Genomic DNA, 72,089 nt, shown 5'->3' with positions numbered 1-72,089 from the left:
TGTTCGTCCAGAGTGTTCTTTCTTGTGCGGGTTCATCTTGAGAAGATCATCAATGTTGATTGACCTGTGAGTGCCATCACAGGTGTCACATATGCCAGTTATTTCCTTGATCCCCGAACTTATCAATTAAGCAATCTATTTTTCCAAATTGATGGAAAACTGGGATAGTAACCTCAGTCTTCAAAGCAGGTGATCCACTAAACGTAGCAAATTATAGGCCAATCTCAATTTTGTCAGCTGTATCTAAGATAACAGAAAAAGTAGTAACTGAGGAAATTGTAAATATTTAAGACACACAAAATAATTTATTGTGCCCTATGCAATTTGGGTTTTGTAAACATCACTCTACGGAAACTTCTGTATGTTATTTAACTGAGCAAATAAAAAAATAAAAAAATAACTTTTCTGTGCAAACACTGTAATGAATTTCTTATCTTACAAGGATAAGGAAACAATGGAACCGGATTAAAGCACGTATATCTTCAACAAGACACTGTTCAACAGGGGTACCTCAGGGGTCTATGCTAGGACCACTACTTTTTAGTGTGTACTTGAATGATCTTCCAGATGTTTGTCCTGATGCATTCATTCAAATGTACGCAGACGATACTATGATTTATGTACATGCTAAAACAAATGAACAGGTATCACAAAAATCTGCTGTCATGACCAAAATCTCAGACTGGTTTAATCAGTGTTGTTTATCGTTAATCGTCCAGAAAACTGCTTGTATGTATTTTAAGATTAGAAAGATTTAAGATTAGACATTTCACAACTGTAGTTTAATGTAAAAAATTGTGAATGATCTTGCACCAAAGATATTTGTTTCATTGCGCAATGACAGCGTAAGACAGACAAGAGCCCTGTTAAGAAGTGACTGTGAAGCACATTTTAGAAAAACAGATTTTGGACGATCAGCTTTTTCTGTAAAAGCTATTAATAATTGGAATAGTTTACCAACTGATATTAGACAGTGTACTACCTCTATGCAGTTTAAATTATATTTGAAAAGATTTTTAAAGGCAAGTCAGTTTTGTTGATCATTGATTATACAAGGTAATGATTTTTGAATATGTTTTTATACTTCTTGTATTCTGTTGTATTTCATTTGTATGGAATTTTCATTGATAACTTGGTGTACTCCTGTCCTGGGACAGCAAATGAAATTTAGCTCTGTAGCTAATTCTGGGGTAATACTTTATTGTCCATCATCCATGTCAAATAAAGAATAAATAAATAAGTTCACAAGTGCAACCAAGTTCATTTATAAACCCACATTTATATACATAGGAAGACTTGTTTGCACGTGGTGACAAAATATAGACTGAGTCATGCTAAGACTGGATATGCCTGCATGCTGGTTAATTGTTAATGTGTTAGAGGTCAAACCCAGCTCCAAAAAACAACTCGTAAAAGAACACTCTGTAGATATGATCTTAAGTGTGCTATCAGAAACATTGTTAATACAAAGAGCAATAATGAGAAAAATAACAATATTTTATTATTTATGAATTATTGTATATGTAAAAGCTGATGAATAAAAAGCCATTCCTGCATATTAAAAGCTTGGGTTTGTTTTAAAATCATGGGATAAAATGTAAAGCAGAAAAGAAAGAGTCCTTTAACCATTCTGACTTGGTGTGTGATACATATTTTCTATTTTTTGAGTATAACATATGATCAAACCCATAAAATCACCCTATGTTTAAAATTAAAGGGGGGGGGGGGGGTGAAATGCTATTTCATGCATACTGAGTTTTTTACACTGTTAAAGAGTTGGATTCCCATGCTAAACATGGACACAGTTTCAAAAATTAAGTTGTACGTTTGAAGGAGTATTTCTGTTCCAAAAATACCGGTTTGTCACAAGTTTCAAAAAGTTTTTTTCGAGTATGGCTCTGTGTGACGTTAGATGGAGCGGAATTTCCTTATATGGGTCCTAAGGGCACTTCTGCCGGAAGAGCGCGCGCTCCCGTATAGCAGAGCACTGAGAGCACAACAGACATTCACTGATCAGAGCGAGAGCGTCGCGAAATGTCACAAAAGGAGTGTGTTTTTGGTTGCCAGGGCAAGACAACCCTGCACAGATTACCAAAAGAGAAACAGCATTAAGGGACCAGTGGATGGAGTTTATTTTTACAGAGCATCAACGGAGTTGTGCAAGTGTTTGTGTTTGTTCCCCTGCATTTCGAAGATGCTTGTTTTACAAACAAGGCCCAGTTTGACGCCGGATTTGCACATCGTTTATTTCTTAAGGATAATGCAGTCCCAATGAAAAAGGGTCACGATCGTGTGTTGGAACCGCAGGTGGTGAGTAAAACTGAGTAAAATATCTCTTTGTTGTTAACTTAGCTATCGGTGCGTAAGCACATCAAGTAAAAAACATGCGATGTTGTCATCAAACTGCACTTTCCACATGTACAGCTTAAAAAAAAATTTAAAAAAAAGACGGCAAAGTGGAACTTAGTCATTTTCCAAAACCGCTAAGCAAATATATACAGTTTCAGTACATACCACATAGAGACGTCGTTGCTGCTGCTGCTTTCGTTCAGTTTCAGCCTCGGGATCTGATTCTGGATCATAAATAAATGGCTGAATCTGACTGTTAGCCATGGTTTGTTTTGGATGATGGGTTTTCCCTCACGGTAATGTCACAGCTTCCACATGCTCTCAACGCAAAAGCCTACTGGCGCTCGTGATTCTTTAGCTCCGCCCACACGTCACGCCTCCAGCCGGTCGTGTTTTCCCGGGAAAAATCGGTACAGACTATCTTTCTCTTATGAATATAATAAAACTAAAGACTTTTTGGAGTTATGAAGGATGCAGTACTACTCTATAGGTACTCAAGATTAACAGGATATTGAGTGAAAACGAGCATGTCACCCCCCCCCCTCCTTTAATTAATAAATACAAATATTACCTTGGTTGTAAATACTCTGTGCTATAAATCAATTGATTATTGATGATGATTATTACTTAAGTAAAAGTTTAAAAGTTTTGTGATATTTATTGTACGTATGAAAAGTATGTATATAAATATATATATATATATATATATATATATATATATATATACATTTTATACACAGTTTGATCAGCAAAATAACTTTTTATATCTTTGGGTTAGCATAAGAGTCACTTCATCTGGTAGAAAGACTCTTTCATTCCAACATAAGAAACAGTTTTGGCAAATATGGAATCTGCATCTGAAGAGCCAATTAAGTTAATTTACACAATATTTTTTTATTATTTGTGTCCTGTCTTGTTACTGTCATTCTGTGTCACTAAAACATTCTTAAGTGTAAACATACCTGGCAATAAAGCTCATTCTGATTCTGACTGCTTACTGCAGCTCAGAGGGGACATGAATGCATTTAACTTGCAGTTACAAATGCACTGTTTTGTATTAAACTTAAAACAAAAATAGGGAAACTACTGGGAAACCAATTCACCTGTTAGAAAAATAAATAAATAATTATTAATCTGTGGCGACAGTTTTGCAACTTGTCCCCTCAGTTTATAAACTACTCCCTCTGTTTAATAAATCGTTCCCACTGATTAATAAACCATGAATTTAGAATCCTTGCGCTCAGATTTTGTTAACCTTATACCCTTTTTTTTTTTCAATTCGTACCCACAAATTTATAATCTGTGCACACGCTTTTTCACTCCATTTCCAACAGGTTTGTAAACTGTACTCATTAATTTTAGAAGAATGATTGTGTATTATTACATTGGATACATCAATCTGTCTTAACTGCATGCTTACAGTGATTCTCCGTAGGCTGTACAATGTGGAACACAATGATTTAATGAATGATGTGCCTCAAAAATCTTGTGTTTATTTGTGATAATTATTATTGTCTAATTAACCTGGCATTGTGTATTACGACAGATTTTTACTGCTTTGTTCCTTTTTTAAAAAATGTTTTGATTAAAAACTTTTTCTAAATGCACATGTAAATGCAATAATAACAATGGTAGCATAATAATAATAATAATAATAATAATAATAATAATAATAATAATAATAGAAGTAGTAGTAGCAACAACAACAACAACAACAACAACAATAATAATAATAATAATAATAATAATTATTATTATTATTATTATTATTATTATTGTTATTATTATTATTATTATTAATTTATAACTATAAACGAGGGGTGTATGGGTTTGTTCCCCCTCGGGAAGGCGATGTACAGTAGCAAAAATGTCACTTTTTTTATATATTTATATATATATATATATATATCATGATTTTATCACAATTCTTTGTCATTTAGATTTTTCTATTTCGCAAGCTGTTTGAGCATTACAACCAAACTAATGTCCCTATTATAGGTAACACAATATGAAAAAGTATGACGGATATTTAGGCCAAAGTGGATGAAGATAAAAATCTTTGTCATTATTTTATTTTTGTTATTAAAAAATACAAATACATATACAAATAAAATGATCAGTTTATTATTTTCAGGTACAAAGGAGCATTCAAAAAATGTAATGAACAAATATAAAAAATAAAACACTACACATTGATTCCTATTAAAGCATCTGCTGTTTTATTAACATTAAAGGAATATTTCACCCAAAAATTTGAATAAAATTTATTTATTTATATATTTTTTACCTTCATGTACTCACTCAAAAGTAGTTTTAAACTTAAATGAGTTTCGTTTTTCTGCTGAACATAAACACTATTTTGAAGAAGATGAAAAACCAAATTTTGCCAAGTCCGATGTGTTCCTAGGTCAACATATTTTGTTGACCCTGGAACAACATTTTACTCCAAAAATATATTCTTAACCATATCCCTACACCTAAACCTAACCTTAACCATGAGTAATCCCTAAAATCAGAGGAAATGATAGATGAATGACACTGATGTACAAGCACCAAACACTGATTTTAAGCATAAACTTCACAAAATCTATAAACTGGTTCTTCAAATCTGATTGGTTAATCACAATGTTGTTCCAGGGTCAACAACGATGTTGTCCCAGGAACATGTCTCACTTGGTAAAATCAGGTTAGGCCAGGTTTGGGACAACATGTGAGTGTATAAACAATGACAAATACAATTTTAGGGTGATTATCCCTTTAATTACAGTCGGCAGCATGTAGCCTACTGTCCCTTTAAGACCTGCACTCATCTAATATACAGACATGCATCAGTTTCTTTCAGTTGTTTACTTTCATTTTAGACGTAACCAACTAAGTCTATAAATAAACACTGTGTGTTTTGACAGTATTACTGTATCACTCTCTCTCTCTCTCTTTCTCCTACAGCCATGTGCCGCAACTGATGGAAAAGGGAGTCTTTTTGGTGCACAAATTATATATATATATAAAAGTGTATATTTGTATATATATAACTGCGGTCCTGAAACTGCAACCGTTGCTATATCATCCAGTTCGGTAGGTTGCGCTATCACAAAAAACTAGGGTCCTATAACCGGGGTCCTATAGCCGGGGTCCTAAAACTGCAGCGCTGTTTCATCATACCAGTCTATTAAAACGCACAACATATTAAAGCAGCTTTGGTATTGAAGTTGTGTGACCTCATTGACAGGCGACCCAGTGACACTATGGACATGGTCTGTTTCACTAGTTAAAATTGCTTATTTCTTTGGATTTAAACATTCTTTAAAACATTTGGTATAATGTAAGTACACAAGTCAGCAAAATATATAACACTTTTCTAGTGTTTTTTTTTTTTTTTTTGGATATAATTTATTTATTATTATTATTTTTACAAATTGTGCCTTTATGGCTTAGAAATAACTGTGAAGAAAAAAAAAATCTATTTCCACAGACTCAACTATATAATGTGTATTTTTCTAGTGTTATATAATGATTGTATAACATAATATAACACAACTGTTTAATAAACAAATTGGCTTGAGATGAATGGGGCTATCAAATGTGTGTAAATCAATTCTATGCTCATAATGGCAAAGGTGCAATATTATTTGCCTAAAACTGGAAAGTGGATGGGTTTAACAGGGAGGACTGTGAATTTACAAGTTTCGAACCGTTTCCTGAACCAGTCAGGCCAAACAAGGCTTCGGACGTCATCAATTACGTCATTGCTGTAAAGCGCTTCAAGCCTCGACACGCGCTTCATTGAAACCTGATGGGATTTCTCGACACACACTCTGAAGCCTAGGCACAGAACGTAACATCACTACTAATCAAACATTCCATGCTAATGATGGAGACAACGTGTTCTCGTAGTCAGTGAACACGGTGTAATGTACTTGAGCGAAATACAAATAAAACATTTCTGTGAGAAATGTGACAAAACCAGTCTATCAGTTACAAAAGTGAGGTCTAAAAGTTGATCAAATGGATTTCATCCACTTTCAATGCACAACAAATGCAGATGGCATCCCGAAGAGCTAATAAGTTCAAATGTGTACATAAAATCGATTGTAACAAAATCAAAAAATTGAAAGAGTGTTCTGCAATGCTTTTAATGTTTATCAGAAAATACAGAGACTCTGATGGTGAATCGGCAGCTCTGTGTCCTGTGTTTTACTAACAATTGACACCTATCCTCATCAGGTGGTGAGGGCTCTACATTTTGGAGGCACCACTGCGATGAAATGCAGTGAAGGTCGGCATCCACAGATGATGGTCTACCTCCAGTGATATTCATCTTAACTTGTGGCTCACGGGAACAGCAAAATGGGAACATTCAGAATTCACATTGAGTCTGGAGGAAAAGCACGCGCTATCTGAGGCCATGTCCACACATACACAAGTATTTTTAAAAATTGAGTTTCTCCCTGGTAGGAGTTTTCAAAAATGTTCGGTTTCAGTGACCTGGTGCTCTGTTTAGATGTGGACAAAAAGCCAAACCATGGAGAAAATTCATTCATGTGGACAGGACCTGAGGTTGATCGTTGATAACTGAAGCATTGTCATCTTTCAGATCAGCTAAAACTGCTCTTCTATATTACAATGCACACACCCAAAGCCCAAGTGAACCATGACTTAAAGAAGACTTAAAACTGGAAGTGATAGGAGCATTGTATTCATTGTCAAGAGAAACTCTTGTGAAACTGTGTGACTTTTTGGATATTGAAAAGAGCGAACATGTCATCAACAAAAGTCGCTCATTTGTTATTTCTGCTCTGGTGAGACATCTTGAGAGGGAGGGGTTAAAAGAACTGGAAGATGAGGGCCTGTCAGAACTTATGTGTGTAAGAGATAAAACTTGTGTTTTTCAGCAGGGTAGTGAACATAGCAGACAGCACAGGTGGTCCAGCAGGGACTGTAGACTCAATAGTACAGGCCACAGAACAGGAAAAGCTTCAAAAAGAAAATTTACATGGTGCAATTAGCCTTGCCTTAAACAAAAACTGAATATTGTTATAAGCACACAACAGTGTTAGTTCCACACCCCACACAAACACATAGATAGGTGAACCTGGGAAAAAGGATAAACTCACCTTCTTAAGTCTAGCTCACTAAATTGAACATGGACTAAGCAGAGGTTTTTCTGAACTTGAGATTGTTGATGCCGTAATAGGAGCAATTGCATCAGGCATGCAGCTTTGTAGTTACTTGGAGGGAAAACAAACCTTAGCCTACCAACATTAATATGGATACCCCAAGCTCATTTTCAAGAAAGAGGGGCATCTGAGCTGTATAAACGAATTACTTCAGAGGTACAAAGCAGCAAGGAGACCCCACAAAGCTTTCTTGTTCGATGTCTATATTTAAGACAAAATAATTTGTTTGCATATCAGGAAGCTGTATCCAGCTTGAAGTATGACCCAAAGTTAGTCCAGAGTATGTTCTTCACACTGTCCTGACAGGTCTGCAGAACGATTAGCATCAGAGGTGACCTGCGACCCTATTTGGCATAAGCTGATATGAGTGATGAACTTCCTCTTTGATCAAGCCAATCAGGCATGTGCCCATGAAACCTAACGACAAAACAAAAAGAAACTTGTTCAGCCATGTACACTTAAAGAGTACACAGTTCTAAGTGCACACTGTTCGATTACACTGCTATCGAGAAAAAAGGGAAACCACCATGTCAGAAAAGTTTTGGAAGGGCTGAATTAGACATTCTAACTCAACTGAGAGAAATGCGCTCAGACATGGTCCTGTTGAAAGAACTCGGTACAGAAATTTCTCAAATTTGAGAGTCAGTAAAACAGCCTCAGGTCATTCCTACTCTGTGTCCTCCTCTAGTAATAGATGTCACTAATGTGTCTTCACCACAGGTTCAGTATCCACATCCAGGTTACTGGCAGCCATATGACCAGCGGAGAGTGACAGTTCAGCGACCACAGTGGTTCCCAGTGCAACGTTATCAGCTTCTTCCAAGGTGAGTAAGGAAATGCTTTGGATGTAAACAAAGTGGATCAGATGTCTACTGTACTCACTGCTACAAGTGCGGTGGAAGTGACCATTTCTCAGCTGAATGTCAAGCATGGATGCCTATGACTCATCGGGAAGACCTTTTAAATGAGGCTGGGTCGTGACCGTGGAACAGGCAGTGACTGGTGCTGAAGAAGAGTCCCCTTGAAGCTGTACATATTGTGGCACTATTGATTCTGACCTAACGCTGAGAAACTGTGCAAATTGTAAGCAGACATTATACTGCTCAAAAGCATCTCAAGCAGATCACTGGGAAGATCATGGGAAACAGTGCAGACTGTACTCAAAAATAAATGTGAATCCCGACTTGGCTACAACATCACGGAGGTCTTGCAAACCCTCTTGTGCTACACTTGTTGGAAAACAGTGCCTTGTGCGATGCTACCTTTAAGGTTTGCTTGTAGAAGCATTATGGGACACAGACTCTCAAGTGTGTATTGTTAGTGAGATGTGGAAGCACATGAGCACTTGCCGAATGTACAATTGAGAAATGTTTCATTAGCAATCAACGCACCCGAAGAACTCGGCCTTGTAATTGCAAATATCAGGATATATCATTCATTGGATGGAAGTCATTTTTGGATTGATGCCTGATTAAAGATAGAATATGGAGCTCATCAAGCCTGTGTTAGTGATGAGAGGCAGACATTGTAAATGTATCATCCCATCATTGTAGACATGTATCATCCCATCATCGGGTACAAAGTGATTGAGTAGGTAGTCAACGGTAACGGATTAACACAGCTGCACAGCAGTGAGATGTTGGTGACAGCCATCCCCCAAATTGGAAGAAAATAAGTTAAGAGAATTCATTGAAAGAGTCCAGGAAGAAATGCATGTGATTCATCCTCAAGAACCACAAAGGAAAGAGTTTATCTGCCTAAACACAACTCTGTTCAAGTTGAATGTAGAGTACAGACATCGACACCAAAGGAAGAAAGGGTGCTACTCCATGAGTCTGATGTTTATCCTACTTGACCTGCGGGATTGGAGTTCTGTGAAACCCTTACAACAGACGTAACCACATGTCATTGTCACTGATCAAAACCCTGCCAACCATGGCACAATGTTGAATGGCATGACAGTTTTTGGTAAAGTTCAATTACCTGGAATCCTGATTCAACATGTCACCCACCATTAGGCTTAAGCATTCTCAGTAAGACGATAAGACAAATTGTACAGCAGATGTTGAGAAAGGAAGCAGCTTTTTCTCAAGATCTGATGACGACATTGGCTGTATAGAAGGATGGCAGTTGACCATCTCTCTGAAAGACACTTACCCCGTCACCCGTACTAATCAGTCAGTACCTCACCCCCGGTACAAAGAGATGAAAAATTACCCACACAATCTCATTGCCCAGGAATTGGTTCAGAAGTCAAACTCACAGTATTCCTGATCTGTAGTTTGTGGCAGATGGTAGTTTATGGTTGTGTATCGACTATCACAAATCGAATCAGAAGATAAATTCTGACTGAAAGCCCATTCCACGTGTTCAAGAAATCATGGACAGTCTTGGAGGAAACACCTGATTTTCATTACTTGACCAAGGGAAAGCATATCACCAGGGTTTCATGGCCAAAGAGAGTAGACCCATGACAGCCTTCATGTTGCCATGGGGGCTCTATGAGTGGATCCGTATCCCTTTTGGTCTAATGAATGCTTCTGCAGCTTTCCAACGCTGCATAGAAGAGTGCTTGGAAGATCTCAGAGACAACTGCTGTGTCCCCTACATTGACGAAACACAAGTATTCAGTAAATCCTTGGAAGAACATGTCAATGATGTGCGAAAGGTCCTAAAGCATTTGAGGCGATATGGAATTAAACTAGCAAAGTGAGGTGTTAAAACAGAAAGTACGTTACTTGGGAAGGATTGTGTCCATGGATGACAGTAAAATGGATCATGCAGACATGGCAGCCATAAGAGCCCTGAAAGAGAAAAAAACCAGCACTGAGGGACAGTGGGAATTGTACTTGGCCTGTTAAGTTATTATAGGCAGTATATCCAAGACTTCTCCAAAATTGCTGGGCCTCTCTATGACTTGCTGAAAGGAAGAAACTTTAAGTTATTGCATATGGATCAATAACAACTGACAGCTGATGAAAAAAAAAAAAATAAATAAATTGGAGTTTCTAGCTTTGAAGTGGTCAGTCACAGAGAAGTTTCATGATTACTTGTATTACGCACCCACCTGCACCGTGTATAGTGACAATAATCCGCTAACCTACAGTATGTACTGAGCAGTGCCAAACTCAACGTGACAGGGTCCAGATGGTTTGCAAGACCTCATGGAATTCTACTTTACAATTAAATACCACCCTGGAAAAGACAACATTGATATGGACAGTGCATTGAAATTATGATTTCCCAAAAGTATTCATCATGACCAGGGAGCCAAAAATCAGTTGCTTTATCAGTTAAAGAAGAATTATGGAATTGCAGGATTTTGAACAACACCATTTCACCCACAAGGAAATGGGCAGGTGGAACATTTCAATTGGATGTTGCTCCAGAATATAAAGACCTTGACAGAAACACAGAAGTCCAACTGGAAGGAATTGTTTAACAAACTTACCTCACCCTACACCAGTACACATCTTGAGGTAACTGTATTTTCACCATTCTATCTTTTGTTTGGGCGTACGCCAAGACTACCGGAAGCTTTGCTTTTTGGTTTGACACCAGAGGGAGGGGCTGATGACCACAAGGAATATGTAAAGAGATGGAGTCAAGTAATGTGGGAACCATATGAGATTGCCAAAGAAAACATAAAAAATGTGGCAGTGAGAAACAAAAGGAACTATGAAGGAAAAGTAAGGAGCCCAGTGTTGCACCCAGGAGATCATGTTCTGGTTAGATACCTCACAACTAGAGGAGTCACAGGGAAGCTGTGGGATCATTGGGAGGATGCGATACACACTGTTGTTTGCCAAGTGGGAGAAGCAGGCCCTGTCTATGAATTGAAACCGGAATGAGGAAAAGGAAGATCAAAGGTTCTACACTGGAACCTCTTGTTACCATGCGATTACCTTCCACTGGAATTGGAACTCCAACCACAGCCAAGAACAAATATGGGGACCCACCTCTTCGCTTTACTGAAAGCTGCCGGGATTTCTAGACACATGCTCCGAAGCCTAGGCACAGAATGTAACATCACTAATAATCACACATTCCATGCTAATGATGGAGACAACATGTTCTTGTAGTCAAATGTGACAAAACCGGTCTGAAAAAGTTGATTAAATTGGTTTTATATACTTTCCTGTAAAAAAAAAAAAGTGTATATATATATATATATATATATATATATATATATATATATATATATATATATATATATATATATATATAATATTTTTTTTATTATATATTAATAACTTGTGTACTGTGTACAAAATGTGTACATCAAATCGATTGTAACAGTATATTAAGTCATGTTCACATTATGTGTGTATATAAAATATATATAAGATGAATATTGTTCTTACTGTTATGAGTTCTCTGAAATCTTAAAGAAACACTGAAAATATATTAAATGGGTAAAAATGGTGTATTAAGTGTTAGAATACCTGTACACATAGGTAGTAATATGTAGTGCTATTTCATTCACTTAAACTTCGGAGGAAGTGATTACTTTAATACAGATGATGCCAATGTATTTCTCTATGAGTCCACTATGTTGGCAATAATAATGTTTGACGGAAAGGGTTGCCAGGTTTTACACATCAAAACCCACTCAATTGATACTTAAAAAACTAGCCCAAAATAACTGCGTTTCGATTGGGTCCCCAGGTAAAAATTGGTTCCGTGGTCTAAAATACATGTTATTGGGGTCACTTCAACCCATGGACATGAAAAACAGTGATAAAGAAGCTAAATTCTATAGGAAAACTGTGGACTTGGCAACACTGTGATGGACAGTAATGTCTACAATGGACATGAGCACTGTCACGGCGCAACTACAACCTAATTTGGCACGGTCTCCCTGCTGCATTAATAGGAAGGCTTTCCTCTGTGTATACATATCCTTACAAGTTAAAATGTAGATGTATTATTTGTGCCCCCTTCAAAAATTGCTCTTGAGAAATTTTCTCTTTATTGTCTATTGTCCCCCTCAACTGTTAGATTACATTTACACTCCTGCCTGTCCAGTTCATATGTTTGATAGAACATTGTACAGGAAAGTACCATGTACATTGCCTGTTAAAAATGGATTTCATGTAGGTGCAATGCTCTCATGTCACTCATGTTTCAGCTATGTTAACTTGAAAAAATAATAATAATAATTTGATAAAGTGTTGCAGTGCTTTTAATGTTTATCAGAAAATAAAGTTACTCTGATGGTGAAGCAACAGCTCCGTGTCCTGTATTTTATTAACAATTCACATCTCCCCTCATCAGGTGGTGAGGGTGCTACAATTCCATCCAATACTCAATACACTCTTAAAAAAAAGTTCTTAAATGGTTCTTTGGCAGGGTGTATGGTTCCATGAAGAATCTTTATCCAAAGAAATCTTTCCATTTCAAGAAAAGTTCTTTATAGCACAGAAAGTTTCTTTATAACACAGAGTCTGCTGTCTGTCAGGGTTTGGCAAGGGAGGAACTCAAGCGCAGACAGGAATCACAACACTACCGGGTTTATTCCAGACAAAAACGAGAAAAAAAAACCCACAAGGGGGAAAAAACAACAACTAGGGCTGAGACTAAATAACTTAACAGGACTAGGTTGACACGATAAACAAAGACTCTTAACACAAGAACACTAACTCTACAGATAAACAATCACAAGCTAGACAACGTATCTTCAATGGGTAACAATATAATATTCTAACATATAGAAACACAATGAACCGCACAAGACAGAGCACACTAGGGGATATAAATAAGAAGACTAATCAAGACACAACAGGTGGCACATGTAAGGCAATCACGACAAAACTAGGATAACAAGGGGGGCGGGGCAAGGGAACGAGACAACACAAGCACATGGCCCAAAGAAAAGGCCATGAGCTTGTACACAAAACACGGGTCTGTCATGATCCTGCTTCAAGACTAGGGAAAAATCAAGGACACGAGGGCAGAATCATGACAGAACCCCTCCCTTAAGGAGCGTCTTCCAGGAGTCTTAGGAGGACGAGACGAAGGCTGACGACGAGGGATCCGGGCAGGTCTGGGTGGTGTAGGGTGGAGAGTGGTTTCTGGACAACATCTATTGGACACTTGACAACATCCACTGGACAACATCTACTGGACACTAGACAACATCTACTGGACACCGGACAACATCTACTGGACACCGGACAACATCTGTGGAGACAGAAACTGTCTCTGGAACCGCGCTAACTGCGGCTGGCTCGGGATCTCTAGGTTCAGGGTCTGGGGACAAGACAGGACTGGCAGGGACTTCAAGGATCTGAACAAGGCGTGACAAATAATCAGACAGAGTCCTGGCAGCAATAACAACAGGCATCTCCATACGAGCCGAGACAGACTGCAACACCGCTTCTGCAGCAGAGTCGGCCGTGGCTCTCTCCTCAGCACTCACGCCTGCCGATTTAGACACAGTTCTCTCAGTACAGGACGAGGATGGTACAGGATCAACGTTCACTGCTGCTGGCTCGGGGACAGGATCAACGTTCACTGCTGCTGGCTCGGGGACGCCGGCGCTCACTGCTGCTGGCTCGGGGACACCAGCGCTCACTGCTGCTGCGGGTTGGAGGGGCATCGCGGACTCAGGAGGAGACAGAGACGAAGAACCCCTCTTCCTCCTCTTTCTCCTCGTTCACGGTGCAGTGGCCACAGCTGGGTCTGTGACTGGTTGGGGAAGTTCAGCCTCAAGCAGGGTTGACTCCGTCGCTGAGGATTTCGAGGCATATTCCCATGAAAACCGTCTCCCTCGCTTCATGCTAGGTGTGGGAAGTGCCTCAGGATTCGGGGAGGGGCTTGCCTGATCCCCCAGTGTTGCAACGGCCAGGACACAACCCTCTGGGATCACTGGCAGCTGGGCAGACGGTGGGGACCTCAAGGGGGAAACCTGCGGCTCTCCCTGGGAGATACTCTCCCATAGCCGGGCATAGTTCCGAAGGACCCACTCACCCTCGGTTCCAAAACTTCCAAATTCCTTTGATTTGCTTTGATTTTGTTCCTATTCTTACTGCTGGTCAGCTTAAAAGTACATTTCCATTATCTTTATTTGTAATTTTACATCATTATACATGTGCCAAACCTATGAAAAATAAGAAACTAATGGAAGGTTTTTTTTTTTTTTTTTTTTTTTTACAGATACCCACCCTCAACCATTCATCAAAAGCACTGTGGAAGTGGGAATTCTCTGAACCACTAGTGGCAGTTTACACGGGCAGAAAAAGGGCATACTAGTGCATGATGGGGGTACTGACATTAACCTGCTTTATTCACCGTATTTGTCACAGCCACACCTTCTACACTCCCGGAATCGGACACTTACGCCACACCCACTCGTCCCCAATCACCCGAATTCTGAACTCCTGTGCATCATCACCAGAACCACATATAAAGCCATCAGTCACCATCACTCATCGTCTGGTCTTGCACCGATCTCCTCACTTGCCTGAACGCCATTATTAAACCTACCTGAACTCTTGAACCCTCTTCATCCTCGTCAGTCTTCCTGTCCCCATCGTCTTCATCTGAGCACCATCTGGATCACCGTTCACCATAAGGGAAGTTGTGTTGTCACCGTTCTATCCACGTGTCAAGATTCACCTGTGTCTGAAACCTCTGATTCACATTAAACTACCTTGTCACTGAATCCTCTGTGTCCTCGTCTGTGTCTGACAGTATTACACATTTTTGTCCTTTTTTAATTTCAAGTACTGGTGGTTTTGATTTTGTCTGGATAGCATGCTGTCCTAACACTAACCAGTTAGAGTTCAGGTACCAGCCAAAATGCTGCCATAACCAAACAGAAAAAGAGAAATATATAAAGTCAGGATATCATCAAGTACTCAGACTTGACAGCGATGATTGATCATGAAATTAATGATTGCAGTGACTTTAATTATTAATAACTGCTGTCAAGTCTGAGTACTCTGCCATGTCAGTAGTTGTTAATCCGACATACTATTGATTGCATCATGACTACATCCAACTATCTATCCTTTTTTAGAAAATTCAAGAAATTCTCCATTTTTAAAAATTAAGTTTAAACACAATGCAATGCATTCTGCACCTAAACAGGAGGCCTGGTTGAATCTGCCAGCACAGACTGGGGGCGGAGCCACAAATCCGTGAGTACAGTTTGCAAACCCGTGGGAACAGATTGCGAAAGCATGTGCAAAGATTATGAATTTGTGGGTACAGATTTAAAAACCAAAGGTACGGTTTACAAAAGTGCACAGACTGGAAATTTATGGGAAAGGTGTATTAATCAGTGGGCACAACATTTTTTTAATCAAGGGGACAGTTTAAGAATTCGTAAATATGTTTTTTAAACTGAGGGGACAAATTGAAAAATCGTGGCCATGGCTTGTTATTTTTTTTTTTTATTTTTTTTTTTTTTCCTGCAGGTGATTTCCCGGGCTCTATAGGACACACCAGTGTGTCCGTTAAGCAGAGCAAAATGGGAATTTCGGATCATTTTACTGACTTTTTACTCAGCAAATGAAGGATTCCTTTTTCAAGTCATTTTGATCATTTCGTTAATTTCATCAGAATATAATCTAAATGTTACATGTTAATTTCCAGATTTCAATATATGCAAACATTGATCACATTTAAAATAAGTAAAAACTATAATGCAACCAAGACCAAATTAGAAACAAAAATTAGTAATTAATTACTCAGCAGTCTGTTAGTTCACCTCACTTCCCTTTGGGTCTTTGAGTCGTTCATTGTTTTGTCGCATCACATCCTCATAGGTTAACTTAAAGCAATGCAGTGTACAGGAAACATTAGTTCACTTCCTGAGTCTTCAGGTTCTAGTTATTCGTTCTTTTGTCACGTGACAGCAGCAGTGTATACAGAAATTAATAATTCCCAACCTTCCTTTTTCAATAGGCTATTACATTTGTTATGATGCTAATATCTGGAGAAAAAATGGAACTCTTAGTGTGTTATATATTAACTATTAAATTATATAAATCTAAAATACATACAGAGGCATTTTTCCTATTATCTTTTAATTGCACAGTGTATGTGCACTCCCTGGGTGTGTTTGTGTGATAAACTCTATAATGTCAGATCCAACATCATTAAAACAACACTTACAATATTAGTGCAGACGATATACAGTATATCACATGCACACCCCAGCCTTGACTTGAGTGGAAAATGAAATCAACCACATTGATTTTCTTAGGAAGCTTTCCTGCAGTTTGTTCTTCCAATTTCATTTTGTAATAGCCTAAGATAGGAAGTATTTGTACATTGAAAAAAACTTTAATCAGTGTATGAAGATTGATGACGGTACACTATAACAGCTTTGATAGTAGCACTTGATCACCCTATAAAATCAAATGCACCTCTATTGAACTCTTAAAAGGAACAAAGATTGTATTGTTAATCTTTCATTTTTCGTATATCTTCATTTAACTTTTTTTTTTCTATAAGGCAAAAGTCACAGTTTTTTTTCTCCTTTCCACGCCTACACGTTTTTTTTTTTCATTTTTTGTTGTTGTTAGTTTTTTTTTATGTGGACTCAGGAGGAGGTGTGTCCAGGTATCACAGTGTGCTATAAAACAATGTAACAGAAGGAGAGTCCCAGCCTGCTGTATCTACATATTGTCTGTCCGATTTGAGCTTTTGTGATCACCACATGGGGTAAGCAAGACAAATGTGCACATTAAATGCATTTTGTTTTTGCGTACTGCATCCTTTAGTGTGTACTTTTTGGTAAATATTAAAAACAATATGATATAAAATATATTTTCTAAATAGAAATGTGAATATGGATGGCAATTAGAGTTTTTAAATTAAAATGAAGTTTTTTATATTAAAATTATTTTATTATGCGTTACAGATCATATTATATTTCACGTGTAGACTGTAAAAAATGATTGTGATTTTAACACTAAAATACTGTATACATGCTACAGTGAAAACCTGTTAACTGGTTAACAGTAAGTTTCCATATGGTGAATAAATGTAATTACATTTAATGTAATTTTACAGTAAAATACTGCTATAAATACTATTTTTGGAAGTGAAAAAAGAAATGGCCATTGTGTAATTTACAATTAAGAACTGCAAAATGACACCAGCAGAGTTTTTTGTTTGTTTGTTGAAATAACTTTTCTTCTTAGTTTTTTTTTTCTTATCAGTTTTGTAATTTTTTTACTTTTAATGTTTATTCTTACATCTAATGTTGTTAAATGAATGTTTACTGCATTATTTCAGTACCATGTGTGTCACCATAATGGAGTTTAGTGTTTGTGTGAATGACACTGTGAGCACCTTCTCTATTTCCCTCCTCAGCTCATTGAAAAGCTGTTTGTGATGAGCTTTGGTTCATCAAGTGACTTTCTCGTCACCACCAGTTTTGGTGGTAATCTAGTGCATTACAACGTTTGAAAACAAATATTACAACTTCAATATGTTAGTTTACTAACATTATTTCAGTTAATGAAATACAATATTCTATTGTGAATTTAAGTCTGTAAAACCTAAAACGTTACTAGCATTTTTTTAATTGATTTTTTATGGTGAAGTTCTGGCAACCACAGCGGCCAGTTATTACCATAAATGTCACAGATTTTCTTTTTTTACAGTCTAGGCTAATGGACTTACGTTTGTTGTAACTGGTTAGGTAAAATTCATGCAGGTTGGATGAATGAAATTAAAGTCAGAGATAAGCTCATGTAACAATAACTAACATGCTAAATAATGACAGAGAAAGCTTATAGGCTACATCAAACATCTCTTTATGAGTATTTAAATCGCCCTTATTTATAAGAAAATATAAATTGAGTAATATTTTTTCCTCTTATAAATCTGTTAATGCAGAAATAACTTCTTTTATTTCCGTTTCCTCTGAGCATTTAAATAAATAATTTATTTGAAGATATAATTTACTTTTATATAATTAATAAGAAAAAATAAATCGACATCTTAATAGTACATAAATAGCAAGAGAGAGATATACAGTGGGGATCGAAAGTTTGGGCACCCCTTGCAGAATCTGTGAAAATATGAGTAATTTGAAGAATCTGCAGGACCTTAAAGATTTTTCTGTAGAACGCTGTTCAGTTTAACTGTTCAGAACAAACAAGGGACTCATGCACAACCATCACAAAACAGAAAGACAGTCGAGGATCATCAGGTAACAGAACACAGTACTAAGAACCAATGGTTCCCAAACTTTTGAGTGGGGTTATTTTAATAATTTCAGCATTTATTTTGTCTTGTGGACTAAATGTTAATATCTTTTATGTACAATATCTTACTCAGGACAGTACTAAATAAAATATAACATGCATTTAGTATGATCTCTCTTATTTTCACAGAACCTGCAAAGGGTGCCCAAACTTTCGATCCCCACTGTATCTTCATTGGTAGACCCTTATTTTCACATAGTGCTATTTATTTAATATGAAACTTTAATTAACATATTTTTTCCCCATGACTTGTTGGACAATTTCAAGACAAACTTTTGCTGTCATTCATTCAAAACTGATGAACATTATACAATTTTAAGCAGAGTGATATTTGTATCTGTATTTGTATTTCTTTTTTCTTTTTTCTTTTTTTTTTAGATATTCTGAGCTAAAATCAAATCTATGGTTCTTTTGTGCATCACACCATAGGACATTACTTCACACCTTAGAACATTGTGTCACACTAAAGGACAGAAATGGTAGTTATTAAATTAAATCTATTTAATTTTGAACATGTCAAAGGAGAAAGAAAGTTTAATTTTGATACAAACATTATCAAAATTTATTTTAAACAAAACAAAACATAACATTCATCAACAAAATCCAGTTTCTTAGTTAATCAGTATGTTACTAAAACTTTTTTATCCCCTTGCTTCATGTGTGGCAGACCTAAATATGAGTGATATTCAAACTATATCCATTAAGATGTGAATGGATCTTTTTTAATTGTATTTACTTTCTGTAGTGTTCTCTTCCGATCTCCTCCTTTGTGTGGATGACTGCTAATTTTCTGTCTATATTTCCGTGTCATCTCTCTTCCACTAATTTCTCTCCCTCAATTCTTTATTTCTCAAAAACATAGTATCACATTTTATACTTATTTTCACGACACTTTATAACAGTACAATTTGTATGTAAAAACATCTGAAAATAGTTTAATTAATGTAATTACTGCATTTAATAACACTGAAAATGATTAAAAAAAGAAAAAAATGAGTTAAATAATTCTTTTTAAAGAGACCTTGTCTGGTGGTTTGACATCTTTGTCCTGTGATGTGACAGTACAGTCATCACACTGGAGGACATTTTCTACCACACCAAATGACGTTTAAGTCTTTATCTGTAAATTAATGGCATTTCTATTCTGAGCTAACAAGTCATTAGCGGTTTGCAAAACACATCTGCATCATGTTCCATGATTATGTAGTTTAAAGGGTTAGTTCACCCAATAACCAAAATTATGTCATTAATAACTCACCCTCTTGTCGTTCCAAACCCGTAAGACCTCCGTTCATCTTCGGAACACAGTTTAAGATATTTTAGATTTAGTCCGAGACCTCTGAGTCAATCTTTTGTTCGTTATCTGGCTCGGCTCGTTGTTCATCTTCAGTTCTCTCTTTACAGCAGTTCAGTCAGTGTACTGTTTGAGTACATGAATTACTCCGGGATATTGGTTTGTTTGAACTCAGAAGGAGTGTCAGCTATGTTAAAAAAGTTAACAGCTTAAGTCATTTGTGGATCAATGCTTATTACAGTCGTGAACCGTTTAAAACGATTCAGTTCGATTTAGTGAACTGGTTCAGAAAAATCCGTTTACATCTAATGTTTACATCGCGAACCGGATATCATTGAACTGCAGTGTTTTGAACTCTCTCACAACAGACCCGGAAGAGAAGACAATGCTAAATAAAGTCATACTTTTTGCTATTTATGGACCAAAATGTATTTCCGATGCTTCAAAATATTGTAACTGACCCTCTGATGTCACATGGTCTATTTTGATGATGTTTTAATAACCTTGTGTGTGTGTTCACTGCTGTTTGTGTGCACTTTGGATGGGTTAAATGCAGAGCACTAATTCTGAGTATGGGTCACCATACTTGGCTGAATGTCACTTATCTATCTATCTTAAAGGAATTAAAAGGATACAACACGTATTGGTTGTAATTGTAAACTTTATTTGTTTCAAATTTGTACCACATTCTGAACCAGCATTGCTTTCAGCAACTGTTTTCTTTATCTAGCAACACAAACACTGTGCTATCACAATGAAAGAAGAGCTGAGCGTTCAGTCGACAGACCCTCCACCTTACTTGCAAGGTGTGTACTGTATATGCATTTACATTTTACATTTACATTCTTTCATTTTTTCCCCACAAAGTGAGTTACAAGTGAGAACCCTTACCTGAACCAGCAATATTCATAGTACACAATTGCAAATCTAAGATATAAACTAGGGTTATTATAGATGTATCAGAAGTAATTTTATTAAACAACAGTATTAATATATATATATATATATATATATATATATATATATATATATATATATATATATATATATATATATATATATATATATATATATATATATAATATGCATTTTGCATATATAATATGCAAAATGTTTAGAGTAATTTATTCATATTTGGCAGACACCTTAGACTTACACCACCTGTTCCTCAAGTAAACATGAACACCTTTTGTGCAGAGGTGATCCCAGAGGGCTTCGTCAATCTAGCCTACACCCAGGATGAGAAACCTCAGGAAGACAAACCAGAGGAGCCACCAATGGAGTCCTCTGAGAAAGCAGAGGGCAATGGGTAAACATGACCAAGCAGTTTTGGATGTATCTGATTTGTATTTGATTGTTTTAGTTGTCTTATCATTTGTAAGTAGATTCACTGATAAAATAAATAAATGTTTCTATAAACCAGAGTCAGAAATTAACAAGGGAAAATTTTCTCTAGATATTTAATGTTCATCAATACACCTCTAATGTTTTGACTGATAATCTAATACAGGGGTTTTAAACCCGGGACCCCCAGGGGTCTGCAAGGGACTGTTGCAGTCGATGTACAGACTATTTTGCATTAAAATCTTATTATATAATAAATAATACAATTTTATTATTAAATAAAATAATATTTGCTATTTTTTAATTTTTTAATTAAATTAAATAAAAATAAGAATACTTGTTATTCTGTAACAAACACACACATATACATATACATATTCTTATTTCTGTTTACCATTGTCTCCAGTTTTCTATAACGTTTATATTATTCTGTTCTAATTTTACTTTGGATTTAGACAACATTGTGAATTTATCAATTATTAATGCAGTTTCAGTATTTGACATAAACGGATAACTTGATTTATATGGCCCTTACAGTAATATGTCATCATTAAGGCATATATATATATATATATATATATATATATATATATATATATATATATATATATATATATATATATATATATATATGTTATTTTAAAGATTTAAAACATCGTCCCTTAATTATAAACAAACAAACCAATGAACAAATAAATTATATATATATATATATATATATATATATATATATATATATATATATATATATATATATATATATATATATATATATATATAATTTAAAATATATATATATATATATAATTTAAAATATATGTTATTTTAAAGATTTAAAACATTGTCCCTTAATTATAAACAAACAAACCAATGAACAAATAAATTAATCTGAAACTTTAAATTGACTTTTCCTTGTTAAAATAGCAAAAAGGAAATAAAGTCAAAAAAGAAGAAAGAGCCGATGAGAACAGTTGGATTTTTTCAGCTGGTAAGTGTGCATCTCTTCTACATCACATAATTCATTTGTGCTTTAATAAGCAGTGATATAACATGCAGTGATGAGCCCGGAGGACAGCAGTCATGTGTTTGACTCACATGTTTGTTGCAGTTTCGATATGCCACCTGTCTGGAGGTGCTGCTTATGCTGATCGGCCTGCTCTGTGCAGCTGCTCACGGCGTTGCGATGCCCCTCATGGTCGTTGTATTCGGACAAATGACTGACGGCTTTGTGTTGAGCGGGCAGAAAGGAAATCTGACAGGTATATTTAATAGTACAATGAAGAAACATACATGTAAACACGTCTAAGCATGCGTGAATTCAAATGGTTGACATATTAGTCCTATGCTAAATATATCTCTTTTAAAGTCTCTCAATAGAGTGGACTGATTTGAGTTGCTAATGCAAACTTAACCCTTGGTGTTACAGCTCAGCAATCATTTCATAAATATTTACTTTAATGTGGTGGTCTGGTAGCCTACTACAGGTTTCAGGAATATTTTGATCCCAAATGTTTGCAGGCAACTTCACTAGAAACTTCACCTTCATCAACTCTTCTTCAGCGTGTTTGGCTGGTTCTCCTGAAATAGGCATTGAAGAGAAAATGACAAAGTGAGGAGCTGCCTGTTCAGTTCTCCCAGTCAAGTTTTTCGACTACCTATGATTGATTCCATTCTTTGTTGAACCTTTACATCATTTGCTGGTTTATTCACACAGTCATGCTTATTACTTCGCCGCAATCGGGGCTGCAGTCCTGATCCTGGGAACATTCCAGGTAATGCTTTTCCTGCTTACTGCTGTGAAGCAAACAAAGAGGATTCGGGAGAAGTACTTTCATGCCATCCTCCACCAGCAGATGTCATGGTTTGACACGAATCAGATCGGCGAGCTTAACATAAGACTTACAAAGTAAGTGAAGTGCAACCAGGATCCAGACTCTTGTTTCTGTCACCTGATCAGTTATTTGGTTACATCTCAGGTATTAAGATACACTTAATATTTATGGATCTCACTTCTTTCCCCCAATGCAGTGATATAAACACGATCAACGATGGCCTTGGGGACAAAATCTGTGTGTTTGTCCAGTACTTCTGCACATTTATTGCTGGTTTAATCATTGGTTTTATCTACGGCTGGAAGCTGACGCTGGTCATTCTAGCTGTCAGTCCCCTGCTGGCAGGAACAGCAGCGGTTTGGTCTAAAGTATGTATGATGTTAAATTGACTTAATTTTTTTTTTTTTTTTTTTTTTTTTTTTACATTTTTAATAAAAAATACAATCTCTCTCTCTTTATATATATATATATATATATATATATATATATATATATATATATATATATATATATATATATATATATATATTACATTTTAGTTTATTACATTTCTTGGTAGCACTTTATTTTACAGTCCTGTTCCTCATGTACATACTAGGTACTTATTATAGTAATTACAATAACTATGTAATAACTAAATACTAACCCTACCCCTAAACCTAACCCTACCCCATGTAGTTACCTTGTCTTACCAGAACTTTCTTAGATAAATACACTGTAAGTACACTATAAGCACATGTTAGTACACGTACTGTAAAGTAAAGTGCAACCAATGTTTTTGTATATATCTTACCTTTTTGTCACCTACAGATTCTTGCCACCCTTACCAGTAAGGAGCTTACAGCATATGCTAAAGCAGGAGCAGTAGCTGAAGAGATTCTGGTTGCTATCAGGACAGTTGTGGCATTTAACGGACAGAAGAAAGCAGTGGAAAAGTGAGCACATTCTGTACCTTTCACTCATCACCATAAGTTCATAACCAATTTGGCACTTACACAGGGGAGATAAGATTGGGCCCTCTTTTAAATCTCAAGAATGTGACCAAGCTGTTCTGAGTATGTACATAATACAAGATGAACGGTTTTCTGTTACAAACTATTTGATGTTTTCTAGGTATGAGAAAAACTTGGTAGAAGCAAGGAACTTTGGGATAAAAAAAGCCATTACTACTAATGTGTCCATGGGGTTGACACAGTTCATTATATTTGGCACTTATGCACTGGCATTCTGGTATGGGACAAAACTCTCTGTGGATGAGCCAGAGAATTACTCAATTGGAAGGGTCATCATTGTGAGTTTATTAAACTTTTTAAAGACTTTATCAGTTTCTGAATAAAGTCACAGCAGGAGATGTTTCTTAACCTCTATCTTTGTTACTTTTGACCCCTAGGTTTTCTTCTCTGTGCTTATTGGCACATTCTCTTTGGGTCAGGGAGCACCAAACCTGGAGAGCATTGCTACAGCCAGGGGTGCTGCCTATGATGTCTACAGAACAATTGACATGGTAAAACCTTTCAGACTTTAGAAATAGGTTCATTTTTTACTATATTTATACCTGTATTGTTATTCTGGATTACTTATTTATGTTCCTTTTACCTGCAGCCTCGTCCCATTGACAGCAGCTCAAAGGAAGGTCACAAACCAGACCATGTCAAAGGAGATATTGAATTCAAGAACATCCACTTCAGCTATCCCTCCAGAAAAGATGTGAAGGTAGAGTTGCATATTTTTAAAAATGATTATTAGTTAATAACATATATTTTGATGATTATTTATTTTTTTAATAAAAAATATATTGTGTTAATAAATTATTGCTTTTAAAAATTAACTTTGAGTGAGCATTAGATGGGGGCAAAAGTCATTTTAAATGTAAAATGAAGGAAAAAAGCAGGCACAGAAAGATTCAGTATTGCGTATATACTGTATATAAAGTAAATTTGGCTTAAAACCAATATGGTACTGATATATTATGAATCTGTAGAAATGGTATGTAATGATACAAACTTCATAATCATCCAGAAGAAGGAGGCGGGAACCGGCGGACAATCCAATAACATTTTAATAATTCAAAATAAACACAAAACAGCGCACCAGCCCCTCACGGACGACTGGTGCGCATAAATAAAAACCAAAACATAAAATAATGGCCCAGGCCTGGTCCTCTCTCGTCCTTCACTATCGTCGCTCCAGTTTTATATCCTGCCATCTCCTCTGTGGGACTCAAGACCGGTGGTGGGGCGCAGGTGTCGCGGATTTCCCAATCACTCTACAGGCCTCGCTCGTTCCCACATCTCTCGGCCCCACCCCACTCGTCACATACCCCCATCACCCCTCGCAGGCCGGGGGGTACTCCCGAGACTGCGCTCTACCCCCCCCCCCCTCCCTCCGGGGGGGACCGCTCACGGGGCCCTGCGGGAACCTGGGGGTAGGACAGACGAGGCGAGAGAAGAGGAGATGGAAGGAGGAGCGATAGAGACGAGAGAAAAAAAAAAATCCGGTTCCCAGACGCACTGCTGCTCGGCCTTCCACCAGCTGGGTGATCTCCTCCGCGGTGCCTGGCGGTGGCACTGGACGGCCCTCGGCGGACGGCACGACACTCCTCCGCCGCCCAGGGACGGCGACTGCTCCTCCGGTTTTGGGCATTTGGCAGGAGTCCCCTGTTCCCTGCTCCTCCCCGTTCCGGCGGATGGCAGCAGCCTCCGGCCCCCTGGCAAACGGCACCGACTCCTCCGCTCCCTCACGGACGGCAGCCGCCCCTCCATATCGTGGGCAGCCGGCAGCGAGCTCGCCCATCCCCAGCAACTCGCTCCAGTCCATCGCCTCGAGTGTCCATGGCGGCACACTCCTCGTCAGCTCGAGGGAACCGCGGATTCACCACAACATAAAATAATGGCCCAGGCCTGGTCCTCTCTCGTCCTTCATTATCGTCGCTCCAGTTTTATATCCTTCCATCTCCTCTGTGGGACTCAAGACCGGCAGTGGGGCGCAGGTGTCGCGGATTTCCCACTCTACCGGCCTCGCTCGTTCCCACATTTCTCGCCCCGCCCCACTCGTCACATGGTATTATACTGAGGACTGATTCAGTGTGTCCCATTACAGATTCTACAGGGAATGAATCTGAAAGTCCCTCATGGAAAGACCATTGCATTGGTTGGAGCCAGTGGCTGTGGGAAAAGCACAACAATTCAGCTTCTGCAGCGCTTTTATGACCCTGATTCAGGAGAGGTAACACTGATGTCCTCAAACAATCTGCTAATGAGCAGATTTTACTGCTTACCTCTCAGTAAAAGTTGCATTCCTTCAATTCTTTGTGTCACACAAAATGTGTTCTTGTCCATTTCAATGGAATGCGTACATTTGCAGGTGACTCTGGATGGCCATGATATCCGCTCTCTGAATGTGCGCTGGCTGAGGGAGAACATGAGTATTGTGAGTCAGGAGCCTGTTCTTTTTGGAACCACCATCGCTGAGAATATACGCTATGGCCGTGAAGACGCCACTGATGAGGACATTGAACGAGCCATTAAAGAGGCCAATGCCTATGATTTCATTTCCAAACTACCAGATGTGAGTACTGTACTTTTTTATTAAAGGATTTGACTCAGTTCAGCCCCTAAACATTTAAGGCAAAGAGAAGTTCATCTTTGTATTTAATTTAGACAAAGTAGACTTTTAATATCTGCCCTTTATCAGTTATCGGCCATAAAAAAATAAAATAAAAAAAATTCTTATTGATATAGGCCATAATTTTAATAACTTAGAAATATTTAGATATTTGCATTTTGAGCAGATCTTATGTATGTGAGCTGCACTTAAGTGAAAAAAAAAAATAATATTGATAAAATTAATGCAGTTTTTTTGTACAAGAAAACACTATTTCAATTTTTTTCATACTGTTTGTTTGTAATTTTTTTTTTACATTTACTAGGGAAAGGAGATTATTTTGTTAATGTTTTATTTCAGTGTAGTTGTGTAAAGTCTGAAACTGAGTTAAATGTTTAAATATATATGTATATATCTGAGACAGAAGCTGAATACCATGGCTGGAGAGAGAGGGGCTCAGCTGAGCGGAGGCCAGAAACAGAGGATCGCTATTGCTCGAGCTCTTGTCAAAAACCCCAAAATCCTCCTGCTAGATGAAGCCACATCTGCCCTGGACACACAGAGCGAGTCCATTGTTCAGGCAGCTTTAGATAAGGTGATGCGAAATAATTCTCCCTGTGACATAAAAGGCATTTCCATGAGTACTGGAATAGACAGGTTATAGTTATACATGTCATTTATAGATATACATGTCATTTATTACGTTCTTTTTTGTGTGCTAACAAAGTGTTAACCAACAAAAGAAAAACTGCAGTAAACAAGTGATGAATGATTGTTTGTTGTCTTTTAGGCCAGAGCAGGACGTACAACCATTGTGATTGCACACCGCCTATCAACTATTCGTTCAGCAGATATAATTGCTGGTTTCAGTGAAGGCAAAGTGGTGGAACTGGGAACTCACAGAGAACTCATGGCCAAGAAAGGCGTGTATTATTCTCTCATAATGCAACAGGTACATGTTTGTCTCTACCTATATCCTTTAGGAAGGGGTTTCTCACAAGAAGACCACCATATTTGGAGTTATTTGGCATAATGTTTTTATATTTATTTATTTATTTATTAAACATGATTTTATTAATTTACATTAACAGATGTCCAGGAGACTAAATGATGATCTTGATGCCAATGAATATGATATTCTGGATGCTTCTGAGGGAGAAACTGGTGAGGAATCTTTTGAAACAGAGACACCTGAGGAAGGAATGGAAATGCGAATGGAGAGTGGAACCCTTAGACGAAGTTTAAGATGTGGCAGTGTGAGACGTTCCTCCAGAAATAAGTCCTCCTCAGAGAAGAAGAGCAAGAAATCTAAAAAAGACAAAAAGGTGTGTGCAGTCCACTGCTTTCATGCTATGGAGTGAATCACACTGGTGATTCATAAATGGAGAAATTGGTTCATGTTTATTAATTAAATTACTAATTGATCTTTTAGGAAAAAGAGAACGTTTCGGAAATACCTTTCACTAAAATTCTGGCTCTGAACAAGCCAGAATGGCCTTACCTGATGGTGGGCACGCTGGCCAGTCTTGTGGGTGGAGCTGTTTTTCCCTGTGTGGCCATTCTGTTTGCCAAAATCGTTGGTGTGAGTGTCCTTTGTCTTTGTTCACACACCTCTGAACAAAAATCTTTATTGTGTGGATAATTTTCTTCCCTATTACAGTTTCAAAATAATTCATAAAAAAGTGGATTCGATATTATACTAGCTCCATAAGCATATAGCATTTACAAAGATTACCAGAATGTTGAGTTCAATAGAATCTCTTCTGTTTCTAGGTATTTGCAGAAGTCGATCCTGAAGTAAAGCGACAGAAGACCATGATGTTCTCGCTTTTCTTTCTACTAACTGGAGCAGTGGCTTTTGTAACCTGTTTCTTCAAGGTGAGACTTTGTTTCTTTATTAGTAGTGTTTCCCTTCAGGAACTGGAGTTGCGTCAAATGTTATGGAAATGCCTTTAGCGTGGCCATGCTCTGAATCATGTGTGTAATCAGACTAATGAATGGGCAACACATCACAGGCGGGTGACGTTGAGACAAGGAAGCTATAAAAGCATGTGCGGTGGAACCAGCCTTATGTGTGTGTTAGTTGCTATTAATTGTGAGTCTTATTTAGTGTTGTTTGTCCACTTATAAGTTCCAGTATGTCAAAGCTTCAGCAAAAAAGAAGTATTTGGCCGAGAGCAGGCAGCGTTAATGGGATGTGTTGCTCCCTGCCCGCGCTATATTTCGGGTGTGGACAAACACAGTTTTTGTGTTGTCTGCTTGGGAGCGAAGCATACAGAGTCAGCTCTCAAGGCAGGCGGAGTGGTGGCTGCTCCTGTTGGCTTCACATATGGATCCAGTGGAGAGAATGGAGAAGGGTGAATGCCTGTTTTCCTCCTCATCCACCAGATCCAGCACCTGCTCTCTGTTTCTCGCTGCCTCTTTGGGGTTCGTCACTTCAGAGCACCGACCTAGCTGCTTGAAAGACTGATTCCCTTAGTAGACTATTTGGCAGCGTGGAAACTACTGCCAAATGTATCTCGGTGGGTCCTGCACACTTTAGAGAGAGACTACAGAATCAGTTCAACGGGGAGATTCCCATTCTGCTTGGCCCAAAGCAGGCTCTGGTAATGGATCAAAAAGTAAACACTTTCTTGAGGAAGGAGGCCATTGAGCTGATCCCTTCTCTCGATGGGGAGTCTGGGTTCATTGTTCCAAGGAAGCATGAAGGTTTGCGCTGCGTCAGGTACTATGGCCTAGATATTCTCTCGCACTAGTTGTGCACTTCCACACTAGGCAGGGATTAGGAAGTCTGTCAGTTTGGGCACACTTGTTCACAAAAGTGTTTCAATGCAGCTCGAGTTCCTGAAGGGGAACGTCTTCAGGTTCCACATGTTACCATGGTTCCCTGAAGGAATGAGATGCAGTGTCTCAGTACCATACTTCGAGCATCCCTGTGAGCACATTCAGGCCCCCTCTCACTACAGAGAGTTTCTGAGGCATCTGCTTGCCAGAGCTCAGCTAAGACAGTCTGTGAGTTCAGGATAGTGTGGGGTGTAAAGGCCTCCTCTCGCTTTAGAGAGTCATTATGCTGAGACCTCCACTCCTAGAGCTGAGCCCATCTCCATTCTTCCCCATCACAGGAAGGTTCCCATTTGGGGGCAAAAAGCCTACCAATATAAGGTTCTTCTCTTTGGCCTTGCACTCTCACCCCACACTTTCACAAAGTGTGTGGATGCTGCTCTGGTTCCTCTGTGACTCCAGGAGATTTACATACCCTGCCCGATGATTGGTTGATATTAACTCATATTAACTCTCAGATGGCGGTTCAGCATCAAGATGTCATTATCAGTCACATGAAAATGGGGTTAAGACTTAATGCCAAGAAAAGTGTGCTTTCTCCAGTACAGAGAACCACTGTACATCTGTGTCCTGCTTGGATCAAGTCGATTCTCACCACAGTCGCGAGAGTGAGAGAAGGTTGGTCTCTCACTGTCAAGCAATTTCAGAAACTGCTGGGTCTGATGGCAGCTGCATCTAATGTGAAACATTTTGGCCTGCTGTACATGAGACCCCTACAGTGGTGGCTCCAGACCAAAGAACTTGGCATGCTCATCCTTGGTGCCTTAGACACATGGAAGAAACCTTGGTTTTTGTCTAAGGGCCTGGTGCTGGGAGCTCGTTGATGCCATGTAATGCTAGCAACTGACGTGTCCCTCACTGGTTGGGGCGTGTTCATGAGTGGCCACCTGGCCCACGGTCTGTGGAGTGGTCGCCATCTCACATGGCACATCAACTGCCTAAAGATGCTGGCCATGTATATAGCATTGAAACACTTCCTCCCAGACCCAAGAGATCATCATGTGTTGGTGCCCCCTGGCAACACAGAGGTGGTCTCTTATTTCAACCATCAGGGAGGTCTCCGTTTGCACCCCCTTTACAGGTTGGTGCACCAGATCTTTGTGTGGCCCCAGGGAAAACACATTTCACTGAGAGCAATTTTCAATCCCTGGGCATCTCAATATGGGAACAGACATCCTGTCGAGGCAATGGCTGAGGCAAGGGGAATGGAGACTTCACCCTGAGGTGGTAAAGCAGATATGGAGATGGTTTTTTAGACTCAGGTGGACCTGTTTGCACCTCGAGATACATTGCATTGTCCCCTCTGGTTCTTTCTGGTATAGGTGTGGCAAAAGCTTAGTCTGTATGCCTTTCCCCCGATCATTCTGCTCCTGGGTGTTCTGGAGAGAGTGCGCCGTGCCGGGGTCCATCTGCTACTACTGGCCCCATTCTGGCCAGGCCAAGTATGGTTTCTCGGACCTCAATGGGAGTTTCTCATCAGGAAGGATCTCCTCTCACAGATGGAGTGTACAATCTTAAACTCCCACCTGGAGCTGTGGAAGCTGTGGGTGTGGTCTTTGAGAGGGCACAACTCATAGCTTCCGGTCTCTCAACCGAGGTTGTTGAGACCATCCTCCAATCCAGAACTCCCTCCACGAAGAAACTGTACACCTCAAAGTTTAAGCTTTTTATTTCTTGGTGCGGAAACTGCTAGCTCGACCCAGTTGACTGCCCATTTGTTACAGTGCTGGAGGAGTTCCTGCACAGCTGAATTTTCAGCAGTCTTTAGAATCAAATGTTTCTTCAAATATCTGTATGTTGATTAAATATTTTTATTGTCAGTCCTGAAAACAGTTGTTCTGCTTAATATATTTCTAGAATAAATTTTGTATGTACATTTCACATCTGGTGCTCTGTCATGTAGGGCTTCATGTTTGGCAAATCTGGTGAGCTTCTAACCATGAGGTTGAGAAGTCAGGCTTTCAACACCATGATAAGACAGGTACGGCACATTCCTACATATCTCGGTCCATTACTATATGCAATTGAAATCTAATCTGTCACAAACAGATAACTATTGAAATGTTTGCTTCATCCTCAAGCCTGTTTCCCTTAACAGGAGATTGCATGGTTTGATGACAACGACAATGCAGTGGGAGTCCTGACCACTAAATTAGCCACAGATGCGTCTCTGGTTAAAGGGGTGAGTGGAACACAGTGATTTGCCATCAGAACCAGTAATTAAGCTTTCACTGTGGTGTCATCCTGTGTTATTTTACTATGGGTCATTACATCCATCTCTTTTTTTAATCTGTTATAGGCCTGGCTGAATTTATTTTTCAGTCATTTTTATGTGAGAGCATTTCCATATGACTACAGATTTCAGTATTAATAGTGCAACTTTATTTGAAATATACAACGGTTAAAAAGTTTGGTTCTGTAATATTGTTTGAAGAAGTCTCTTATGCTAATCAAGGCTGCTAATAATAATAATAATAATAATAAGTCCAATTTAGAATAAATATATTCTCTTTGGGTATATTTTAAAATGTAACGAGGAAACTGACTTTTCAGCAGCCATTACTCCAGTCTTCAGTGTCACATGATCCTTCAGAAATATGCTGATTTGCTGCTTGTGTCATGGTTATTATTTGTATGCCTTAGACGGCCACCAGAGGTCACTGTATCTGTTTGTTAAGCACAAGGCTTGTTCAAGTCTGCTTTATTCATAGTTCAGTGGTGCATGGTAGAAAAAGGGGTGGGGGGACAAAGTGGGAGTTAAGCTTACTGTCAGCCTGATGTATGAAGCTGTCCCACAGTCTGCTGGTCCTGGCCTGATGGGAGCAGACTGAAGAAGCTGTGTGACCGGTGGGTGGGTTCACCTGTAATGCAGAAAGCTTTATGGGTGAGACGAGTTCTGTAAATGTCCTGGAGGGAGACACCAATGATCTTCTCTTCTATACGCTGGAGGGTCTTTTGGCAGGATGCAGCTAGTCAGGATGCTCTCGATGGTGCCTCTGTAGAAGGTGCACATGATGGAGGGCGGGGCTCTGACTCTTCTCAGTTTGCGGAGGAAGTAGAGATGCTGCTGTGATTTCTTGGCCAGTGCTGTGGTGTCATCGGTTGACCAGTTGGATCGATATCCAAACTGGAAGGGGTCCAGGGAGGGGGAGGGTAGACTTGATGTGGTGCATGACAAGCCATTCAAAGCACTTCATGATAATGGGGGTAAGTGCAACTGGAAGTGTGACAGGATGGAGACGGCTTCTTCGGGACTGGAATGTTGGTGGTAGCTTTGAATCAGGTGGTAACAACTTCCTGACTAAGCAAGATGTTGAAAATGTCTGTGAAGACATCAGTGAGTTCTACTGCACAGTCTCTCAGTACATGCCCAGCAATGTTGTCAGGACCCGGAGCTTTGCGTGTATTGATCCTGCTGAAGGATCTCCTCACACTGTCTGGGGTCAGCGTCATCACCTTGTCACCGGGAGGAGGTGGAGTCTTCTTTGCAGTGGTGCTGTTTTGTGCTTCAAAGCGAGCGAAGAAGGCGTTCAGCTCGTTCAGCAGAGAGATGGTGCTGTCACAGGTCTGAGGTGGGGGCTTGTAGTCCATACTGGTCTGTATCCCCTGCCACAGGCTCAGAGTGCCTTTGCTATCGCCGAAACGATGGGCTATCCTCCTGGAGTACTGTCTCTTAGCCTCTCTGATAGGTTGGCCCTAGCTGTCCTCAGGCCCACCTCATCTCCAGCTCTGAAGGCAGCGTTCTGCATCTTCAGGTGTCTGTAGACCTCCCCTGTCATCTACAGCTTCTGGTTGGCCCAGACAGTGATGGTCTTTGTGACTGTTACATCATCAATACACTTGTTGATGTAGGCAGTGACAGTGTCGGAGTACTCTTGGAGGTCTGTGGTGTTATTGTTTGTTGCAGCCTGCGTAAACATATTCCAGTCAGTGGTGTCAAAACAGTCTTGAATAGCCTCTGACGACCCTTCTGGCCACACTTGAATTAGTTTATAAACTGGTTTGTATGCAGGCATTAGCATGACAGTGATGTGGTCTGAGGCACCAATGTGCGAGAGGGGGGAGGCCTTGTAAGCTCCTCTCTGGGTGGTGTTAACAAAGTCTACTGTGTTTTTACCTCGTGTTGGAAAGTTAATGTGTTGGGTGTAAAATCAGCATCTTGATTTGCCACACCTGTGAGGTGGATGGATTATCTTGGGCAAAGGAGAAGTGCTCACTAACACAGATTTAGACAGATTTGCAAACAATATTTGCAAGAAATAGGCCTTTTGTGTACATAGAAAAAGTCTTCAATCTTTGAGTTCAGGTCATGAAAAATGGGGGCAAAAACAAAAGTGTTGCGTTTATAATTTTGTTCTGTATATATAAATATGTATAGTATTTTTGTTGCATTATTATGCAGTGTCAAGCACACCTTCCTAAAGAAAAAGGAAATGGACCAGAAGGAATTACTAAATGATGTTTAGGCAGACTTACAGAAGTTCCAGATCTATACTTGTGCTCTTATTATTTCAGTTATTTTGCCTTTAATGTAAATAAACATGTGCACACAATATACTTGCTCTTGTGGATTTATTTTTATGTTAATTACATTGTGCAAGCTGTCTCTTTAATAGCGTATTGTTTATACACATGTTGCTTCTGATTGGGTTGACATGCTTGACACGACCCCCAAACAAGAGAAAAATGTATCTCAAACCCCGCTGCACACAGTCGCACATCGTTTCCAGGAAACATGTCATTCAAACCGGAAACCTTAGTAAAACATTGCGCACCGGTTTGAGCTTGAGCTTGCCCCTGGTGTCTGCAGTCCTGTGTTGTTTCGTTGTTTATATCTGAGAGTCATTGTCGTGTGTATGGTACATTCCTCTTGCCTTGCCTTACCTTGCCTTACCCCCCCCCCCACCACCACCACACCCACCATGGTAGTTTTTGTTGTTTATGATATAAATTAGTTCCTGGAACTGAGTACTTGCCTTATCTCTCTTCCTCTTCTCTTTTAGAAGTTCAAAAGAACAGCATCTATTTAAAAATAAATATTTTGTAATATTATAAATGTCTTTACTGTTACTTTTGATCAATTTACTGTAATGTACTCACTCATGAGAAGAAAAATCCCAATTTCGTTTGAATCTTTTACTCTTCTTTACTACAACAGCCTGCTTAGTTGTAGCCTGACTATGTCAGACTTCGTACTTCTGATCAATTTCAGTTCGCTTCTGTCTACGAAGCAAAGTAAAGTAGCAGAGTTTGGTATTACCAGGCTAGCTTAGTTGGGAAGTAACTTTTTTTCTTCTCTCTTTTTCACATCTCTAGGCAGCAGGATCCAGATTAGGTCTAGCCACAGAAACTATCTGTTCTCTTGGCATTTCTGTCATTGTGGCCTTCATCCATAGCTGGCAGCTCACCTTGCTTATTCTTGCCTGTATCCCCTTCCTCACGGGGGCAAGATTCATCCAGATGAAAGCCATGGCAGGACACACATCCAAAGATCAGAGTGCACTGGAGATGTCTGGCAAGGTACAGTACACTGGTCATTTACCTTTTATTGGCTTTGTTTGGTTCAGTTTATGTAATTCAGTTTGTGCAAAAAATGATTAAGTAAGACAGACTGGTAACTGATGGTAACGTTTCTAACTCTTCCCCACAGATATCCACAGAAAGTGTTAAGAACTTCAGAACAGTTGTTTCATTAACCCGTGAAGATGTCTTCTTCCACAAGTTTATTGACAGCCTGAGCAAGCCATACCAGTAAAATCCCATTTTTAACACTAAAAACTTCAATACAAGCAGTGTTGTAATTTTTAACTAAATCTTTTACCCATATCTTAACATGTTCTCAGCTAATGCCAAATCTGATTCAGCCAAATCTTACAAACAGCAATATGTGATATTTCAGTTCTAGTTTGTGTAAAGCGCCCATCTACGGAATCACCTTTGCTCTTGCCCAAGCCATTCCTTACCTGGTCAATGCTGCAATCTTCCGCTTTGGAGCCTGGCTTATTGCACGCTGCTACACAGAGTATGGAAATGTTTTCCTGTAAGTACAGTTTACAAATATGTGTGTGTGTGTGTGTGTGTGATAATTAAATATCAGACTTACTCTTTACTCTGTTTATGTGTTTGTTCATCCTCTACAGGGTGTTTTCTGTGATTGTCTTTTCTGCAAGGAGCATTGGTCAGTCCTCATCATTAGCCCCTGACTTTGCCAAAGCCAAAGCAGCAGCTGGGAGGATCTTACTGCTGCTGGAAAAGAAACCAGCCATTGATATCTATGATGAGTCTGGACAACACCCAGTAAGTATGAAAATCTCAAACGGTTAGAAGTGGTCACCAAAAAGCATGATATATTATAATATAATCCTTTTTTTTTTTTTTTTTTTTTAGACAACATTTTCAGGGAATGTTGAATTCCGAGATGTGCAGTTCTCCTATCCGACGCGTCAGAATGTGAAAGTCCTACAGGGCCTAAATGTATCTGTGTCTCAGGGACAGACGCTGGCCCTGGTGGGCAGCAGTGGTTGTGGCAAAAGCACCACCATTCAGCTTCTGGAGCGTTTCTATGACCCTGCTGCAGGCCAAGTGGTGAGTTCATCAGGTGGTTTTGTGTGCCTTTGGCTCAAGGGATCAGTTTATGCCTCACATTCTGTCTGGTTTTTGCTTGTTGCACAGTTTGTAGATGGTAATGACAGCAGACATCTGAACCTAGCATGGATGCGCACACAGATGGGGCTGGTGTCTCAGGAGCCCATCCTGTTTGACTGCACAATTGCTGAGAACATTCAGTATGGGGACAACAGCCGTGACGTCACCCAGGAAGAGATTGAGGATGCTGCCAAAAAGGCCAACATACATAATTTTATCATTGGCCTTCCAGAGGTATGCATGATGCCTCTATTAATATGTGTGTTTATAAATTTTGCTATGCAAACAAATACACTACATATTGATTTAATAAAAAAAAATATAAAAAAACAGCAAAAACAGTAATATTGTAAAATATTATTACAATTATTACTATTTTAATATATTTGTTTTTTATTTTATTTATTCCTGTGATGACAAAGCTGAATTTTAACCAATCATTTTAACCAGACTTTAGTGTCACATGATCTTTCATTTTTGATATATTATATTATATTATATTATATTATATTATATTATATTATATTATATTATATTATATTATATTATATTATATTATTATATGCAAAGTAAAAAAACCCGTCTATTTTCATCATATATACAGAAATACAACACTCGAGTTGGAGACAAAGGCACTCATATGTCTGGAGGACAGAAGCAAAGGATTGCCATTGCTCGAGCTCTGGTCCGCAAGCCCAAAATTCTGCTGCTGGACGAGGCCACATCTGCTCTCGACACAGAGAGCGAGAAGGTTTGTAAAGGCTGTTACACATACAGTACATATTTTCAAAACTAGTTAAGGGTATATTGTTAAGTTAATTAAATTTATTACAAATATTATCTTTTTAATGTTGTATGGACAATATGCATTTTTTCTCCAACCAGCAGGTCTTTTGGTAGTTTGAACTTGTGTGCCTGTGATCCTGTTGGTTTTGCCTTTAAAATTATGAATTTACATTCTACATATTCCCTTACCACATATAGAAAATATCAAACAATTAAAAAGATAAAAAAATAAAGTCAAAAAATTTAATTTATACATTTTTGCTTTAACATTTACTGCTTAGTGTTCATTAAGTGCTCCCTGTAGTAAACATTTCCTTAAAGTTTTGGCCATTTCTTTCTTACCTGTTATACAGATTGTGCAGGAGGCCCTTGATGAGGCTCGGCTTGGCCGCACATGTATCATCATCGCCCATCGCTTGTCCACTATTTATAATGCTGACATCATCGTGGTTGTTCAGAATGGCAAGGTGGCTGAGCAGGGAACACATGCCCAACTCATGGCCAAACAAGGGGCCTACTGTGCTCTGGTGAATGCACAAGTATCTGCTCACTAACTTAAGCTCCCCTTGATTTATTCTAATGGCTGTGTATCTAAAATAATGTGCAAAGTTAAATTAAATGGTGTAGTTAATCTTACATTGAATTTAAATTATAGTTTATCTTCTCTGTCACTAATGTTGCAATCTTGCTGTAAAATTCAATTTGGGTACAACCTTATTTGAAAAATTATTTAAATATTTAAACTCTTTTATATTTAAACTTTTTTTAAAGGCAATGCCATGTGACCAGATATTTATTGGATAAATGAAAAACGTGGCACAATTGCTATTTACACTTTGTGTCACAACTCTTTGTAAATATACTATTCTTATGTAAGCAGAAAAATATATTGTATATCTAAATGTCTCAATTTTTCAAATACAACTATTGTTTGTAATATACAGTACTTTGTTAATATTATAAAAGTGTTATTTTATTGTATATAAAAATATAAATGTACACTAAAAATTCCTTAATACCCCCAATACGTCTATGCTTCAACAGATAACTGCAGTACTTTTATAATGTTTTGAAGATTCTTATAATGTTTATGAAGATTCTTGTACAGTGGTATAAACCCTTTGAATGTTAAAATTGGTTTTGTTTGTATGAGCTCGGCGCATGGGGGCGCAATGTGCTCGTGCTTTGAGCCTCCAACATTTCGGACCATTTTTTTTCTCTGCACAGGCTTTAACTTTATTGTCTCTCGAACAGTACCTGATATTATTCTTTTATTATTTCTGTTAATATAATACATAGCTTATTGTTGAGATGCTTTTTCGATTTTGTAAAATAAATTATCCATCATTATCTGTTGTCGTTCCTTCTTTATGCATGTTTAAATAAAACTTTTTATTTAAAGTAAAGCTATCTTGTTTAAGGTTCATTTCAGTCCCCAAACTCTTCGCTGGAATTGCATATTTTTACCTTTTGTGCATGCAAGTTTGTTTGTATGGTCACATGTTGTTGCAGTAAATTTGTATTAATATAGGCTACATACACACACACACACACACACACACACACACACACACACACACACACACACACACACACATATATATATATATATATATATATATATATATATATATATATTCCTTATGTAAACAACTCTTATAACAGAATATGCGCTGATAATAATCTTTATATGTTTATTTTTGATAATGATAATTACTGAAATCCTTGAACATTAATTGTTTTCGTGGCCACTGAAGATGTAATTTTTTTTGTTATTTGGTTGTTGTGCTCTGAGATTTATATATGCCTATTTTATTTTAAAGTGACTGCAAAAGTATATCTTTCAAAAATTAATAGAAACTCACATTTTTAGTCACTGTTTTTAAACTCAACAACTGAGTGTCTTAATAATTTTAAGTTACAGTTATTTTTTTAGCCCAAACAAAATTTTCTCAGAAGTTTAGGTTTATAGTCTCTAGCTATTTAGGGAATTTGTACAACTCTAAAAAAAATATTTAAAGTAAAGCTTTCTTGTTTAAGGCTAATTTCAGTCCCCAAACTCTTCGCTGGATTTGCATATTTTTACCTTTTGTGCATGCAAGTTTGTTTGTATGGTCACATGTTGCTGCAGTGAATTTTTATTAATATACATGTATATAAATATTTTCCGTATAAACAACTCTTATAACATAATATGCGCTGATAATATTCTTTATATGTTTATTTTTGAAAGACACACTGTGATAATTACTGAAATCCTTGAACATTAATTGTTTTCGTGGCCACTGAAGACGTAACAATTTTTGTTATTTGGTTGGTTTTATTTTAAAGTGAGTGCAAAAGTATATCTTTGAAAAATTAACAGAAACTCACATTTTTAGTCACTGTTTTTAAATTCAACAACTGAGTGTCTTAATATTTTAAGTTACAGTTCTTATTTTGCTCATACAAAATGTTCTCAGAAGTTTAGGTTTATAGTCTCTAGCTATTTGGGGAATTTGTACAACTTAAAAAAAAAAAAAAAAAAAATGGGGAGGGGGGGATTTCACAACAACTGCAGTTTTAACATTTCTAACATTTTTATTTTTTTACAGTTGGTATTGAAATGACGTAACAGGTCCTGCACCGGCACATGTTATTATATAGAAATTGGAAATTGCAGTAATATCAACGGCAAACCGTTCAATGTGGCTGAATCCATGTTGACTTTATTGGGTGGCTTAAATTAGAAAGCCAATTTCTCAAATGAATGATGTGGAAAAAATAAAAATAAATGCTCACCTTTGCATGCTTAGGCTACATAAATGGCTACATAAATTAGAAAACGTGATTAAACACTGAATTCTGAATTTAAAATCTTACAAATAATTTCAAAGTGCGTCCTATGACAGACCTCCAAAAAAATAAAGTCCAACTCGTGGAGAAATGTGAGGTTTTCTTCAGCAAAAATAATAAAAATAATAATAATAATAAAAAAAAAAAAAAAGGATGAAGAAGAAACACTCCCGTACAGTTTTGGATATTTACTAAAGTCAATATATGCAACTAAAAATAATATTCAAATTTTGCTTAATGAACAAATACATACCCAAGTTTTACATCAGTGTGGAATAACCTTCTATTCTATTCTATTCTGTTTTGTTTTCAATATTTACATTCTTTTGCAGCAACAGGAAATAAGTACATACAAATTTAGGAATTGTAGTCTGTACTAGTTTCGACAAAGACCAATGTGCGATATAGACTATTTTTCGAATATTAAAGAAATTGATTTGTAAATGACAAAACGAAGTCTATTCAACACTACGGAAGTTTATACGTACGAAATTGGAATTTAGTAGTGTTCATGAATAAAGTGCCACAGTTTTGATAAAAAAAATAAAAAAAAGTTAGCAGGCCACGTCAATGATGGGTAAAATATATATTTTATTTTCTGTTTCATAGCAACAGTAAGTAAAATAAAACTATTTGACAAATACCCATCAGAAATCAGATTATTTCATTTTTAACATTCCCTTATTTTTTTTTACGAAATTCATGTCACACAATTTGTGCAGACCAAAACAGGCTAATAAAATTACATTTTAATCGTAAATTGAATCACTTTACGACATCCAAGTGAAATGCCCACACACTTATTCCACCAGGTGACACTTTATAATAACTTTCATTTTTAACTTAACAAATAGTATTAAGCTTAACAGAAAATGAGTTAATGTACATTCGAATAGCTAAAAAGAAACCAAACTTTGGTTTATATTGTTTCCTTTAGGATTTTCAGAATTGAATGGGCATTAACAAGCTATCTGATAGTGTTCGTTAACAACTGGAGTTATAGAAAGTTTTTATAAAGTGTTACCGAACGAACAGCACAACCTGTTTGTGAACCGTCAGATAAATGTCTAGTCCATTCGAGATTCGTGTACGTGCATTTAGAATGGGATTAATCGAGGGAGTTTGCACTGCCATTCAAGCCCGTCGTCGGGACAGACTCGGAAGTTTGCAACAAGTCAGGTGAGTGGCACGAGGGGCTACCGGGCACACTGTGCTCGCTGTCGGTGTCACTCCCTCGTTTTCCTCCACTCGTCCCAGAGCCCGACCCTGACGAGCCTCCGGCACTGTGCGTTTTGACATGTTTACTGAGGTGGTCGCTCCGCATAAACCTCTTGTTACACACCGGACAAGCGAAGCGCTTCTCGCCGGTGTGCGTGCGCAAATGTCGCTGGAGCTCGTCGGAGCGCGTGAACCTCTTCCCACAGAACAACCAGTTACACACAAACGGCCTCTCTCCGGTGTGCCACCTCAAATGCGCCTTGAGGTGCGACGTTTTGCCGTACACTTTCCCACACCCGGGAATGTGACAGCTGTGTAGCCCTTTTCTGCGGAGGCTCGCGCCAGCTGGACCCAGTCTTTCCGCCTCTTGACAGTTCGGGCAGTCACACGTCGCTCTGCCCGAGTAGCGTCGCGCTGAGGACCGCGGAGACCCGGCCAACGAGGCCGTCGGACCCCCTGTCAACATGGAACCTCCCGCTCCACCCAGGGGAGAGGGACTGGAGTTCGGGTACGAAGAGAGCACGGGTTTGAATCCGTCGATGAGATGCTGACCGGTGGTCAGGAGATGCGGGGACGCACTGGTACTGAAGGCAGAGTGGCTTAAACTCGAGTAGTCTGAGTTGTATCCCCCCAAAGGAGAGTGTAAAGAAGTCTGCAGCCCACCGGAGTGAAGGGACGTCTGGAGCGCGGTTCCGTTCGGGTTCTGCACGTCAATCCAACCGGCTCCCACGTCCCACCACGCGGATGCGCCCGTGGTGCCCACATCCCCGGTGGGTATGCCAGGGTGCGAGGACTTGAACCACGATTCGTAGGGATGCGCCACGCTCATTCTCGGGTAAATGCTTTGCAAACTGTCCACGGACGTGTGCACCTTGGAAATAAACATGGGCTGGTGGCTGGGCTCTTGGGAGTTGTTGGAAACCGACGCCTGGAAAACGGAGTAGTCGTTTCCGAAATGGCAGTTGGATGAAGTACCAGAAGTTAAGGAAAAAGCACTGGATCCCGTGGAAGTGTTCGTGCCAAAAGAGTCGCTTAAACCACTACCATTCCGAGCGAAAGAGGACAAACTGGATCCCAAACTACAGCTGCTGGCTGTCGCTCGTTTCCACGGGTGGAATCCTTTTCCGAACGAAGAGGAGTTATCCGAAATAGAGGAAGGAGAAGGACTCTGACTCCCGATTTTGTTACACGTCGCAGCCAACATGGCTAAAGGAGTCGACCCCAATCTCGGCTCCTCCTGGAACAAAAGAAAAAGTTAGAAGGTAAGTAAAGATGGTATACATTTTGGAATCTGGGTGCTTATCGTACAACCCCAACATAGCTGAAGTATCTGGCAGTAACGAAATCTTAACCATTGAAACACCAAAACAAAAGTGAAACACAACATATAAATACCAATAAATGTTATACATACAATGTCTTAGTTGAGAAATGGAAGTCCTGCTTGTTTCTCTCGCTTAAAACATAATCAAGTGACTCTCTCCCCGGCTGACCCAAGAAATGTTAATCCCCACGGCAGGACAATAAAGGAAACTAATTAAACCAGCACGAAACTCCTTAGACTCACCCCTAGAAGTGAAGTTGCCATCACAAAAGTGCCCTCCTCAGAGGATCTTTTTATATTTATGAATCAGAGCACTGTTTTTTTTTTTTTTTTTTTTTTAGAGGTGTGCAATACAATGATGTGGTCCGCCCATTCCAGCACAATTGTAGCTCCTCTCACGGCTTTGAAGTTCCGCTGTGACACGGGCGACCAATCAGGAAGAGCCGTACTTTCACGCGACCACATTCTAACGTGAGGTCATCGATAGAGTACTTCGGACAAGATCTCCACCCCTTCCAACACCCCCCTCATAATACAACTGAAGTAGGAAGTAGAAATGAGTAGGACTGGAAGTTATAAGGACAACTTTTCTATTATTTTGTAGCTATATAGAGGTTAACGAGGTTGATGGACCCCTGATCTCTTTTTGAATTATTCTTGTTTGTATTCTTTTTCTTTCTACGTAACGTCTGCTACAAGCTGTGATAATGCAAAGATAACAATTGTATATCATATCATTCTTACAAGTCGTTGTCATAGTCTTAAAGATTGTTTGAAATAATTTAGATTCCCATAATTTTTTAAAAACAAATTATGCCGTACCGATCAGCAAGACAAAACGAACAGGTTGCTTTCGAAAATATTTTTTTCTATTCTTTAAATCTTTGACTATTGTTTCGAAAATAATCGTTTAATAAAACCTTCCTTTAGTAGCTAAATAAAAGTTTACGATATTCAGCAAGCGTGCATGCGCGTAGATGATTTAAATATATATGAACGAAATCGATATATATATATATATATATATATTAGTGCTGTCAAAATTAGCGCGTTAACGCATTCGATTAATTTGAAATATTTAACGCGTTAAAAAAAAATAACGCAATTAACGCGGTTGCAGTTTTTTTTATTTCCAGTTGTGGCCTATGTGTGTTCAACGTGCAAAGAAATATGGATAAGACCAAGGAAGGACTTTTAGACGGAAAGTTTCAGTATAAAACTCTGCCGGATTACTCTTCAGTCTGCCACAAGAAACATTACTCTTCATTTAGTCTGCCACAAGAAACAGCAACATTAAAATCATGAACTCAAATGTCATTGTTTAAAAAACAAAAAAAACAATGACTGTAACAGTGCGTAAATCAGACCTTTCTGTAACGCTAACGTTAATAAGCTTAAACGAAAATAAACGAAATAATTGTGTAGCGGAGTATTTTTTGTACACAGTGCCGCGAACTGTCAATCACTCCTGTGCGCGTGCATCACTGTCCTTGCAGCTGCAGCAACTTGCGCTCTCTCTCTTCATCAAGCTTTAAAACAAAAAGGGGACAAAAAGATCATATTGTTTTTGTGCATAGGCTATAGATTAATTAGATAAATGAATATCTAAATTTGTGCCTTGCCGTCTACGGTATTTTTTTAGAACTTAGAAAAAAGATGCTGCAGCCAATGAACAGCCAGCGGGGGCTGCAGGACGACTCAACCTCCGCAGACAGTTTTTAATGTTTATCAGACAATAAATACTCAAGATTTTGCTTTAGTATAACTCACAACGAGTTTCACACACCTTCTCCGGCCACGTTGAGTTGTTGACACTTAACAGTGGGAAAAGCGACACATGCGCTATTCACTTGTATAACTTAAGGGTGAATGGGTAATGTAGTTTCTGCTCTGGGTGGGATGAATTAGGAAGCTTGCATTGTGAAGGGCGCTCTGAAAATCGGCAGTGCAGGTGAAAGATTAAAACCTCTATTAAAACAGATGTCCAAATGAGCGTACCGGTACGCTACAAGCACGTTCTGGGCGCACAGAGAGGTGGCGGTATGCTCAAGAGCTATATTTGAAAGTGGCGGTACTGAGTACCGGTGCATACTGGCCCACTTAAAGCACTGGCAATGACTATACTTTGGAATTTTTTTGCAGTCCACTTAGAATTCAACATGGAAATCATTTTTGTCTATTATTGGCATTGATTGTTTTGAAATTCAAATGGTACTTACATGCCTGTGTTTTTATTTCTGTAATAAATATGGCTTTCAAGCCAACAGTTAATTTGGAGGATATTGATGGTTTATTGCAGGTATGTTGTTTACATGAGAAAATATGTTACAAGTTAAACAAAAATTCCAATAAACAATCATATTTTGAATTTAAATAGTTTCTTTGTCTTGAGTTTACATTAATTATTTACATTTTACATTTACATATCCAAAAAGTTTCAGTCTTTTAATTGCGATTAATCGCGATTAATCGCGATTAATTTTAAAAAATTGTGCGATTAATTAGTTAATTTTTTTTAATCGATTGACAGCACTAATATATATATATATATATATATATATATATATATATATATATATATATATATAGGCCTATATAAACTCACATAACTTTATATTATAACATACCATCTCTTTCTTTCACTCTCTCCTAACTAACACACTCACAAACATGCATAAGACAAGTCAGGACTGCATGGTGTGTTTTCCGCTATTTTGTTACTATTATGTATGAATTACGAATTCGGAGCATGTGAACTTATTAACCCATGTTGGTCAGTGCAAAAACAAAATAAATAAATAAATAAATAAATAAATAAATAAATAAATAAATAAATTAACATAATGCATGTAAACGTCTTTACAAGGTGGGATATGTCTGTTGTGTTCTGTTAACTCTACAACAGCAATACAGTGGCGTGCAATTCATAACAGGACGATGAATGCAGAAATGCTCTCAGGATAATGAAGTGGCCCTGGCTACTCTACATTTGAATTTGAATTTTAATAAAGCAGGAGGTTTTTAATCATGAGAAGTTTTATTTGTTTGATATTAACATTCTTATTGACCGGCTCCGCTGACCAACTTGGTCATTATAGGACAGCAAAAAGTTAATTAAAACGACCGAAGATTATTCATCAAATCGTCTGCCTCCGCCGTGTCGCCTCTTTTATTGCGGGAAGTGATAGATGGCTGATCAGATTAATTTCTCTGTTTCTTCGATTTGCACAACAGTTCTTTTGTTTCCTTGGCAGTGCTTACCTTTTTTAGTTCAAAGAACAAGAAGCAATTCCATTCAAAATTGAGAGTGAGAAAAATATGCAATAAAAAAATTAAGCAAAGCACATCGGAATAATAGGAAATAGGCTACTGTGCGCCAATTTTAAATTGCGGCTATCTATTCTGAAACAAATTCTGTAAAGTTTGTGAAGTCAGTTTTACAGAATAAATAAAATATAGCCTTATATCAGATAATTAATCGTATAAACTTTGCTTCAAACATCCATCACGTCAAAATAGCATTGAACTTTTCTCTCAGATCATCTTTGGTTCGTCGTTGTAGTGAGATTATGATAACTGAATAAAGCGCAAACCCATCAACGAATTATCTCTAAAACACTAAAACATTTTTATAACAAACAGAGAATAGAATCCCTTAAATATGCATGTCTTTACATCAGTAGGCTATGTAAATATAACAGATAAATAAAGAGGTGAAACTTCACAGCAATAGCCTAAATTTCCCTAACTCAACGTGCACGAGCAACCCTTGCCAAAATACAAATGTCATACACACGCAAACAAAATGTCCCATAAAGAGCAGCATTGTTTGATTGCAACAGATGCATGATGCACATACCGTGTCTGTGTCCTCGGCTTATTGATTGACCTCGCGCGCATCTCCTCTCGCACAGCAGAAGGCAGTGGCGCTCACGCACAAGTGAACGCGCAGACCCTGGAAGATAAATGTTACTTTGGGAATTGAGTTTAATTACGAATAACGGAGGAGCCGCTCGGCCACCGGTGGTGTAATCAAAACATGTGTTAATGTCCTCTGACAAGACTGTGTGATCTGCACAGGATGAGGTGGAAGCGACAGCGTGTGATTTTGAACAAATACTACAGAAAACACATTTAACAATTTTATTGATTCTAAATAAATTATTTAAACAAAATAGGCTATAGAACATACAGGGCCAACAATGTGCAAATAAAACTGAATTTGTGATTTTGTGTAGCCTATATAATTTATATCAGAGGTTTAATATCGTAAATGATTAAATTAAATAAATTGACGAAAAAATTAAATAAATAATTATAAAAGGAGTCAAAAACAACAACAAAACGGTCGCTCATGTAGCCTAATAGCCTATCCAGTTTTCTTTTTTTTTTTAAGATGCCTTACAGGACCGCTGAGGTTCCCTTTGACCTGTGTTGAACAGATGTCCCCATCTCTCCCTTTCTTCTCCCATGCATGGGCTACATTACCGTCATGAAATCAAGCTTAAGAAACCTGTCCCATTCGTGGTCCTAATCATCGCGTTATTCTGGCCCAGTGCGCACGAACAAAATGAGTTTAAAATAGTGTGCTCTCAATAATTTTGCGAAAAGAAAAGAGGGGAAGTCAGCGGCTGTGTCCCGGGGATGGTGGGAGCACTTTTCTCTTTAATCTTATGATTATCCAGGAAAACTGATAATCCAGTGGTCTACCTTTCCGTGTGCTGCGAAACATCACGAGACTAATTGCTGGAATTCGAAACTAGTAATAAAGATTTAAGACTACGTTGAAAGCATCGATGTAAATAATAATAATAATAATAATAATAATAATAATACTTATTATTATTATTATTATTATTATTATCATAATAAAAATAAAATAAACGAATGCAATTATAAATAAAGAAATGAATTATTACTTGCTTACTTAGTTACTTACTTAGTATACTTGTTCATTCTGAAAGTCAGAATCTATCGTTAAATAATCCTAAAGTATTTAGAAAGTATAATTTATATATATATATATATATATATATATATATATATATATATATATAATTCTCTCTCTCTCTCTCTCTCTATTGCTTGTTATACAAATAATTTCAAGCATTATGAACTGTTACTATAGTTCAATCTAATGCCTTTGTGAAATATCATATAAATGCGGTTCTCTTTTCAGCAGGAGGTGGGTCAGAGAGAACAGATGTCCCTGTGTGTGCTGGGCTGCCAAGTCAGGCTAGGGCAGTGAAGCCCGAGACACAAGAGCCCAAATGGTGTGACAAAGGAGGAGCAGGAAGCCTGGCTCTGCCTGGATGAACCTCAGAGAGCGCCAGTCCACATCCACATCCCAGCCCCAACCCTCGGCACACGGCCCACAACCCTATTGAACTACTAGAGCAGGGCCGTGGACCATGTGCTGACTTTTTGCTGGATCACACAACCATACACATGATCACAGGAGTGTAAACGCTGACATATGATAACTAGAGGACAAGTGTGCAGAGTTTAAGCAGAAATCTCACACACATGCACAGGTTAGTACCACATTTATAATGTTTTTCTGGGCGCTTGTATATTTGCAACATGCTGATGCCAATGAATACAAGCTGCTTTGGGTAATTCATCGATTAAATCCAACCAGATAAGGTGGTGCTTGTCATATGACTTAACACCAGCGACACTGTGTGTGTCCAATAACTCATTCATCTAGATTTAATCAGTGTTGTGTGGACACTAGATGGAGAAGGACGCATCCAGTGGCTAATCACCAAAGCTAAACACCTGGAAATGTGGCATCATGGGCTATGTGGTCATTATCATTATCATAAGCCCTCTAATTAACCAACAAATCACATGCTAATGTTACACACTATACTTGAGCCAATGTACTAAACTGAATGACAGCTGCAAAATTTCTCAGGTTTTAAATGTGACATCAGGGTCAGCTCTTGATATGACCCTTAGGTACCTGTTTTTATCATAAACTGTCATTTTGGTGTTACAATGACTTTTTAATGTTTCAAAAGTTAATCCTTTGGATTGAAATGTTCAATGAATGGCTGGAGTGATTTGGACGGAAATTTTCATAAGGAGACAAAGGATCTACATTATAACCCCATGGAAAATACAACTACACAGATGTCAAAAAGGAAAATGCAAAAGAAATAAATACATAATTAAAAGCAAACAGATATATAGATAGATAGTTTAACAAAATGTTGGTATTGCTTAATGCTGTATCTATTGCTTGTGTTCCTTCAGTCATGCATGGAAATGCAGTTAAGTATGATGCATTCTGAGGAGCAATGCTTTTGTGTCTGGCTATTTGCTGGTCATAGTGAGGTCATCAGGAGTGGGTAAGCAGGCTTTGTAAAGGTCCCTGCACAGGTGTGACAGCAGCCCTCGCTGAAGGAGTGCAGTGAAGCATGAAACAATCATCTAAATGTCTGTGGGATGAAATGGCTAGTTAACAATCTTTTGACTGCCCCAACCTCCGAGCTTTTGTCGGGTATCGATCGACCAGCTGCCACTGGGTTATTGTCAGGCTGGATGGGAGCCCCCTTGGCTGGGATGGATGGGTAGCAGTTTATGTGTGTGTGTTCGGTAGAAGGGTGTTGCTTCTTTCTAAGAGGCTTTCCCATCCTTTACGTTGTAGTTTATTCTAGTTAATTAGGTAAGATTCTTTAGAAGCACGAAAGGGGGGGAAAAGCTGTTTAGGGTAGCTCATGGTTTGCAAAAAAACAGTTGCTGGTCCCCCTTGACTTGCATAGTGTTTTGAGCTGATAATGTGTTAATGTGTGATAATGTCTTTGAATGACATCACATATATGAATAAAGCAGACACGCCAGCCTAAAAAAATTATGTATAATACCATCTAAATGAAAATATATATTTTAAGTAAAGATAATTTATTCAATAAATTAAAGGGGGGGGGGGGGGTACAATGGTGTTTCATGTATTCAGAGTTGTTCACAATGTTGAAGAGAAGGATTCTCATGCTAAACATGGCCAAAGTCAAAAAAAAAAATAAAAATTTAGAAGAATGACTGATAATTTCTGTGCCGAAAATCTTACTTCCGGGTTGGTACAAGTTTCGGCTGTTTTTTTTTTTTCGATCGTGGATTTAATGACATATACGAGAGTTGAACTCCTTATAGCATCTCTGTCGGAAAAGCGCGCCCGCGCACACATCGACCAACCGGGTTTTTGGATGTGAGGGAAAGTTTACTGTGTTCAGCTTCCCAAAGAACCCAGCGTTACATGAACAGTGGATGAAGTTTGTTTTTCCGGGGCAGGAACGGAGTGTATCCAGTGTTCGAACTATACCGTGTCCTTTGGGGGAGCCCACTTCTTTTTTTTTTGGGGGGGGGGGGGGGGGGGGGGGGGGGGGGGGGGGGGTTAGAAGTCGTGCACATGCGCATGCCTCAAATAAGGACTTACAACAGCTACAAGTGTATGCACTATTATACATTATCGACACGAGTGCCTCAAAAAAGGACATATAATGACTTACAAAGATACATAACAGCTACAATATGCACTATTATACTTTATCGACACAAATTGATAGGTCAGGAAGACAGCCTTGAATGATGTTGCGCTCTCCTCCGTTAATTTAGAATTCACCTCAATTACTTTATTTGCCAGAATCGCCTTTTGCTTAGTCAATGCCACTTCAATGGCCATCTTGTGTGCAATGCTGTCCCTGTATTTATATATAATTTTTCGCGACTGGTTCTGAGCATTAATCATTAATCCACTCCTCAGACAAGTGCGTGCCAGGTACCTTTTCAGACAGAAGAAGGTTTTTTGCGTCCTTTCAAGTTGTAACGAGTGGAAAAAAATGTGGCCCCTTTAAGAGCTGCGCGCTCCCTGTAAAACGGTTTGCACTCTGTATGATAATGTATACACGCGCGACTCGAATCCCCCATGTATGCGGGTAATCTCTGTTTGGAAATCATTTTGTTTTAATCTTGTTTGTTTTGTTTTGGTTACGCTGTGGACGGTGGAACATGGCACAGACAATTGCCCGAGTTCGATTGGAGAAATAAAACGAGTCGTTGTTAAATGTCAATCGCCTCCGTGAGTTTTGTCTGGCCTAATAACTTTGTGAGCTATCCATATTTTTTCCCCCTCCTGACACAACGCGTTACAAAGTGATACACCCCAAGCTTCCATCCTTAACACACAGCCATGTATATTGGCTCTTCCAGTCTCTCCACTGCTGGCTGTTCCAGTTTAACGCGAGAGAGGACTCGAAGCAAGAGGGGTTAGGATCCCAGAGATTACTTTTCTTCAGCTTCATGCGTTTTCACAGTGGGCTTGGCTTGAGGTTTACCAGTGCTTGCAGCAGGTGAATCAGTCGTGCTTTATCACTACACAATTTCTTAATAATACCAAAATTAATTGAACTACCTTGTTTTCTTTTTGCCCTGGCTATGATGCTATAACTGCATAATGGAAGGACTTTGCGCACGATAAATGGCCTCCAACGTTTATTTTTTTCTACGAACCTATGACATACTAACATGGAATTTGCAGCGCAGCACCCCCACACCTTGATGCTGTGACGTCTTTAATCTTTATTGAAGTTAATTAGGTTTTTTGCCATCATAATCACATTACAAAACTGAAATTGCACTTAAAAATATTCACATTGTCAGTATTTTTTGAGACCCCCCAAAATTTCAGATTTCTCGTTTTCAGGGGAGCCCATGTCTTATTAAGGGGAGCCGAGCTCCCCCTAGCTCCCCCGTAGTTCGCACTATGAGTGTATCAAGTGCCTTTGTGTGTTCTGGTCATTTGAGTGACGAAACTTCCTAATCATCCGTAAGAAGGAGGCGGGAACCGGCGCACAATCAAACATCGCCGTCGCTCCAGTTTTATATCCTTCCATCTCCTACGTAGGACTCGAGACAGGTGGTGGGTCGCAGGTGTAGCTCATCTCCAATCACTACACCTGGCCTCACTCCTTGTTCCCACGTCTCTCGGCCCCGCCCCACTCGTCACAATATGTTAATGGAAACAACACGAAACATCAGTAATATTATAGCTGTGTTTTTCTTTTTATAAATATGATAAAACCAAAGACATTTGGGATATATGAAGGATGCAGTACTACTCTATAGGTACTCAAAATTAACATGAGATTGGGTGAAACTGTGTATGTTATGTACCATTCAAACAAACAAACAAACAAAGTTTTGCAGTTGGTGAGATCAGGCATGTTTAGGCACAGTTATTTGTTTGTTTGTTCATCGATTAATTCATGCATTCATTCATGCATTCATTCAGTGGAAGAAATAAATACTTTATTAACTAAAATGTAAAACATTTTCAATAGCAGAAGTTGGTCTAACACAATAGATCAAAGAAATAAGCTGGTCAGATCTGAACTGTTAAATTGTTCAAACTGATCATACCATCAAACCATTAGAATGAATGCAGCAGATCACAAATCCAATCATCGCTGTTATTTACTACACACTTTATTCCCAGACTTTTTGTTTTTGACTGTCCCCTACATTACCCCAGTGGGTGCGTGCAAGTTTGTCAGTATGAGGGGAGGAGAGTCAGCCCTGACTCCTACAGTTTCAGTAATTATCCACTGCCCATTCTGTCCATCCAGAGCCATAATGGAGACCAGAGCGTGTGCCTGTCACCACTACAGAAAGAGAGGGAGGAGACAAGGGAGAGACAGGGCGGAGAGGACAAGTATTTGCCTACCTCATTATGTCATTGTGGTGACACAAAAGCAACTTTTCTTTTTCTTTTGTCACTGTGACAAAACATTAAAGTTAGCAAACTCATTCTGAGAGGGGCCCTCCTGCATTATTATTTGATTTTTAAAACATTTTTTTTTTTTTTTAGTTAGTTAGTTAGTTTATCTTTGTGAAGTGATTCATGGACCTTTTAGAGTTATTAGACATCAATTTTCAGGTTCTATTAAGATCAAACTAACTACTATATTTTTATTATTATTATTATTATTACTACTACTATTATTACATAAAGTGCGCATATGACTTATAAATACATATAATTATAAATGTAAAATATACATGGAACTAAGTTTCTTATGTTGAAATCAGATTCAGTGTCAGAACTGTGAACGTAGCCTTCATTTGATGCTTATTTAGATTATATATAATAAATACTAATGCAATCATTGACTGATCATCTTAATCATTACATTTAAACTGTATTTATTAGGTTTTAAAGATGTTATAGTTCATGCCCTCCAAAGCACGGTCTACTTTACACACTGCTCACTTGGGAAGGGAGGTGTATTGATTGTTTTTTTGTATTCGCAGACATTCCTTTGTCCTTCCATAGTCTGACACTTGTTTTTAATCAGTCAGCTGATGGCTCTTGGCTTATAATTTGTGTTCAGTTGACACGAAGAGAATTTAGATGTCACAGACAGAAAGGCGCTGGAGCTGTGCTGAGGTCAGCAGACACTTGTAGTGTGGCGGCATGTCATAGCAACAAAAAGATGCTCCTGTTCTCAAAAAACTAAATCATATTAGCTATATTTTACTAAGTAGCTTTAAGTTTTAAAGTTAAAGTTTTATTTTGCTAAATTTTTTAATCTAATGTCTCAGTCAAAACATCTCCATTTTTGTTTAATTGTAATTTTATTTATTTTTTTTTTCAGACAGCGACCAAAGAGCCTGCAGAAAGATGCCACTGAGACCTTGTGAACGTTGCTAATTCGAATCTCATTCCATCAGATGCCACTGTTTTAAACTTTAGCTGCTTTTTCTTAAAATGTACATATACACATACAATATATATTTTTAAGTAAAAGTTCTCTCAAACTTCGTTTTAAAGAATTCTCTTGATTCAAAAATCATTTTTACAATGCAGAAACCTTGCAGAAAGTGTCTTTCTCTTCTTAAATTGTCCGGTCTTGCATTCAAAAATCCATCCCTTTAGGCCAGGTAAAAATCATATTGAGGAAAAAGTAAAAGTGAGAGAACTGAGGAATGGAGGGATGAGGGTGGGGCTTGATAAAGGAAGTCAGGACGGTCTTCTCGCTATGCAATTTAATCACTGTATACCCAGGCAAGTATTGACAGTTGTCCTGTGGAAGCTATTAAAGTTGCTGTCCAAGGTTAAATGAAATTGCAGTTTATCAGGGGAGCGTTGAGAAAATAAGGGAATCTGCAGGAGCCGGCTGATTAATGTGGAGCATGATCAACACAAGGGGGTTCATTAAACCATACATCACTAGGGTAATTTAACATGTCATCATGCCTGCTGTCTTTATGTGTGCGTGGGGGTGTGAGATTGTATGTGCTTTTTGTCATGGTTACACTGTACAAAGAATCAGTGTCGGTTTGGATGTTGGTGGATGTTATATTGTAAGGAATGATATGCAGCGTTGTATTGTGCTGAAATGAAATAACGGTAATTGTTCAAATGCTCCTCTCCACATTTGGTGTTATAAAAACCTACAGAGTAAGTGGAAGGGTAACCTTCACATATATGTTTTTCTAGACATTTTGCGGACTTTTAGAAATAAACCCTAATAAAACAACAGTGGCAAACAGTGTGCATAGAATACATCATCAGATAATTTTTACATTTCTGAAATGTCATAATTTTCATGACGTTTCCACAGTATCTCATATGAATTTTGTTTAGCAGCATTTTGGGGTGAAAATATTGAAATCTTTTTATTTTTTTTTATTTATTTTTTTTATTTATTTTCTTTGGAACAAAAAGGCAGACTTCTTTGCTTTGCCACAAAAAAAATAATTTAATATATTATTTAATAGATTATCCTAGATAATTTCAAGATTTTAATTTAATAGTTATATATAACTTGATTGAAAATGATACACAACATTATAATGTATTACAAGAAAAAATAGTCTGTGATATTTATCTTGTTTTAATTATTTTTGTTTTCTTAGTTTGTTGTTTTTCATTGCTCCTGCTAATATCTAAAAAAAAAAAAAAAAAAAAAAAAAAACAACAACAAAAAAACAATTAGGGCATTAGGTCTGAAATTATATAAATATTTATCTCATTTGTTACATGGCAGGAATAGGCTAATTAATGTTGCTTTTACATCTCTGATTAGAATATTATTGTTTTTTTTTATGTAATATTTAGTGCTGCATTGCAGAACCTTGACCTCTCTATTGCCATCTGTGGTTAAAAATAGATATTATTTTGAATATTTTATTATGTAGCTGAGAAATATAATTTTATGATTAAGAATGTGGGAACAGGCAAAAACAATAACAGCTACAACATAAATAGTATCAAAAAGTATAAAGATGAAGTACAAAAAAATTACAAGACAATTGAAATGTAAAAACAACATTTGTTAGATTTAAGAAAAGTCTACTTTTTTGTCATAAATGTTCCCACAGTAAAGAACACCTATGTATATAATAATTTAGAAATATTTAATATTGCGAGTGACTTTATCACTGAAAAAAATAACAATAAAATAAATAAATAACAGTGACAAACAAGTACACTACATCACTACTGCAGGGACATTTCTCTTAACATCCTCATCGTTTCACAGTTTCCCCCAATGTTCGGCCCTCTCTAATCAGGAGGGCCTCATGATCACTTGTGGTTTTGCAGTGGGACTAGCGCGTGGGCATAAATAAGGCTATGCTAATAGAGCTCAGCAAGACATGTCATTTATTATCAAGAGTTTGTTTACAGGAGGATAATTGATGGTGCCCACGGGACAGTGGAGAGTCGGACGTGAATCACGGGCCAGACGAGGCTCTTGATAAGGCGCTGAGAGTCGCTCGTAATTAAGCAGGGCACTAGAGACCAATTGTTTGTGGAATGATTTGGCCGGGGCTAATTGACATTAATTGTTTAATCTGATTTTCTTGCCTTCCACTGTGATTCTAAGTCAGGCCCTGTAAAGCAGTGATCCACAACACTGTATTAATGAGGTCTGGGAGGATATTAGTGTGTGTATGGATGTGTGTGTGTGTGTGTGGTCGAGGTTCATGCATATGGAAGGGAATTATTTCTTGGAACGTCTGGCTGTTCTCGAGGGAGAATCAGGAGAAGAATATGGTAAACGTGCACGTAATATTTCATGTTCACAGTGTTTACATTTTAAATGAATGAATCATTATTTGTCTTCTTGTCTTTTACTTTAAACTGCCAGATGATCTCGGTGGGCTACTTTCTTCCCTAATGTGTGGCATGTGGATACATGCTGTAAATGAAACTTTCAGCTCTGGTCAGCCTGCACACCTTCAGTCAGGTCATCACACAGTGCTAACAGCGGGGCTGATTTACCAGCGCTCTTCAAACCCCTCGGAGAACAGTTCAACCCCACTCTGTTCCACCTGACTGACACATAATGGCTTTTAATAGCCATATTACTTAAAATTACTAGGTCAACAGTAGCAAATGTGTTTCATGGCTCATTAGGCAAAAATGTTAGACAAACAGTGCCTCTATATTTAACATTAGCGGAGATGCAGGAGAAATTATTTCATGCTGTCTCACCAGATCTCATACTGGCAAAAGCAATGAGCTCCTGGAGAATGTGCAGGGTTCATTTATTTATTTTTTTTTCCTCATATGTCAGTGATTTTTAATCTGTTATGACTGTATATTAATTTAGATCGTGGTGGGTTTCCCTTTTCATTTCATAAATCACGTAAGAATCTTTGCAGAGTTGGAAAATTAACAATTATAATAAGTCATATGATGATATAAAGGAAAAATGATTTAAAACGTTTTTATTTAATTTGATACATGGAATAAATGCACATAATTTTAGTTTGTATATGCTCTACTTATTATTTATTGACCTTTTTTCAATATAATAATAATAATGATTACAAGCTAAATTACTTATTTTTGGATAAAATAAAAATGAATAAAATTAAAACTTTCCACTTCCACAAACTTTTTTAAATTATTTTAATTTTGTTTTTGCATCATTTGTGTTTTGATGATGCCAAATCTCTACAGTCTTAGTCTGAAATTAAATTATTGTGCCCATATGTATCTATTCCCCGTGTTATCTGGGTATTTAATATAATTAAACTCTAAATATGTCTTTTGAATTTCAATTAGGTTGAAGATCTATCAGGATTGCAGTGTCGGGCCCAAAGTTTTCCAAAGCATGTGTAGACGATAATGATGATGCTGTCATAGCTGAACTGTTATAATAACTGTTGTTCTTTCATATGTTCTTCATATGTTACTTCAGTAGTTTTGTTTCAAAAGTTTCCAGACAAAGACATCCTGCTTTATCTGATTACATTTGGCACATTTATGAAATCACGTAAAGATGGGACGAGCCGCACCAATGAACATTAGATCACATTTAACACTCATCAGCCTTGTAGCTTTTTTAATTAACACAAACCGTGATGAGATATTAATGATGATTAGAATGGGAGATGTAGTGTGTTATCAAGATCACTTGTGGTGAAGGGTGGACATCCGCTCTTGCTAGAATTACAGCTCGGTAATAGTTGGCAGACATACAGAAGCTTGTTTTCTTGATTTTAGTCTTAGAGTTTTGGAGTTAAAATCATTGATATACATGAAATTTACATTTACCATAATAAAACTCTTTCCATATCTTCATTTCATATTTGAAAATTAATTTTGACTTTAGCTGTTCATGGTGTAGCTCATTTGAAGGCTGAATTATTTGCATTTCAATTAACGTTTATCTTGTCAGTGTCTTCTCAATGAAGTATTTGTGATTTATCAGGGATGGCTGCCTTTACTTTGTGCTAATAATTGGATGCTATTGAAAGGATGAGTTTCATTGATTTTGTTGATGACTGCGGACATTACTGGAGCAAAGCTTAGATTGTCAGCGGGGTCTGTGTTGAGCCGCGATCAATGGCGGTGAATCTTCCCTCTGCTTTTTTATTTACTCCAGCCTGCATTGATTGAAACATGCTATAGTCCAGGAGATATTGTCAGGACACTGAAACCAAGCTCTGAAAGCTCAATTTAGATTTTTAATATCTATCAGGTTTATGTAAAGATGACGATGGTATCTGCTCTCTGATCCTTACAATGTCAAATGCTGAATACAGACTAATAGAGACTGGAAAAACCTGAGTTTTGGTACTAATACAGAGCATATGAATATAATGTATTTTATAGCATACACTCTAACACCTTTATAGTTTGGAGTCAGCAAAATATATTTTTAAATAACTTATGCATTGCATTAATCAATGTGTCTTTTTCAAATAAACCTGTTATTTTGAACTTTGATCAAACAAAAAAAAAGATAGCATGGTTTCCACAAAAAATATTAAGCAGCATAACTGTTTTCAACAATGAGTTTAATAAGAAATGTTTCACGAGTTCACACTTACATATAATTAGCTGAAGTATTATAGTGCATATTTGGCGTGCTGTCCGGGGCAGGGGCTCCGAGCTCGGGAATGGCCCGAACCTAGAGTACCCCCCCGTATATGTAAAAGTGTAAAATGAACTCTAATGGAGGAGATGGGGATGGAGGGGGGATGCTGACAAACCATCAATGGAGACAGGTAGGCTAATTCAGCTGTATTTATACCCTAAGGTTGATTATATTAAGTGGCTCCACCTGTGTTAATTAGGCTAAGTATCTGACGTGCTCCTCCCGAACCTTGTTATGAAACTGCATTTCACGAGTTCACACTTACATATAATTAGCTGAAGTATTATAGTGCATATTTGGCGTGCTGTCCGGGGCAGGGGCTCCGAGCTCGGGAATGGCCCGAACCTAGAGTACCCCCCAAAAAGCAATAGCGGAAAGGACAGCCGCCAGACTAAGGACCCCCCACAATAGCTTTGACATCTGGCGGGGACTGATATTTAAAAAGCAGGTTGGAAGGGCCTATATGTACTCCAGTGATTGCAACTTTACCTATTGGAGAAATGGGCCCCACCGGCTGCTTGTGTCAGACTATGTGATTTAGGGCGCCCGGTCGGGGGGGTTCAAGCCGTTGCACAACCGGAGCACCTCACTGCATTGGAACGGATGAGCCCCACCGGCCGATAGCGGAGGAGCGACGTGATTGGATTGCCCGACCAGGAGGGCCTGAGTTGTCTCGACCGGAATAGGTCACGGTGTTGGCGTACGGGCCCTACTGGCTAATGAGCCCCTGCTAGTCAGTGGGCAACCAGGGCAGATACCTAACCGAGAGGACCCATGAAGCCTCCGACTGGAGATCAAGACTCAGGACGACGGACGTGTAAGTCCTCTCGGTTTGAGCAGATAAACAGCTTTGGGCTGCCGACAAAGAGGACTCTTGCAACACCCAACGGGAGATCAATACTCACGGCATCGGATGGATAAGACCTGTTTGTGGGCAACAAGAAAAGAAAACCCGACCGGGAGCACTCTCGCCGACATCTGACACGAGCACAATACTCAACGGCGTCAGACGGGTAAGCCTCGCCGGCCGGGGAGCGGGAAAAGGAAAACCCTACTGCGCGGGCTCTCACAGCATCCAATGGGAGATCAGGACTCAGAACATCGAACGGGTAAGCCTCACCAGACGGGGGGGAAAAGATTTGGACAGAGTTTGGCGGGAAGTGGAGACTCTTGTCGTCATATGCGAGCACCGCCACCCGTCAAACAGGAACGAAAGTTTAGGTGACCGTGAGACTCTCGCCGACATCCGATGGGAGCTCAATACTCAAGGCATCGAACGGGTAAGCCTCCCCGACCGTAGCATGGAAAAGTAAAGTTTAAGTGGCTGGGAGACTCTCGCCGACGTCCGATGGGAGCTCAATACTCAAGGCATCGAACGGATAAGCCTCGCTGACTGTAGAAAGGAAAAGGTAAGGTTGTCTAGCTGGGAGGCTCTCGCCGACGTCCGATGGGAGCTCAATACTCAAGGCATCGAACGGATAAGCCTCTCCGGACGTAAGACGGAAAGGTAAAGTTGTGTTGCCAGGAGGCTCTTGCCGGCGTCCGATGGGAGCTCAATACTCAAGGCATCGAACGGATAAGCCTCGCTGACTGTAGGAGGAAAAGGTAAGGGTGTGTGGCCTGGAGGCTCGCGCCAGCATCCCGAGGGAGCTTAATACTGACGGCGTCGGATGGGTAAGCCTTTTAGACCAAAGGATGAAAAAAGTTGTCTGGCCGGGAGACTTCGCAACCATCTGACGGGAGCTCAATACTCGCGGTGTCGAATGGGTAAGCCTCGTCGACCGTAGAAAGGAAAAGTAATGTGGTCTAGGCGGGAGGCTCTCACCGACGTCTGATGGGAGGTAATTACTCGCAGCATCAGACGGGAAAGCCTCTCCGAACGTAAGACAGAAAGGTAAAGTTGTATGGCCAGTATTGGGCCAGACAGTGAAGGAGGGTTTTTTTTTTTAAACACGGAAAAGGCAAAGTTTGGATCAAGCCGGAAGCACTCTTGCAGTGCCTGACAGGGTTCAATACTAAGAACAATTTGGTTGTCTAAAGGGTAGACGCTATGACGATTACTGCATAATTGTTTAACGAATCCAATGAGCTGCTTCCGATATAAAGTCAGAAAATCTTGGTGCAGTCACTGTATTTGAAAATTTAAGTGTACAAAAAATAAATAGAATTTCCTGTGCCAGTGTACCTCGGATGGGTGCCATTAATCAGCGATATGGCCATTGTCAATCGTCATCTTGTCAGTGCGTGAGATTGACGATACGTATACGTATGTAATCGTGCTTGGGTAGAGGAAGACAGAGACTCTGTTCTTGTCATGGCATGACTTTTTGCTGTTTTAAACCATGCGGGTGAAAGAAAGAGAGCCTATGGAATCACCGATAGTCTAAAAGAATATACTTTCAGATGCACTGATAAACTGATGTTAAATATGAATCTATTATATTTAAAACAGCTAGTTCATGTAATCGGGTACTACGGTCATCTCGCTTGTCTTGTGAAAAATTTGCTGCATCTGCACACGGAAGTTATCTATCTAAATGATCTGGAAATCGGTCAATGGTAAAACAATAGAGGATTTCATTTAAAGTTCAACAATTAAACCCTAATATGGACGTAAACGAACATGTTAAATATAGTATTCAAAACCGGTAAATATATTTGGAGTAAGGTTTAGTTGAAACTGATGCATTGGTCGTACGTGGTCCGGACCATGCGCCTCATGATGAGACCGACACAACGCCACGGAAACAAAAGAATGAGATGCATTCTAACATAACGGAGGCATTAAACTTAGTTAGTGAGGCTTGTGTAAAATATTGCGCATACCAGATTACTTGTTACAGTGCAATGAAATACCTTGTATCTGCAGACGATGTACGTCTGTTTGTGGATTGAGACTTCTTCATCGCCTACAGGCTCGAATCATCCTTGCAAGCACGGGCAAGCGTGAAATGAAATAACGGAGCAGTTTGGTAGCTGAATTGTAGTGGCCGCCTAATAATGATAATAAAATACAATAATAGGAGAATGAGTCTAATATCGTCTTGACTATAATTGGTACGTAATACTATCACCACCACCTAGGATGAATAGGCATAACTTGGAAGCGGAGGTGATGTCGACTTTTGCCAGAAGAGAACCAACGACCCATTGAATGATGAAAAAGGATTTGAGGAGATACAGAAAAGGCTCCAGCGGGAGCAGACACTGCTGCGGCAGTGGGGAGATACAGAAAAGGCTCCAGCGGGAGCAGACACTGCTGCGGCAGATACAGAAAAGGCTCCTGCGGGAGCAGACACTGCTGCGGCAGTGGGGAGATACAGAAAAGGCTCCTGCGGGAGCAGACACTGCTGCGGCAGTGGGGAGATACAGAAAAGGCTCCTGCGGGAGCAGACACTGCTGCGGCAGTGAGGAGATACGGAAAACAGATAAGTAAAGGGGAGCATGGGAAGAAGAGGAGAGATACACGCCATGAACACACCCCCGGAGCAGTGGGTAACCATTTATGCTGCAGCGCCCGGGGAGCAGTTGGGGGTTCGGTGCCTTGCTCAAGGACACCACGTTCATGGTATTGCCAGCCCGAGATTCGAACCCACAACCCTAGGGTTAGGGGTCAAACTCTCTTACCACTAGGCCCATCTTCCCCCTCCTTGGCTGTGGGAAGAGTAGACAGGTTAGTAACATTTGATGGGGCAACCTAAAAAATTAATGCATAGTCTACTGTGTTGCCAGCTTAGTGATTGGTTGCCTAATTTGACAATTCCTTAAGCCTTTGTCCACATTAGTACGTTCCTGTTGGAAAAGCATCATTCCTCTTGTTTTGGCCTTCCAGCCTTTTTAAGCAGCCTCCAAAACTGATAAATTTGAAACACTGGTTTCACATGGTAGTATAGACTTTAGAAACAGAGGCTTCTGAAAACAATGAACATCATTTAGTCTTGCAAAACATACCAATAGACATGATTATGGCAATGACATAAATTGCAGTTATGTGCTATTTACTTCCAAGCAGTTTCTAAAGATATTTACTTGCATGCTTTTCAATATTATAGACCTAGAAAGACAACAGAATTTTTTACTCACACTTGCTGTCCTGCGGCAAAACGAGGGTAGTGGTGTATTAGATAAATTCTAAGCGATCACGCCAATAAATGGTGAAATATAACCCTAAATAAATTGATCCTGCCAGACTAATTGCATGAAACTTATGTCTGTGTGAGGTTTAAACATGCACGGTAAGGCAGATAATATCTTTGGACATTTCAGTGTGGATGACGACTATGGGAAAAAAGCCTTGGCTTCGTGGTAAAAATTGGCATCGTCATCCAACAGAACTATGTCATAACCTCATTTAAACAAACTTTAAGCCACCTTCCATGGCACACGACATTTGGACACGATTGTCATATTTCTCCCTCTAGGCAGTCGTGCAGAACTTTCAAACTGGTCGTGCAGCAACTGTTACCTTGGCATGTTCACCATGGTAAAATTAATGATTTTAATGAATATAATGTATGAATACATCGTCACAAATCAGATGACCCCCAAATAAAACCGTAGGTTTTATGGGGTTAATCAAATAAATAATGGTTTAATAATTATTTCTTCCATAATTATTATAACCCACCATTTTACATAAATTGTGTTTGAAGAATAATGTTAAAGTTAACGAAATATTGGTAATTCTGACCTCGCAGTGCTGCAACAACGCGTCGACGTCATCGATTACGTCGACGTGCGTGAAATGCGTCGACGCGTCACACGGTTTGTTTACATCTCGCTTGACGGCATACTGGGAATGAAGAAAGTTGCAGTCTTTCACGAAAACAGAGACCATTGTATGGGAATACTTTAAAAAGAGGACAAATAAAATGGCCCTTTGTTCACCTTGCAAAACCGATATGGTGTACCACGGCAGCACAACTGCGATGCACGAGCACCTCAGAGGAAAACATCTTGGCGCTCTCCGGTTACGATTTAACTGGTTACCGTGTGATCTGGTGACCAACTTCCTGGTTCAGGTCTGATATTCTTGCCTGGAAAAAAGAGTGAGTCGCGACGCGCATCGCGCCGCTTCCATTATGAGCGCGCTTATCGCGCGCCTACATTGGAAATGACGTGATAAGTGAACGGCCCCTTAAAAGACGGCGTGCTGCGAGACAACAGTCACAAACCACCGGGCTACCCCGAATCAGCTCCAGATCTCTGGAAACCAAGCTAAACCATAGCAGAACCCGGACTACATTTTATGGTTTGTGATACTAAAGAACATTTCATGACTACTGTCAATTTATGGCTACTGTGGTTTAATAAAATTCATATTTACCATAGTAAAATCATTTTCTTTGCCTCTTTATTATTTTATACTGTAAAAACTTAAAGGTTGAAATATTATATTAGAAGTTGTATATATTTTTGTAAAGTTCTCCAAAGGATTCAATGACTAATTAAAAAAAAAGAACATTAGATTAATAATTTATTGTAATAAAAATAATTGTTAGATTAGTTGACAGAAAAAATAATCGTTATTTGCAGTTCTACCTTGCACCGATAGATTTGATTAGAAAACATCACATCCGGTTGGGCGTTCGCATACGGTCTAGTCACAGAGATCAAATATTTGGACGCATCCGAGGCTCAAATCGGATCTGAAATTTCCGTATACGTATGTGAACAGAACTCCACGCAGCTGCCGCACTACTTTCTAGCTGCGAACCTGTATTTAACGTCTTCACCTGAAAATGTACTGATTACGCCGCTATAGCAGGCAGCCTCAAACTGCGTCTCGGTCGGAAAAGCCGCTGCAACAGGCTGAGCCGCGGTGGGTAAGAACTGAAGTGTGATTCCAGCACTCGAGGAGAGCCCGGTCTTGATCGGATCAATCGTGGTGTTAAGCGAGGCAAGCTCGAGCTTTGCATGGTCTATTGGCCAAGACGTGTGGCTTGGCGAAAAGAGCAGCTGTCGCGACAACGTTTGATGGTGCTCAGCGGCCGTGTTTAATGATCATGGGTATCAGCAAAAGTAGCAGATCTGAAAAATCCCCGGTACGGATCTCCTTGGTGGAAGAAAAATTGAGTCTGTGATAAGATGGCAGACAGAGCGAACCGGGATGCTGACAAACCATCAATGGAGACAGGTAGGCTAATTCAGCTGTATTTATACCCTAAGGTTGATTATATTAAGTGGCTCCACCTGTGTTAATTAGGCTAAGTATCTGACGTGCTCCTCCCGAACCTTGTTATGAAACTGCATTTAATATGACACTGAAGAAAGAAGTAATGGCTGCTATTTTTTTTTAAAAAATGCAACTTTGGAGAGTCTAGGCAACTTTTTTTAATATTAAAATATCTTACAGACCCCAATCTTTTGATTTTTTTTTTTTTTACTAAGTACATTTAAGGGTTTTATGCTGATATGAAATATCAGCAGTATATTTGATCTAGATTTAGATAATACACATATATCATCAGTTTCAATGCATTTTTTAAGTATTTTCATGAAATGGCAGTGGGAGGATCTTAGCAAATCTCTCAAAGAGAGTAAGAAAGTGTAGAGTTTCTTGTTTAAACTCTTCAGTCTTGAGTTGAACCAAGACAATTGTTTTCGTCCAATAGATTAATCTCAGTCTAAACATCAGACAAACTCAACACAACAAAAAATGGGAAACGATGGGAAAAGTGCTGTGCATTCACTGCACTCATGCAACTCATTCAGGTATTTTCTGTGGAAATACAAAATCTTACTTCTCATTTCTTCCCCAAAAAGTGGTCTAACACTGACAAATGAACAATCCCTACAATCTACCTTGTTGTTCTTGCCTTTCCCTATAACTTTACCCATAAACACCGGCTCGCTTATGCTGTCTGTGAGGTGACGTTTGCATATCCCATTTTCACAAGAGCTTAGAGAAAGGTCACTTGTTGAAACCCATCTGGGACTCACGGGGTTGAATGTAATCAGTATGCACTTGTTATTCCGGGTGCCTGTGCATTCTCTTTTTATCTGCTTGTTGGAGAGAAGTTAATTTCCCTTGTGGCCTTTTTGTAATAAAACAGCATTATCTGTTGCACTAGGGAAGAAGCATATTAGCTTTCTCAGTAGTGTTTGTCACAGAGGTGATCACTTATAAACTTATTTACTTAATTAGATTAAGAGCGCTGTAAAGGCCCTGTCTAGAGTGAGGAGGCGTATCTTGTCTGTCCATAATATCTCATGACCTCTCCAGCCGGAAAGCACAATGTCTGGGTATCTACGTTCCTCATGATCCTAAGGAGAATTATGATGATACCAATGGCCGGCGCTTAATATCGACCATGTCTAATTCTGATGAGTCGCACTTACAGCGAATCTGGTATCTGAAGTAGGCCGACGAGGGAGGTTGGATGACAACCATTTTAACACCCGGCTCAGAATGCGGGCGCCCAGTGCATGTTTGGAATCACCTGAACTGAACAGAATGACAAAAGCTCCATACTACAAGCATAATAAGCGCCAATTGCCCTGTCTAAAGCTCTTAATGTGGCTATTTTGCACAGCGCTGCACGAACATGTGCTATTTGATAGCCTTGAGTTTCTTTAGCCATTCAGTTTGGCTAATCCTTCCCCTTACGCTTAGACTGCAGCCTGATTTGTCGGTTAAACTGGATCTGCCACACTTTGTCCTAAACAGCCTGATGGCAATCTGACAGTGCAGGAAAGCAATCCAAAAATGATGTTTTCTTTTGCAAATTGCAGGTACACGTCGTGTTGGCTTGTCCTGCAAGTCACAGCTTGAGTTTGTTGCATTTGGTTACAGCGGAGCAAGTTTTTTCAAATAACCATGCATCTTCAAGACTAGAAAATAAGTCAAGGGGGTGCCACAGTTCACTTAAGCCAGCTAATATGAGCATCTTTTTATTTGGGGGTGGGGAGGGGGGCTTTCTCACACACCCTTTTTTGTGATTGAAGAACGGGCACCGAGAGTCCCACAGGTATATGTGTGTGTATCTTTGTGTGAACCACTGAAGGTGAATGCAATGCTTTGCTGACCCATGGAATCTACCTCATTATCTGTCCCATTGTGCTATTCTCCTTCCTTGGTCCCTTTCACACCCTGTCACCCAGCCACCTCCACTGCCACCGGCCTGGCCAGCTCATTCATGTATCTTCAGCCGATTGTGAGGCCCCTCTAACCAGGGCCCTGCAGCGAGCAGGGGGAAAGGGCGGCCCCTGCTTTGTGTTTCCCTTGCCGCTCTTCACACGCACAGCGGGGAACTTCCTTTCTCATGTCACCGAAACCGGCATGGCCTAATCCGCCTGGCCACACCACCCGCCGAGCATGCTGGGAAGGGGCATTTATAAAGCAGTCCCTAATGGTTCGTTAATAAATCGCTTCCATTTTACGCTCGACTCTTCACACCCGCGTAGAGGAGGATAGCGCCGGGCCAGAGAATCTGTTGTCAGGCATGTAGACGAACAGGCTCGCTGTCACCCGAGCGCTTTGTTATGAGAATCTTGGGTGGAATCACAGATTCTCGGATGTCAGAAGATGAATGTATGAGTTTTTTTTACCTTAGATAGCAACAAGCTGTGATTGTGCGGAGGTGTGAGTTTCGCTCAAGGGTTAATGGTTAGAGCACTGCCCTGCTGACCGTTTGCAGCCCCTCATGGGTCTCTAGAGAATCTAATACCCATCATCCTCTGTCTTTAAAGAGGTGACTTTTGTTAAAGCACTCTGGCTAAGAGGTTAGACAGGAGCTCCATATTGACTTCGACGGTAACCAAGATGCGTACGGTCTGTGATCTGAATGTCCCCCATGTGAGGCGTAGAGGGGGGTGCTTGTGTGAATGGGACCATGGGTGATTGGCTCAGCGGGAGCGGTCAAGGGTGTTAGGGGTGTCGGGAGCCCACAGTGCTAATCTTGTTAAGTGTGACACACAGCCAGGGGGAATGGTGGGGTGGTCCCACTAAGACAAACACACTCACACACACACATACACTAACAAGTGCGTAATGCACAAAGATGAATATGAGGGCAGAAGTGCATATTAAAATATTTTAGAATGTTAAGATATAATTAGATTATATAACTGGACATATATATGTATGTATATATGTGTGTGTGTGTGTGTGTGTGTGTGTGTGTGTGTGTGTGTGTGTGACTTAATGGTTACATGACATAACATTTTTAGAATCATTACGTTTTAACTGTTTTTGAAAATTGTATACAATGGTTTCAAAACCATAACCAACCAAAACCAACATGAAAAAAAAATTGCATTTTAAACAAGATTTTCAAATATTTTTCCTTTTCTTTACCAATGACACTCCTATACAGCATTGCCCCCTATATGGTAGTCAACAATATTTATTATAATGATTTGCAGCCAAGCACAAAAATATTGGCCTTCAAAAAATGAGTTAATTATTCTGATGAGCTTTTGTGCTCATTTAGATCTTGAACTGTTGTTGCAAAACTAATCCTAGCAACTTTTTATTTCATTTTATGAAATTACAGTCAAAATTCATGAGTGCATGAGTATGGCATAAGTGGATTAAAGTAGCAATTAGTTCTTTTTTTAGGTTTCACAGTCAAAGTAGTAATTTCAGAGGCCATGGGGTCATGTAGTTTGTCACGAGAAACTGAGATTGGGTCAATTAGAGTGTAGGAGGATGTGTTCAGTTCATCTGACAGCTGCATGTGGTGCTACAAAACTTCACGATTAGTGCACATTTAGAAGAGAGAAAAAACAAAACTGAAAGAGTGAACGGTCTATTATAATCTGCCCACAACATCGCACCAAGAGCCAAGACATAATGGACCTCTTTCATTTTTGCCGAAAACAAATGCAATTATTATACCATCGATTCCTCATATAGACTGAGCACTTAATAATGTGCGATTTTGAGATTGGAAGTGATTTGGATGATGTGTTGCAGTTTTTAATGCATGGAGAAGCAGAACCATTACTGGCACTCCTCACCTCCAGCAATCTGCTCTGAACCCTCTGTAAGTCAATCAATGCTCTCGGTTATCCAGAGAGGCATAAATTGGATGGTTATAACAAACAAAAAGCTATCAGTGGCTTTGAATAGAGAGCAACTACTGAGCAGGGTTAAGCGTCAAAAGCTCTGACTAACCGTGAGCGAGCCACTGTCATCAATAATATGAAAAGAGAAAGAAAAACAGCCAGGGGAGTATGAGTACCTCGGGATAATGGTGGAGCAGGTCTAAATCTATAGGTTATGAAATGCACTCTCTACCTGGATTGCATTTCCTGTGATTCTGTACATAATTCATACACAGAAATAGCTAAAAAAATAAAAAAATAATAAAAAAAAAGCTCTTTCCTGTTGTGTATGCATGATACTCTGTATATTGCATGCGTTAATGTGAATGTCTCAGCGGGACACTCGGGGAGGTTAAGGTCATGATGGTTTATGAGGCTGGTCCTGGTAGCAAACATAATTTGCAGCATGTTTTTTTTTTTTTTTTCAGGTATAAACACTTCATCTTGTCAGACTGTGGTATAGCATGTTATTATCGCGCTTCCTCTTGCTAAGTGGGATCTATATTCCTGTGGTGGGGATTTCCAGTGTCTTTCCATAACAACTCCAATCAAAGAAAATGAAGGGGTATTTAGTTCTTCTCCAGAAGTGTTCTGCAAACTTGCTTTGTAGCGTTAGACGAGGAAGTCAAGGTGAGTAGTGGCAAAAAGTGCTTAGTACACTTGAATTTTTTTATTTATTTAAGCTCACAGAGAATTATACAAATTATAAAAAGCATTTCTGCTGTATTCACTTGACACAGTTGGAAAAGTTTTATAAATTACACTGCTGGAAAAGTTTTGTGCATTAGAAAAATAAATAATGACTATTAAATAATGACTATGATGATGATGGTGGTGATATAATTAAGAATGTTTACTTCTCAAGATAAGAGATAAGAAAAAATATAGTCTTCAGATTTCAGGTAAGGGAAACCTTTAGCCTATAGATTTAAGATGTCCATGTAATACAATTAGTTATATGAAAAAGGTCAAAAAAATGATTTTAATATTTAAGCATGCCTGTGTGTAAATTCCATATTAAGGGGCTTCCCTGTCATCAGGGCAATTCAAGCGTGAAGTTGCAAATGCAAAGCATTGTGTTGGACTGCAGTCAGTCCAGCTTCAGCTGTTACTGAAGGCAAATGCACCTTACCAAGCCACAGACAGCACAGAATGATTGAAATCCCAACTGTTAACTGTTAAATTTATTAAAATAATTAAGAAGTTTTTATAATGTATTTTTAATGATTTACCTCTATGCCACAATAATGAAATATATTTATATTATTTACATCAACAACAGCAAATTCTTTTGTATGCTTTTCTGATCCTACCCTGGGATGCCCATCTCGAGGTAACTAGAGATTACGCCAGCTCCAGCGTGGGACCAGCCTCATAGAAAGACTTCAGATGACCTCTATGAGGTCCACAGATGACGCCAATTTGAATCTAAATGCACAGTCGCAATATTGTCTCTATACTGTAATCATTATGATCACACTTGTATTAATCACTTTAATGAGCTTCTGCTTGAAATTAATTAATGTTAGCTAACTGTATGATTCAATTACTTTGAACTGTTCATTGGTGAAAATGACATCACTTGGACACACTCGCTTCTGATAACAGATCACTCTACATTGTAATGTAGACACATGCATTTTCTGATATATATATATATATATTTAGGAGCTAATATGATTGTTTCATTTTAAATAATTATTAATTATTTGAATTGTTTTATTTATTTCATTTATTAATATCTCAAATATGTCATATGCTAGAAAGTGCATGACACAAAAAACAAGGACATTTTATTTGATTTAAGTAAATTGCCTTTCATTTCAGGAAAATATCCAAGAATAAACACTTCATTCTTTATCATTTTTGTCTACGAGGTTAAGAGGTTTCCTCCAGCTCTTATTAGCTCCAAAAATAAATAAATAAATAAAGTAACAAGAAATAGAAAAAAATACAAGGCCATTGTCATTATTATCTGGCTGCCTTTCCTCTTCTCGCCCTTAGGTTTCCTCTTCAGAAATGAATGCCTTTTTAAATTGAAGCCGAGGAACTGACAGGTAATGGTTAGCACTTTAACTACTGATTTCAGCCTTTTTCTAAACTCTACATTCAATGAAGTCTTCATTTTATGTAAGTGTGCATAGTATTAAACACATTTTTTACTTTTTTTTTTACTTTGTATATAAGGTTGATTAAGGAAAGATGACTGAACTTGTATTACGTTTGATGTATATATTCAGTTTCTAAAAGGGTTCTGAATAATCTTTTGTCTACTAGGCCATTTTCGATATTTCTTTTATCATAGTTCTGTAGGGCATTTTTTTCCCCTCAGAAAAACTGTGTTCATCAGCTCTAATATCTAGTAAGAGTGAGCAGCGGAGCTGAATCTTTGGCACCTGCAGTGCTGTTCTTATGGCACTATAGCATTATGACATTATAAACACCCTGTTTGAATTAAATAAAGCACACTTTGCTTTTGACAATGAGTTTCTATTTTTCTCTCCCTCTCACTGTCTTTCTCTCTCTATGTCTCTGCTAAGCAAAACAGCTGTGCTGGCCTTACAATGCATAAAGTCTCTTGTTCCTTTTAGATAGTTAAATTGTGCATGAAATGTAGCTGGCGCGGGGAGCTACGAAGCTGGACTGATTAGGCAACATCTGTTACATTGGGGAGAAATCCGTGTCTGTCCTAATTAGCTGTCAGATGGGGATACGGTGTACCGGATGGCACAGGGGGCTGCCACAGGTTCCTCTCCCCCATCCCGTCACCTGCCTGACTGGCCGGGTCCTCCCACCCCTGGCTACCACCACTCATCAGATGTAATTATGGAGAACGCTGACACAATAGAGCAGAATGGAGGGGAACAAGCCATGTCCATCTGTACAGGCACACATATACATACTAAACCTGAAACATGGGAACTGTGGGTATACTGTGCTGACCCATACTAATTTTTGGACCATTTGTTCTGAGCTGAATTGATGTCTTTCAGCCGATTTGTAGATGTGTAATTACTCTTATCTATTTACTTAAAAATAAATTGTAAAATGCAGTTTATTACTTGAATACACCTCTTCTATGATATGCATGTCTTTAATGTCTGAATTAAAGTAAAGTTTGATATTTTTGTATTTATATTGGATATAATAATTATATTTTTTATATTTTGTTCACAGAATCATGTGGTGCAACCAACAAAACATCTATATGGAAAACATGTATTAAAATATGTTTAAATATATTTAAAATAATGACTGAGATTTATTTTTACTTGAACCATCATGTGGGCCACATGGAACATTGCAAAAAGGAGAGTCATATATTAAATTAATATAAACACAAGGAGTACATTTCCATGAACGTGGCACATGTTTTAAACTAGATTTTCTCCATCTTTATTGTGGACACTCTTATGCGTCGTTGATCAATGATAACACACCAATATAGCAGGTTTGTAGCTTCTGCCATAATTCATTACATGGAACACACAAACATACAGTACCTCCTCCTATTGATGATTCTTTCTGTAAATCCATACGTTTTAGTCAAGGACCCTCAGTAGGCAGGTTTCAATAGGCAAAGTGGTAATCCTCCACTAGCAGTTATTAGATTGGAGGGGGGAAACGTTGATGAAGAGAACTGTTCTGTAATTGTAACACTGCCCACGCTTGCTTTTAAACTCACCATGATACGAGTCAAGACCTCCTATACTTGGCTCACGTAAGGCTTGAATCGGTAAGCGCTAAAACATAATTACAGCAAAGCTATTAGGGCCATCTTAGACATTTATGCTCTGTGCTGGCACTGTGGAGACTGTCAATAAGAACACATTTAAAACTTTAACGTCTGTGTCACACAGACCTGATATGCACATGAGGGTAAATACTCAGGTAATGTAACAATACTGTATTGTGTACATCTTCACCCTAATCATTTTTAACAGGTTTTAAACTTTGGCTATACGCTGCTAGCATGATTGACAGGTTTCAGTGGCATCTGCACACTGATTGACAGACCATAATCAGTCCATGGAGATGTTAAAGATGTTACCTAAACTATGGACAATTGAGATGATGCCATCTCTGGTGTCTGACATAATATAATGCAACCATTTGCCTGGCTTTTTCATTTTTTATATCAATTCATCTTTCACAAATGTGAATT

The 72,089-nt window shown here is 38.7% G+C and overlaps 2 protein-coding genes across 5 annotated transcripts; one reads left to right on the top strand and one right to left on the bottom strand.

Annotated features, from left to right (window-relative positions):
• Window positions 1-20,786: 20,786 nt before the first annotated feature.
• Window positions 20,787-38,445, top strand: LOC128030886 (ATP-dependent translocase ABCB1-like). Of its 2 annotated transcripts, none has more exons than XM_052618960.1 (28): window positions 20,787-20,854; window positions 21,246-21,357; window positions 22,317-22,380; window positions 22,501-22,651; window positions 22,911-23,001; window positions 23,107-23,298; window positions 23,421-23,592; window positions 24,035-24,159; window positions 24,338-24,515; window positions 24,615-24,728; window positions 24,827-24,937; window positions 26,324-26,449; window positions 26,588-26,791; window positions 27,252-27,422; window positions 27,618-27,779; window positions 27,919-28,152; window positions 28,260-28,409; window positions 28,601-28,705; window positions 31,572-31,649; window positions 31,767-31,850; window positions 34,985-35,188; window positions 35,319-35,419; window positions 35,568-35,708; window positions 35,809-35,965; window positions 36,056-36,253; window positions 36,341-36,547; window positions 36,918-37,064; window positions 37,453-38,445. In XM_052618960.1, the coding sequence occupies exons 1-28, from the start codon at window positions 20,803-20,805 to the stop codon at window positions 37,651-37,653; spliced, it is 4,032 nt and encodes a 1,343-aa protein (XP_052474920.1). In that variant the 5' UTR covers window positions 20,787-20,802; the 3' UTR covers window positions 37,654-38,445. The 2 variants fall into 2 exon arrangements, with proteins under 2 accessions (XP_052474920.1, XP_052474921.1); XM_052618961.1 differs by having other exon boundaries at window positions 20,803-20,854; window positions 22,501-22,663; window positions 27,919-28,161; window positions 37,453-37,698.
• A 2,176-nt stretch (window positions 38,446-40,621) lies between these two features.
• On the bottom strand, window positions 40,622-46,426 carry LOC128030887 (transcription factor Sp8-like). Of its 3 annotated transcripts, none has more exons than XM_052618964.1 (2): window positions 46,336-46,426; window positions 40,622-42,389 (listed from the first exon to the last, which is right to left on the bottom strand). In XM_052618964.1, the coding sequence occupies exon 2, from the start codon at window positions 42,354-42,356 to the stop codon at window positions 41,043-41,045; it is 1,314 nt and encodes a 437-aa protein (XP_052474924.1). In that variant the 5' UTR covers window positions 42,357-42,389; window positions 46,336-46,426; the 3' UTR covers window positions 40,622-41,042. The 3 variants fall into 3 exon arrangements, with proteins under 3 accessions (XP_052474924.1, XP_052474922.1, XP_052474923.1); XM_052618962.1 differs by lacking the exon at window positions 46,336-46,426 and adding an exon at window positions 42,720-42,877; XM_052618963.1 differs by lacking the exon at window positions 46,336-46,426 and adding an exon at window positions 42,567-42,713.
• Between the last annotated feature and the right edge of the window lie 25,663 nt (window positions 46,427-72,089).

The sequence above is a fragment of the Carassius gibelio genome, chromosome A16, assembly GCF_023724105.1.
Source record: "Carassius gibelio isolate Cgi1373 ecotype wild population from Czech Republic chromosome A16, carGib1.2-hapl.c, whole genome shotgun sequence".
In the NCBI taxonomy this organism is placed as follows: domain Eukaryota; kingdom Metazoa; phylum Chordata; class Actinopteri; order Cypriniformes; family Cyprinidae; genus Carassius; species Carassius gibelio.
This window is presented reverse-complemented; position numbering and strand designations above follow the sequence as displayed.

What these genes read in the sequence shown, in the direction of transcription:
- LOC128030886 (XM_052618961.1), top strand. Translation starts at nt 20,803, where the DNA reads ATGAAAGAAGAGCTGAGCGTTCAGTCGACAGACCCTCCACCTTACTTG. An exon ending in CCTCCAGAAAAGATGTGAAG is followed by an intron (nt 24,938 to 26,323) that starts GTAGAGTTGCAT and finishes GTCCCATTACAG; the next exon opens with ATTCTACAGGGAATGAATCT. An exon ending in TCATTTCCAAACTACCAGAT is followed by an intron (nt 26,792 to 27,251) that starts GTGAGTACTGTA and finishes TATCTGAGACAG; the next exon opens with AAGCTGAATACCATGGCTGG.
- LOC128030887 (XM_052618962.1), bottom strand. Translation starts at nt 42,740, where the DNA reads ATGGCAACTTCACTTCTAGGG. An exon ending in TGGCAACTTCACTTCTAGGG is followed by an intron (nt 42,390 to 42,719) that starts GTGAGTCTAAGG and finishes CTTTTGTTCCAG; the next exon opens with GAGGAGCCGAGATTGGGGTC.